Source organism: Dendropsophus ebraccatus, chromosome 13, assembly GCF_027789765.1.
Source record: "Dendropsophus ebraccatus isolate aDenEbr1 chromosome 13, aDenEbr1.pat, whole genome shotgun sequence".
NCBI lineage: Eukaryota > Metazoa > Chordata > Amphibia > Anura > Hylidae > Dendropsophus > Dendropsophus ebraccatus.
Genome location: NC_091466.1, coordinates 8,140,656 through 8,212,744, shown reverse-complemented (window position 1 = coordinate 8,212,744; position 72,089 = coordinate 8,140,656). Strand labels below are relative to the sequence as shown.

The window sequence follows — 72,089 nt, the reverse complement described above, 5'->3', positions numbered from 1 at the left end:
GCCCCCCCCCCCCCCCTTCCTCGACGCCTAAGAGTCTCCATGAGCCCTCTCTCTCCTTCCCCTCACACTTCTTGTGGGGCACTCACACTGGGCTGCCCCTAGTTTACAGTGATAAGAGGGGCCAGCCATCACTGCTCTGGATGTAGACGCCAGTGTGGAGGGGGAGGCTGCTGCTGCACATGTTTCCCCTCCCACACCGGAAACCCACCGCGCTCCAGGTTTCCTCCCAACTGCCCGGCCAGACTAGTGAGCTGGGGACCTCACGGCAGAGGCTGGAGGGTCCCGTGCAGGGCTCTCTATGTGGCGGGGGCGGCAGGGCATGTCGGGCCTGAGCTGCTCCGGCAGGCACTGGCAGCATCCGGGTACCCGGGGAACCCACTGCCCCAATTACCGTTTGAAGCTGCTCCTGCAGCCAAGTGGCCCCATGGCATGCTGCTGTCTCATGGAGAGAGCATGCCCACTTGATCCATGGGGGATGCACTCTGCATGACCTTCCAAATGGACATAACCTCAAACTTCCCACTCCTCCCCCTCCATACGAATAATCACACAGACACCAAAATTAATTAAAATTGTGGAATGATGGCCACGGTGTTTATTTAAGATTACTCTAATAAACTCTTTATTTCATCCAATAAATATAATTATTCTTCAAATAACTTTATTTCATAAATATCAATAACTTATATAAATATAAACAACTGTCCGCCTGGTAGGGTGACCTCCCCACACATGCCGGCTAATTAAGCCGAGCATACCCCAAAGGGGGCCGTGGCCCATTCCACAAGAGACTGGAGACCTAGGTTAAAAATGTCCAGCCCTATATCTGAGAGGTGTATGTCGTCAGCCCGGTATAGTCCCGGGATGAACCCTTCTAGGTCAACGTGACGGTAAACTAAACCGCCCACGGAGGGGAGGAAGCGGGATATTCCCCTATTAATCCTGCGATGGATATGCTCCAGGTATATATAGCCCCGGTATGACCAAATCAGACGTGGCACTATTTCTGAAAACGCTATTGTGCACGAGGGAAACAGCATCTGAAGTACAGTAAATGATAGTTTCATATCTCTGAAGAGTAAATTGGTCTGACGTCGCCCGAGGTCATTGCCGCCCAGATGGATAATGATGACGTCGGGCGACGGCCACACCAAGCTCTTCTCGTCCACTACATTCATGAGCTGGAACCACTTCAACCCTCGAACTCCACCCCAGTATATGGAAACCGCTGGTGACAAACCTAAATTGGTTGAGTATACCATCTGAACTGCTCTTCTATAGGCCCAGTATATGAAAGAGTGCCTCAAGAACCCATACTGTTATTGGGGGGCGACCTAAGAAAGAAAAGAGAGGATTACAGACATAAGTCAGGACGAACATATAGTTTAAATCTGTTAGAGCGCCACCTGCCAATATTCATAATGTTAGTGTGTGAGAGCCCCAGGCGATGTGCTTCGGTAGCCGCCCCTATACGGAAGGAGTGAGATGTGAAGTGTTTATCAGATAATCCCAACTGACACAAACAACGTTTAAAAACAGAAATAAATTGAAATCTGGAGAGCGAAGATCCGTCAGCATGAACTAAGAAAGATCCCGACCCTTGGGGTCGCAACAACATAAAACTAGAGAATGCATTGACCGGGCATGCGGGGGAGTCAGGCAAGATATGTAACTTGACATAAGTACCTTTGCCAGTTAAATCCGTTTTAGAGCGGCGGATACAAATACTCAATTCCCGTGGGGCGACAGCTACATCAGAGATCGCTAACGGTGACAGAGAACTGCGGTTGGTTGCAACTAGTTCGCTCAACCTGAAGGCCCCGAAGAAGGCAAGTATAAAGGCTGTTCTAAATAATTGGGATTCATAATCAGAGTAACAAATCGCATTACAAACATCCAGCAAGGACAGCAAAAGCTCGAAAGACACTGGGCGTCTAGTGTCCTTGACCATATGTCTATGAAAACGGAAACCTTTCAACAGCTGTTTAACCTGAAATTTGCTAACTAACGTAGGGTAACCTAACCATTTTTGAAAAAAGGATACTCCCGATACAATCTTGTTGATACCTGCATATGACAACTTGTTATCGAATAGTGAAGTAAGAAAGGCTACGGCACACCATACAGTAGAGCAAGATGAACGAACTTGGACCAAAGAACAAAAAGACTCCCACCTCTTCCAAGCTGCTGTATAATTACGCCATGTATTATCAGATAGGGAATTGCGAAGAGTTCTAGATATCAATCCCAGATGATGTTCCATAAATGATGAGGGCAGGGAAGGCCTTCCTCGTCCGCATCCGGAACTAAGGCGCGGAATTTCTGAAATTGAAAGCGGGACAACGCGTACGCGATATCATTTGTTGTACCAGGTATGTATTTAGCTTTAAGCCATATGTTCAGTTGAAAACATAGTAAGACTAGGTGGCGTAACAACTTCACTACGGACAGGGATTTAGCTGAGAGGCAATTTATTGCATACAGGACGCCTTTGTTGTCCGTATGCACTAAAATGCGTTTATTCCTGAAGTGTGGACCCCAAACTGCTAGGGCCACAACTACCGGGAATAGTTCCAGAAGGACAATATTGGAGGTAACTCCTCCCTTCACCCACGATTCGTCCCATGGGGAAGCGCACCAGTGTCCCGCCCAATACGCTCCAAAACCTAGAGATCCGGCAGCGTCAGTAAAAAGCAGCAACGCAGAGGCATCTATAAACTCTTCCTGCCACACAGATTTACCATTGAAAGAAGCTAGAAAGGAATACCACAATCTTAAATCGTCCTTCAGAACACTAGTCAAGCGGACATGAGAAGTAGCCGATTTCAAACCTTTGGTGGCCAAGTACAATCGCCTGGAGAAGATTCTACCCATCGGTATAACACGTATTGCAAAAACTAAGTTGCCAAGTAAACACTGTAACTGTCTGAGTCTCACCTTATTTTTAGATAGCAGGATCGCAATCAAATCGCATATTTTTTTGATCTTGTCTGCTGGCAAACAAAATTCCATGCGTTCAGTATCTATGACAATTCCAAGATATTGAAGTCTGGTACACGGCTCTACTGTTTTGTCCCTAGCAAGGGGTACCCCAAAGCATTCGCACATAGCACGGAAAGAGTTAAGCAACTGTGCACATTCGTTGCTATCCCCCGAGCCGACAAATAAAAAGTCATCCAGATAGTGTAGGGTAGAGGAAGATGCACATTCACTCTGCAATACCCATTCTAAGAAGGAACCGAATGCCTCAAAATAATAACAGGACAGTTTGAAGCCCATGGGTAGAGCTTTATCAAAAAAATATTGGCCATCAATCATAAAACCTAGAGAATTGTACCCATGAGGGGCTACTGGAAGTAGTCTAAAGGCGGCTTCAATACCTGCCTTGGCTAGTAATGCATTTTTACCTTTATTCCTGACCAGATCAATGGCATCTTCAAAGGAACTATAGGTGACTGGCAAGAGCTCTACGGAATCGTTTAAAGAGCTACCCTTGGGGAAGGAGAGGTGGTGTATAAGTCTGAAGGCATTCGGTTCCTTCTTAGGGATGAGACCAAGGGGGGAAATACGGAAACTAGAAAAGGGGGGGAAGTGAAAGGACCTTCTACCCGGCCTTCTCTAATTTCTTTAGCTATTTTTTGACGGACGACAGACAACCTGAGCGTAGCAGATCTAAGGTTATTAACTGTAGTGCAACCCACCCCTTTAAATTCCGGGACTTCAAACCCCTGTAGAAATCCTGACAGCAGGAGCTTAGCCATCTGTGGGTTTGGGTACGCTGCAAGCCAGGGGAGCATTTTTCCCAGCATCACCGGAGTCTTGGCCCCTGGCCAGCGCATCCCTGGCGGAAGCGGACTGCTGTGAGGCAATTTTCTTAAAACATTTTGATACTGGATGTGCCCCTCCACAATGGGCACATTCGTGTTTGTATTTACATGTGCCATACCACTTACATTGTGAATCATTGAACGCGAAACAAACTCCTTTGCGAAAGGAGCTGTTTGCAGTTGGAGACACTGTGTTTCTAGACCTTTGTGGAATCATGAATTGAATCCATAGGCCGACATCCTTCTGCCCCCAAGATATGTTAGGGTGCACTGCCATTTTTTGTCTGTACATTTCATCGTACAATAACCATGCATTCCCTCCAAAGTTTCGATATGCCTCTAAAATAATGTCAATATGTTGAAACAATAACACACTATAATTAGGACACTTTTCCCCTAAGACCGCTGCATAAATACAAAAAGCTTGTAGCCAGTTGTGAAACGTTTGAACCACTGGGGGGCGCTTACGCTCCTCCTCTTTCTCATCTTTTTTCTCTACTTTGTCTTTATAGTGCGGCAATAGGGTAAAAATATCAATGTATTCCTTATTCCAAATCTTTTCTTTTACCGTAATAGGTAAATGGTAACCGAGTGGAGAGATCCCACAAATCAAAGCCTCTTTAAGACACACGTCAGACACACCTGGCTTAGACACCGGAACAGCAGAAGCAGCTGCTTCACTGACAGGGGACCACACAGAGGTTAAGGCAGGCATCTCCCTATCTGGAGTAGGAGTGACCCATGCCTGTTTACATCCAGGGTTAGTAGGATTAGCAGAAACCTGACTAAGTTCACCCAGCATTCGAAAAAAGGCAGTCATACCAGAAATCACTGTATCATCTAATGGCAAGTGCTCTGTGGAGAGGGGGGGTGGGGGGGGAATCCTGCTAGCAGGAGACTCACCAGACACCGGAGCGCGAATCTCCTCCTGAGTCGCGGCCCCTCTCACAAGCCCTGAGGTAATGGCAGCTGGCCCTCTTCTACTGTGCCCAGCGCGCCTCCTGCCCGTCCGTGACGGCGGCGACACTTTCTTCTTCTGTCGGCGGAGTTTGCCGGTGGCCTTGCGACGTTGCGGCGGTGGGCCATCGGGAATTGTGTCTTCGGATCTTCGCTGAGCGGAACGTCGGCGAGCCGCTGATCTCTTCTCCGGTCTGGCAGCGGCACCTTCATCTGAAGAGGGTCCGTTCCTGGTGGCTTCTGCAGGTAATTCCCGACTTGTCCCCGCCACTTCTCTCCCCCGTTCCGGAGACTGCAAGTCTAAACACTGACGGAGCCAATCTTCTCCGCCCAGGCCAGTTGCTTTAGAAAGTACTTTATAGTATAATTCCTCCATGTCCACTGAACAGCTGATGATCGGGTGAGGAGAAGAGGTGAGGTAATCCTGTGACGAGATGAGGTGACAGGGAGATGTGTTCTTCTTGTTGCTCTCGCTGACTGAGAAGCTGTTCCCGCCTTCTATCCTGTATGAAACTCTGTGGTCACATGCTCTCCTCCTTTCCTCCAATCAGAATTCTCCAACTGCTTCTGTGGAGAGACTGCTAATCTGCCTGGCCACTGTTATGCTTCTATTACCACTAGCGCAGAGTAAACACAGACCTTCCTGAATACATTAACCCTTTATCTCCGTTTTGGAAGGAGCAGAGGCAAACCCCATGAGCCCCTTACATTAAGCATTCCAGGGGCTTGACATACCCGGTGGTGGCTCATCCTGCGGCACTGCTGACACGCTTCCAGGTCTGGCCACATGGAGCAACTGCCTAATGCCCTCCGCCACTCCTATTTAATTGTATACTAGCCATGTGCGCCGAGCCACCATGTCTGACCAGGATGCCAGGTACTAGGACCCAAAGCCGCAGCAAATCCAACTTGATGTCTCTTATTACGTCCCACGACTTCAGGACAACAGAATCATTGCCCCCCCCACACACACACACACACACAAAAGTGCAACACTAAAATGTCAGGGTACCTGTCCAAGCCGTCATAGTACTGTAATTCTGGCAGCGCCCTGCCCCACATCAGAGACGGCAACCGATCAGACTTGTTGAACCTCAACTGTCTGCCATCTGCCCTAACATCAGCTCGCTGCGTCCCCCCAGCAGCGAACAAATTACCAAAAATCCACGCCAGAGGCACCCGACCTGTAACCAAAACAAAACAGAACCGCACGTAACCTCTGCCTGTCACAACTCCGGTGGGAATCTCTCTGATTCCCACCTCCCAATCCTTTTCATAACTGCATCCCCAAGGCCCCACCTGGCGGCCTCCGTAGCCGCCCTTATACAAAATGAGTGGGAAGCATACTCGCTTGCTCTCAAGCCTTTTCCCTCTAGACACTTCCGAAACACCACCACAAACTGGAACTGCAACAGCGCAGTCCTATCCACATGACGCAATAGCGTACCCAGGCCGTCCGACCTCTGTGCGAGATACTTTTCCAAGCACATCACCAGACACCGCTCTGACCCCTACAACCGTGCCAGCGTCACTACCATGCCTTTTCCTAACTGATCCGTCTTTGACCTCTGCACCTTACATGTCATCCCCTCTGACCCGATGACCACATCCTCAAACCGCAAACCCCCACCTGTCGTCTTACTCTTAGCCACAAGCTCTAAGGCCCAAAATACCCCAAAAATGCCAGTGTGAATGCTACACTCAACAAGTCCGCCTCATACTGGGGACTACACACCAGATCTACTCTTCTACACAGTGACCTCAGCAAAGAAACCTTGTTGGGCTGTCGATTGTCCACCGCTTTACCACTGCCCTATTACCCCCGCATAGCTTACATACCAGAAATCCCTTAGTTGCATCTGCCAAACCCCTTAACATGAACCAGAACACAATGGCCGCCAACTACCGTCCTTCACTGCCTCCAACAACTTCTCTCACCTCCGCCAAGCCCCAGAGTACACCGAATCGGCGCCACAGAGACCCCAAGGCTACGTCCCATAGCATACCTTCCCCTCGGCCTTTGCTACCGGTTCCAGCCGACGGAAAAGATCCAACTGTAAATGATACAAAGAATCAGCCACCTTGTTATCCACTCCCGAACATGCACGGCTACACAGGGCGCATTTAACTGTTTCCCCACTTAACTAAATGCCGCATAACACGAATAACCGGCAGCCAATTGGCCGTCTGTCGGTTAATTGCCTGGAAACCCCCATGTTGTCACAACAAAAATGAACCCTCTTATTTGCGAGCCGATCCCCCCAGCTCTTCGTCACCAGCACAATAGGGAATAGCTCTAACAGCAGCAAGCTCTTCAGCAACCCTGCTACCCTCCAAGCCTCCAGCCATTCCCAGGCACACCACTGACCCTAGGAGAAGGCCCCATAACCAATCGCTTCCCCCTCGTCCATGTACAACCCAATATCCGCACTAGTTACTGCCTCCCCCAACCAAACAGTCCAGGAAGGTCCCCCACACCTCTCACAAGTCCTCCCTCACTTCCACTATCAGCCACAACAAATGGTGAGGTAAAACAGCCCCCGCCGTGACCATAGCCAGCCAGCCGCAAAAAACCCTCTCTATCCCCTCCAAATCGACCACTATTCCTAAAAACGTGGCCCTTGTCCATTGCTAGCAGGACGCCAAATGAGGCCACCACCCTCTATGTGGTATACAACATAACCAAACAAACGCTCCCTCCGCCTGGACGCACAAACAAAAAGTCATCCAGTTTGTGTCAAACACAGACGTCCAGACGGCCTCTCATTTCACCACACACGTATGAAAAGTGCTGAACATCTCAAAGTACAACAGGAAATAGAACAACCCATAGGCAACCAAGAGTCACTGAAATATTTCCCCAAAATCCCCAACATACAGAACTGTCCCACCAGATGGATGGGCGGACCGCTCTGCACTGATGAAGTTCATTACATCTCAGCCAAGCTTCCCCCCCCAAACTCTATACGCCTCCCCGATGGAGTCCATGTAACAAAATAACAAGGAACAATGCTCTGGCGCCTTCTCCCCAATCACGCTGGTAAGAATGGCAAACGCCTGCAGCCAGTTAGTAAAAGTTCGAGGCTCAGACAATGTAGTAAGAGGAAAAATTCAGGGAAAAAAAGCTTAATAAATGGGCTGCAATAATGTACAAAATCCTAATCCATTTTATTATACATAATCCCACAATACAAAGACTTTTAAAAAGACAGAGCGATGTAAGGCCCAAAGTGCACCATGCATCCCGCACACACCAATGACAACAGAGAAGCTGTCTGTATAAGACCAAAGTGACAAATAGTACAATGCACCAACCTGGATAAGTAAGGTGCCCTAGTGCAATGCACAAATACATATCACCTACAATAGCATATGGATGGAATCCAAGAAGAAACAAATATAGAAATGTGGTCAAAAAATGTGCAAGTGCACAAAACCGTGATGTGATAAACCACAACTCAGATACAAAAAGGAAATGCGCTAAATAAAGCCGATCAAGCACAAAAGTGTGTGGAAAAAATATTCAGAAAATGAAAATGAAAAAAAACAAAAAAACAAACAGGCATAAAGTCACATGGTCCAGATCTCAATGACCATGGTCCAGCACGTGCACATTTTGTGACCACCTTTATATAAGAGTGTATTCTTGGATTCCATCCATATGCTATTATAGATGATATGTATTTGTACATTGCACTAGGGCACCTTACTTATCCAGGTTTGTGCATTTTACTATTTGTCACTTATACAGACAGCTTGGTGTGTGGGGGATGCATGGTGCACTTAGAACATGCAGAGAGGCATGCAGGGCCCAATGTATGTTTTAAAATGTTTTTAAATGTCTTTGTATTGTGTGGTTATGTTTAATCAAATTGAATTGGATTTTGTACATTATTGAGGAGGTGCAACCCATTTATTAAGCTTGACCTGTGGTATTGCAGATTGTGGGGTAAAAACCTGTTACCAATAAAACGCCTCCCTTCCGTACTTACCCCAAATAAAGGACACCACACACTGCGGGACAATGGAAAATGATAGGCCACAGCAGCCTCTTTGTTACAGGAAAACATACAATATTAACTAACACTTACAAAATACAATTATGTAAACATTTCCCATGTAACCCGTAACAATAACCCATAACCAGGGGAGGTCACAGATAGCCCATACAGAGCAGTACTCATGCTATCACTAATCCTCAGTCACGCCACGCAAACTCAGGGCCGACAAATATGTCAGGTACTGCGACACCCTGGTTTATAAAGAACCACTGTCTAAGTGGTAACCATCAAACTGTGGCCCAACTTAGTTGCCAGCTACCAGCCAGGGGTTCTCCAATACCACCTCAGTCATGACCCTCCCTCCACCACTGCGAGGAAGCACGACCCCTTGTGCTTTCCAATCCCTCCACACATGCACTGCCTTCTCTAAACTATCCTGCAGGTTAGAACACCACAAATCCATCCCTACATCATTCAAATGGACTCCATCACCAAGTCCTTGTGCCAAATAACAATCCCCCATTTCGGGCCACAAACCGCGACACCCCACGATTGACTCGCCCCCTAGCATAGTTAATCCTCTCCACCGAGCGAGCGTAACGTCACACCAAGCGAGCCGCCATCTCGGACCTAACAACAATGATCCCTGGATACAAATCCCAGTCTCAGTAAATCGAACTTTATGTCACGTATGAGATCCCTAGATGAATGAACCCCCATGCCGTTCTCCCCCAAATGTAGCACCAGGATGTCAGGGGAACGATTAGCCCTTGCACAAAAATGGATTTTGGGTAGGACTCCACAACATGCCGCGTACCCCCAGCCAACACACATGCACCTCACGTCATGGGAAGCCCAGCTGCCTGCCCTCGGGTCTAACATCCACTCACACGGTACACGTACGAGTGCGCCGCGATCCACACAAGGCAGGTCCCATCTAAAAAACAAAGACACAAATGCAAGGGAGCACAACAGGACACAGAACAATCCCAACAAACCCAGAAGCACAGAAGAACGGAACCTGGCAGACTCCCACCTCCCAATCTGCCGAACCACAGTATTGGCAGGGCTGTAGGGCACGGCCTCCATTGTTGCCCCTATATTAAACGAATGGAACACATGAAGTCAGAAGGCCCATTTTCTATTATTTCAAAACATCACCTTAAATAAATAAATACTGACAACATTTACTGGTGTGAACTGGCCACAATGTTTTATTAAGTAATAATTAATTTATTAAATATAACATTTCATAAATAACTTCTTTTAAAGAATAAATGAATTCATACAATAACAATTCCAATGAACTTCATAACATAGCTGGCCCACAGAGCATGGCCCCGTGACCATTACTCCATCTTAATAAAACATTGTGACATGGCTTAAAAGGACTCTTTATTAAAAGAGGGGGGGAGGGGGGGCGCTTCTGCTGCTCCAGGATCTGACTGAGCACAGGTCACAGGAGGCCTTTTCCCGCTCAGGTATGTCAACCAATGCACATCTGCCCGGAGACATGACATCACTCCACCACAGGCCAATAGTGACTCAGCTTTCCTTAGGCATACAGACCTGTATTAAAACAAGTAAGGGAAACAGGGGGGAGAGAGAACAGCAGAAAACAATTCTTGGCCTCTGACCTCATGTGTCCCCAATGCTATAGCATTGGGGGGCCCTTCCAAAACCCCCAGCTGGCAAACCCAATCCCTCCAACTTTGTACTACAACATACAAAAATTGCGATAGGACCTTTCCATCCTGATGCATCAAAAAGGGTCCCCCATACCCAGTAGGACGCACCGCCAGATAATCCTCCACAAACCTCACCGAACAAGCTGCCTAACCTGTGACCGGATACAACCCAATCCACCGTCCCCTCCCCACCTGATCCGTCTTATAACACCTGAACCAACAAGACATCTGCCCTCGTTCCCAAACCACCTCCCCCATCTGAATTTCGTCACCCAACTTACATGATCGGCTGACTAACTCGCTGATTCTAAAGGCCCCAAAACCATCCAAGCCACTGATCAACCTCTGTAACAAATCAAAAGATATCGGCCTCCTCTGATCCCTGGAAACCCGAGACTTCTTATATCTTACCCCCACCTAACGCACTATAAAGTCCTTTGTTACATTTGGCACCCCAAAACCTCAAACCAGTATGACAATCCAGCTAACATCCGAACTAAACCAGATGCCGAAACCCCCTGCCTCAAACGCATCCCCACAGAACTGAAGCCATTCACACCACACTGCTGCCCTGCCACGCCAAGTCGACCTTCTAACAGCGTGTTCCATCAGTCCAACCTCTGTCCTCAAAGCAGACTAGACAGAAAGTCCGGGCAGAATTGCTCCCACTGTGAACGATAAGTGTGCATTAGCAATGGAGTTCCTGACCCCTGGAAGATGACAAGCAGACAGCAACAGCTACAACATGCAAATCCTGCAGCTTGTCCAACTGCAAACAGCATTCCATCGACACCGAACTGAACTCGATACCCAGAAAGCGAATCACCATCACTGGAGCGAATCACCATCAATGGACCCTCTGTCTTATCCTGTTCAATTGTACGCAAAAGGACAGAACAGTCATCGAGATATTGTAGAACTGACTGCAAGCCAGCTTCCACACGACCCACTCAATGAAGGTGCTAAACATCTCGAAGTTTGAACAAGAAATCGAGCACCCCATTGGAAGGCAACAATCAATGTAATACTGCCCCTCCCACATACAGCCCAACAAGTGAAAATAGTCCGGGTGCACTGGCAGGAGGCGGAAAGCCGCGTCTATATCGGTTTTCCCCATAAGCGCCCCTGGCCCACACCGCCGCACCAAATCCACCGCCCGATCAAACGAAACACGCCGTCGAACAAGCCTCCTGCTCTATATCATCATCCCCCCCCCCCCTTCCCCTTTCCTGCAGGGTGAGATAAATGATGGATCAGGCGAAACTTATTGGGTTCCTTTTTAGGTATTAAGCCCAAAGGAGAGACCCAGCAGGAGTCCCCGAATGGACCCACCATGCACTGAAAGACCACTTCCTTACCCTATTTCTCGCCCACCACCTCAGGTTGGACCCGAGCCAACTACAAAAAGCGGGCCGAATCTTAAAATGTCGGCGCGCATGAGCGCCATAAGCTCACTAATCTTGGAGTGACAAAGGTCATTTCCCCACCGCGTGTACAACCAGGATCACAGGGCCTGTGGTAACACCAGCAATAGACATTACTTCAGACAGGACCTGGGGCCAACGAAGCCCCCGAATGCCTCTCCAAAACACCTCAATATGTTGAAAGTCAAGACTTCTGCCTCCAGGACAGATTTCGACACGTTGCCCAGCCCGAAAGATGTAAGAATGGCCAAGTATCCATACCGTTGGAGGAACCACTTCTGAAAAAGAAAAACAATTAGTCACTCACAAAAGTAACTCAGGTCTAACATAACGGGCGTAACAAGCCGAACGCCAGCGACCGATCTTCATGACCGCCAATTCAGGCAAACCAGCTCTCGCAGCCTCCGTCACCGCCCCAATGCGAAAAGAATGAGTACCGTACTCTTTCAGAGATAAGCCCAGCGCAACAAGCAATTTACAAAACATGGCTTTGAACTGAAAAATCATCAGCGTAGAGCCATCCTGATGAACCAAAAACTGCTCTGAGCAGGTTCTGACTCAAATAATCCTTTACCAAACTCTCCGGGCAAACCACGCCAACGACGGACCATAACGGCAGCCACATCCCCCGACCATACTGATCTGTCTTCGATCGCCTAATCCTAAACCTAACTGCCCCGTCCCCCGAAACCACATCAACGCTGCGCAGCCCCCCTGGCTTGGATTTAGAAGGAGGGAGGAGTTCGCCTATTCTCAGCGATCCGAAAAAAGCCAAACCGAAAGCCACTGCGAATAACACGCTCTCATACGGAGAACTGCACACCGCCGGGCAAGAATGAATCATCTACACTAGCAGCTGATAGGAAACCAGGCGCTGTTGGTCAACCTTCACCCCTTTCTTCTTCCATCCTTTAATAGCCTGCCTGATCAAAAATGCCCCATTGACATCCCCCCAACCCAAAAGCTTAAAATAAAAGGAAACCCCCGTGAGCTTGCGCTTCGCTACAAAACCCGAAGCACCAGATGCCCTAATGACCAATAAAAATTCCACCGTAATCTCCAACCTGGCTGTCTCATCGCCCGCGGCATTTCTTCCTCGGACTAAGTAGCACTACTCCTCCCACGCCTTACCATGTAATCTCCACGTAGCAGGCGTCACTGAAGAAGATATCATTCCCATCATCTGAGGTCCACGAGATTCCACAAAAGCTCCGGACAAGGCCTGCCCACTTCCTTGGCTCCAGGCAGGAGAGCTCTGAACTCCTGCCAACAAAATCAGAACAAGGCATCAGCAACAGAATTATGAACGCCAGGAACATGACGAGATCTAAAATATATATTATATTCCAAACAACGTAAAACCAAATGTCTAAGCAAACTGATGACCGGAGGAGAAGAGGAAGACAAATTATTGATCCAACGAACAACCCCCAAATTGTCCGACCAAAAGCATATATGGCGGTTGGCAAGAAGAGGACCCCAAATCTTGACTGCAACCACAATGGGAAAAAATTCTAAAAGGGTCAAGTTCCTACAGAGACCCAATTCGATCCACTCCACCGGCCAAGAGTCCGCACACCATTCATTTCCCAGGATGGCCCCAAAACCTGCCACCCCTGCCGCATCAGTAAATAAAGCCAATTTGTCGTTGGTCATTCTCGTACCCATTAAGCAAGTGCGACCATTATAGGAGCCCAAAAACTCTTGGTGGCTAAAGAAAGCCGTCTAGAAAAAATTCTCCCCATGGGCATAACACGGCAGGCAAACACTAGAAGGCCCAATAATGATTGCATCTGCTTAAGGGTAACCTTAGAAACGGCCAGGAAACCAGCTATCATGTCACCCAACTTTGACATCTTATCAGGGGGAAGACGGAAAAACATAGCCAAGGTGTCAATCTCAATACCCAGAAAAGTAAGCACCGTGGTAGGGCCCTCCGTCTTCTCCATGAATAAGGGAACCCCAAAATGTTGGATTTAGAACTGGAAAGTGGACAACAAATGTTGACAGGAAGTATCTTGAGGAGAACCGACAAAAAGGAAATCGTCTAAATAATGTATAATGGGACTGGAGCCCGTTTCATAACGCACCACCCACTCCAAGAAGGAACTGAAAATCTCAAAGAAATGGCACGAAATGGAGCAGCCCATCGGAAGACACATGTCTTAATAAAATCTGCCCTCCCACTGGAAACCAAGCAAATGATGGCAATCGGGGTGAACCGGTAGCAGTCGGAAGGCAGATTCAACGTCGGACTTGGCCATGAGAGAGACCAACATAATAGCCTTGTCGAAAGACACGTACGAGACTGATGCATCATCCGCCGAAATCCCATCGTTGAGCGATGAACCCTTAGGATGAGACAGATGATGAATGAGCCTGTACTTCCTTTTTGGGCACAACCCCTAACGGGGACATTCTAAGATTAGAAAAAGGAAGAGACACAAAGGGGCCAGCAACCCTACCCAAAGAAACCTCTTTGGCAATTTTGTTAACGGTAATAACTGAATGCTCACGAGCAGACTTTAAGTTCTCAGAAAACTGAGGACAACCTGAATAATTGAAAGGAATAAAGAAACCAAATTAAAAACCTTCCAATAAAACTGCAGCATCAGATCTATTGGGGTATATTTATAACCAAGGGCGCATCGCGATTGCGCTCACCGGCGTCCTTGACCTCGGAAGGGGTAGGCTTATTGATCTGTCGAACGGACGGGCTGGGACATTGCAAGGCTGCATGGGCTCCCCCACATGAGGAGCACTTGTGCTTGTACTTGCACAAGCCTGCAAACCTGCAGCTGCCCTCGTTAAAGAGCCAACAGGCCCCTGGTCTACATACGGCCAACGACCCCGAAGTGGAGGCTGCGCCCTGAAAGGGCTGAACTTTGGGTGCCATCATGAGGCGAAGCCACACATCAGTGGCCCTGACTCCCCAGCCGGTATCTGGCTGCAAAGCCAAGCGCCGTCGAAAATCTTCATCATACCCCCACCAGGCCGACCCCCACCCCATGCGATTTATACGCACTATAGATGCTGTCAAAATAGACAAACAATTCAGAGCAGCGCTTAGGATGCTTCTGACCCATGACACAACCGAGGACTGAAAAAGCCTAAATCCAATTGTTCATGGTCGTGCACACACGGGGCTTCCTGAAATCCGCTGCCCTAGAATTATCCGTGAAAACCCGCCTCTCCTTATCTACCGTGAACTGATCAGCTGAAATAAGGGACCAAATGTCCACATATTGGTTAGCCCAGATCTTCTCTTTAACCTCTGCGTCCAAGTGTGCCCCCAAAGGGCTGATACCACAAAAGAAAGCCTCCTGATAGATACCAGCCCTCGGGGGGGGGGGGGATTGGAATCAGGGGAAGCAACTTGGGGGGTGGCCGCAGTGGCAGGAGAAAGCTTACACAAAATAGATTGTAAAGTGGATAAAACCTCATTATTACCTGATTCACCAGGACCCCAGGCCTCGGCAAAGTTAAACTCACCACTACCAGACGCGGCCAGAACGCCAACAGGAACAGGCGGACGGACATCCAGCCCCACCGATTCAGGAATGGGGATGACAGCAGACACGTGTGTTCTGGCAAAAGCAGATGATCTCCTAGATGAAAAAGAAGTATCCCTGCGTCCACATTGACCTCTCGGGCTCTGATCAGACACCTCCAAGGCACTCGAAGAACCGCCAGAAGTAGACGGGGACTGCCAGCGGGAGGATCTCTAATGCCTACGGCTATCGGAGACCCTGGATCGTTGTCTGGAGCGGCGATAATGGTGACCAGACGACCTGCAGCGATGATAACGCCGAGGACTCTGAGAGCCGGGCTCTCTTCCCTTACCAGACCTTGCTGGGGAGGATACCGCAACACTGCCAGAGAAGAGGCCACACGGGGCGGGGCGCACCACACACTCCTGCCCTGTCCCGCAACACGATTCCTCCCGGCACGGCTGTGGGCCCAGCCAGGCATATTGGGCACAGCCACCGCTGGAGGGTCCCAGGTGGCACAGGGCGAGGCTTCAGGGCTCAGGCCCATCGGTGGATGGGAGCGCTGGCCATTCACGCTACAGGCAGTATCGGGGAGTGGGCAGCGTGTCCGACCCAGGGTCCCTGGCCAAAGCCGGCTGCAGGACACACTGTACCCACTCCTCCGCATTCTCCAGGGCCACGGCCCGGACTGAAGCCAAAAGGGCTTCCAGGGACATGAGGGGGCTGCAGGAGCAGAAAGAAGGGGGGGGGGGGGGGTGAGGTATAAATGTGAGAGTGTGAGACATTGTACCTGCCTACTTTTTGCTACCTCACACCGGGCGGGAATAGAGTACTTCCTCCCGCCCTCCTATATACCTCTATAGCTCCTCCCCTCACGTGATCCACTCCTCCCTGTTCACCAAGCCACACTACACTATGGCTGCGCCCCGCTCCGTTGCTTTCCTGATAGGCCCAAATCAGCAATCACCCCACCTCCTCCTCCTGTCGCTCCCAGTGACCCAGTGTCCTGCAACTGCCCCACCACACTTAACCCCCTCCTGCCCACCCCTTCATGTGCAGGCTGGCACTAGGCTGTGCCCGTTTTCATCCTGCCTGCAAATTATTCAACAAGGGGGTTGGTGTATAAGCTAACATGCCCCTATCCTATGTCCCATGCCCCAGCGGCTTTACACCTTGCAGGGAGACGCGATAGCGACATGGAAGGACTCACCTGCAGAGTAATGGAAGTGCTAAAGAAATACAAACCAAGGGCTGACTAGAATAGAATCCTGCGGCAGAAGGAAGAGCAATGGACATTTACACTGAACCTTCTGGACTTATCCATCTATATATATGGTATATGAGCTTTACATAAGATTCTGACTGACATGGAGAGAATTATATGGATATTAGATGTTACTACTTACTGACATCTACGGAGCGGGAAGCGAGGCCTGACAGGCGGCTTAGTAACAAGTCACATGATCTCTCCTCTGTGCACATGGATGCGGGATACAGGTCCTGAGACTATATACTGGATACAGGTCACCGTATATGCCGGAAGAAAAAAAAAACACTTTATTTCATTCTGTTTAAAAATAAAAAAAAATACATATATACCTATAGATTTACTGTGCAGGAGTTTTACTATGGAAATAGGAGCAGGAATAAGATAGAAGGAAAGAAATCGATGGGCTGGGATTGTGAGCAATATGAACAAGCACTTATGTGAGTGATGTGCAATACTGTATATGTGTAATACTATATATATGTGCAATACTGTATATGTGTAATACTATATATATGTGCAATACTATATATGTGCAATACTGTATATATGTGTAATACTATATATGTGTAATACTGTATATGTGTAATACTGTATATGTGTAATACTGTATATGTACAATACTGTATATGTGCAATACTGTATATGTGCAATACTGTATATGTGTAATACTGTATGGCTCGGTTCACACGTTGTAAGAGTGCGGCTGTATGTGCGGCTGTAATTGTGCGGCGGTATTTTTGATGGTTCGTGTGTATGCTGGGAAGTATAGGATATGCGGCTGCACAGTGCACACTATCTCTGAATCTACGGCCCTATCGTAAACGGACCCGTAAAAAATGAACAAGACCATTGTTTGCGGCTGGACATGCGGCCGAGGATTGACAGGCGGTCCGTACGGAGTACTTCAAAAATAGCCGGCAATGATGCCGAATGCCGATGCCTCTAATAGTTAATATATTAAATTAATCAAAGACATTTTATTTGTAATCAAGACACTTTCCTTGATCAATAATTTATTTCTAACGAATCCATCATTTTGCAATTAAATATACTGTTAAAAAAAATAGATATATAAATAAATGTATATTTATCTATATATTTATTTTTTGACAGTATATTGAATTGCACAATGATGGATTCGTTAGAATTAAATTATTGACCAACGAAACTGAATTTATTTCCAAGAAAATGTGTTTTATTAATTAAATATTAATTAGTACAGGAAGCTCCATAAGCCGTTAATTCATATTGCCGGTAATAGAGCATTCTGTACTAATCATCACTTTACTTTAATGAAAACATCAAATGTTTCTTCTAATTATGTTATCACAATAGCATTATTAGAAGAAACATTTAGAATTATATGTGCGCTCAGCTGATTGGCTGTTCGGCTGAGCGCACATATAATTAGCGGGTCCACAGTACAGTGACTTCATTGTGCTGCGGACCAGCGAAGAGGACACATCGGGACATCGGATGGTGAGTATAGAGCTCTCCCCACCCCCTCCCTGGCACTGCACCCCTCCCAGCAAGGAAGGGGGGTCAGTTAACCCCTTCCTTGCTGGGATGGGTGCAGTCTGACATCAGTCTGGCCCCCCGGGGGTTAAGGGGGATGCAATACATCCTCCCTTAACCCCTTGGGGGTCAGACTGTAAGCAGCGATCTGTAAAGATGCTGCATACTGTAAGGAGCACAACACCGTTCACAATGATGGGTGTTGTGCTCCTGTTTGTGTTTTTTTTGTGTGTTTCTCCCTTTTTGTTTTTCAGATATCGGTATCCTGGGGATTACGTCGGATTCCGTGGACTACGATGACCAGCGGTTGTTCTTTGAATTTTTTAAATAAAATGGTCAATGAGGGGTGTGGGGGTGTTTTTATTTGAATAAAACGCCTTCCTCAGGGATCCCTGAGGAAGGCGTTGGTAACGCTGAAACTAGTAGGAGAAAGTTTGGTCCTCACCTTGCTCCTTAACAAACTCTGTGACGTCACAGTAAACCCTTACCGGAACACTAGCTAGCTGGTTGAGAACACGCCACCGGCCGGGGCGTACTCCCAGCGTGGACTATACTCACCCTGTTGGAACTCCAAATCGGAAGGATTGCAAACACCTCATCACCAAGAGTAAAAGCAGATGAAAAAGATATCGTGAGTAATGACCTTCTGATGAGTTTTATTTAGGTGCGCTAGATGCAAATCTCTTTATTTTTCTTTGTATTAATTATCACACGGGAAACTACGGGTATCCCCACTGTGCATCAAAAGCAGCACACTAATTGCCTATGTAGTACAGCGCCGTGTAAGATATACACACAGTATATACATTATATTATAGTATATTTAATTGCAAAATGATGGAATCGTTTACATTTAATTATTGAACAATAAAAGGGACTTTATTAGACAGAAAATGTGTTTTATTAATTCAATATATTAACCATGAGAGACATCGGCTATAGTGCAGAGGATCGCAAACCCCGGTAATAGCAATTCATGTAAACTGTTTCCCTGCTTTCCCAGATGCATCCAGAGGTGTTTGCATCACTTTCTTAACATTTTATTTGTTATTTTTAGTTGAACCAGATTTCCAAGTAAATGACCGTATGTTTTGAGCCGCATGTCTATTTTTTCCCACGGCCGCAGTTTCACCCGCACATTTACAGCCGCATAAAAAATACAGCCGCACAGTTACATAGTGTGAACCTAGCCTATAAGTGTACGATACTGCATATGTGTAATACTGTATATATGTGTAATACTATATATGTGTAATACTGTATATATGTGTAATACTGTATATGTGTAATACTGTATATGTGTAATACTGTATACGTGTAATACTGTATATGTGTAATACTGTATACGTGTAATACTGTATATGTGTTATACTGTATAAGTGTACAATACTGTATATATGTGTAATACTGTATATGTATAATACTATATATGTGCAATACTGTATATGTGCAATACTGTATATGTGCAATACTGTATATGTGTAATACTGTATATGTGTAATACTGTATATGTGCAATACTATATATGTGTAATACTATATATGTGCAATAATGTATATGTGTAATACTGTATATATGTGCAATACTGTATATATGTGCAATACTGTATATGTATAATACTGTATATGTGTAATACTGTATATGTATAATACTATATATGTGCAATACTGTATATGTGTAATACTGTATATGTGTTATACTGTATAAGTGTACAATACTGTATATATGTGTAATACTGTATATGTATAATACTATATATGTGCAATACTGTATATGTGTAATACTGTATATGTGTAATACTGTATATATGTGCAATACTGTATATATGTGTAATACTGTATATGTGTAATACTATGTATATGTACAATAGGGCCGGACTGGGGCTAAAAAGCAGCTCTGGCAGTCTAACCCGAGCAGCCCACATACAATACCCCCGGTGTTTGTTTGCAGTGCCCTTACAAGGTACGATTAACCTAGCAGCCAGGCCGCACAAATGATCATTATATTGCTATTGGCCACAGTGAGATGTGCAGGCGATAGCAATATATTTTACTGCCCGCACAAAAGATAAGATCAGCCCATGATTCTGTGTTAAGGCCCTTTTACACGGGCTGATTATAAGCCGAAGGAGCCTTTCTAGCATTGCTCCTTGCCAATAATCAGCTCTTGTACCCAGGCCTGTATTTAGAGTTCATGCTGCCCTAGGCACTTTGCACGCAGAGGCGCCCCCCCTCAAACCCCCCCCCCGCCCGCCGCGCCGTTACTGTACATGCATGGTATATACCCTGGCACTTGGGTGCCGCTCTGCTTGATGCCCGCTGTTCTCATCAAACAGACGTGATGGAGGAAGGAAGGAGGCCGGGGGACTGGTTCTGTCCAGTGTTGGACTGGGGTACCTGGGGCTCACCAATATACAACCAGTGAGACACGACATGCTGACCCCGCTCCTTTCCTGAATTCATCTGTATCTGTGACAAATCTCAGAACACCCTCCATTTATACAGCTCTCAGGGTATGCTGGGAGTTGTAGTCTCTGAGAGGACAACCCTGTAATAAATCACTGTGTGCAGAGGCTCCTGGTGGCTGCAATCTGTGGGTGACAACCATCAGCCCTGAAGGTCCAGTAATACATCTGTCTACAGCGGCAGCTATCAGAGGATTGTACTTCTGTACTACAACTCCCAGCATATCCTGAGGGCTGCAGACTGTCAGTACATGCTGGGAGTTGTAGTGCCTGCAGCTGTTGTAGTTGGGTCCTATACACTGAATGCTTTGTGGCATATAAGAATACATAGATCTGTGGGGGCTCAGTGCAGGGAAGTGACCCCAGAACAGCACTAATAGGGGATAGAACAAAAACATCTCCCCCAATCCCTATTAGTGATGTTCTGGGGTCACTTCCCTACACTGAGCCCCCACAGATCTATGTATACTTATATGCCACAAAGCATCCAGTGTATAATGCACCTAGGACCCAACTACAGCAGCTGCAGGCACTACAACTCCCAGCATATCCTGAGGGCTGCAGACTGTTCTGGGAGTTGTAGTGCCTACAGCTGTTGTAGTTGGGTCCTGGAGGCGTTGCGGGAGATCAGAATACATAGATCTGTGGGGGCTCAGTGCAGGGACGTGACCCCAGAACATTACTAATAGGGATAGGGGGAGATGTTTTTGTTCTATTCCCTATTAGTGATGTTCTGGGTCACTTCCCTGCACTGATCCCCCACAGATCTATGTATTCTTATATGCCACAAAGAATACAGTGTATAATGCACCTAGGACCCAACTACAACAGCTGTAGGCACTACAACTCCCAGCATGTACTGACAGTCTGCAGCCCTCAGAGTATGCTGGGAGTTGTAGTGCCTGCAGCTCTTGTAGTTGGGTCCTAGTTTAAAAGTTTGCACTAGTGTACTGTAGTGACCGCAGGGCTGTGTCAGTACACTACCGCAAACAATAAACTGACCCTTATAGACCCCAATGGTACACAGGCTCTGCACACTATAGAAGTAATTACAGTGCAGTTACTAATGACTCACAGGTGACGTCTTCTCCGATTGCCGTCGCTAACTTTTTGCTTTCTTCTCCATCTGGCGCAGCAATCATGAAGACTTCTCCGACCACAACTTGTCTGCAGGGGCAGCTGGGGGTGACTGGGGAAGGGAGGCAGCTGGGGGTGACTGGGGAAGGGAGGCAGCTGGGGGTGACTGGGGAAGGGAGGCAGCTGGGGGTGACTGGGGAAGGGAGGCAGCTGGGGGGGGCTGGGAAAGGAAGGCAGCTGGGGGTGACTGGGAAAGGGAGGCAGCTGGGGCGACAGGGGGTCTGGGGAAGGGAGGCAGCTAGGGGTGACAGGGCAAGGGAGGCAGCTGGGGGGGGGGACTGAGGAAGGGAGGCAACTGGGGGTGACTGGGGAAGGGAGGCAGCTGGGGGAAAGGGAGAGCAGCTGGGGGGCAGGGGACCAGCAGGGAGGGGCAGCTAGGGTGGCAGGGGAGAAGCTGGGGTTCAGGGGGGGCTGGGGCTCAGGGGGAGAGGCTGGGGGTCAGGGGGAGCGGTAGGGGAGCAGGGAAGAGCTGGGATTCAGGGGGAGAGGCTGGGGGTCAGAGGGAGAAGCTGTGGTCAGGGGGAGGGGCTGGGAGGCTGGGGAGCAGCTGAGAATGCAGGGGAGAGAGGCTGGGGTCAGGGAAGAGGCTGGGAATGCAGGGGGGAGAGGCTGGGGACCAGGGGAGAGGCTGAGGGTTAGGGGGAGAGTCTGGGGGGGGGGCAGGGGAAAGGCTGGGGGGCAGGGGAAAGGCTGGGGGGCAGGGGAGAGGCTGAGGGTTAGGGGGAGAGGCTGGGGGGCAGGGGAGAGGCTGAGGGTTAGGGGGAGAGGCTGGGGGGCAGTGGGAGAGGCTGAGGTTTGGGGGGAGAGGCTGATGGTTAGGTGGAGAGGCTGGGGGGAGCAGGGGAGAGGCTGGGGGGCAGGGGAGAGGCTGAGGGGCAGGTGAGAGGCTGAGGGGCAGGTGAGAGGCTGGGGGTAGGGGGAGAGGCTGGGGGGGGGGGGGGGAGAGGCTGGGGGGAGCAGGGGAGAGGCTGGGGGGCAGGGGAGAGGCTGAGGGGCAGGTGAGAGGCTGAGGGGCAGGTGAGAGGCTGGGGGGGCAGGTGAGAGGCTGAGGGGCAGGTGAGAGGCTGGGGGGGCAGGGGAGAGGCTGGGGGGAGCAGGGGAGAGGCTGCCCCCCAGCAGGGGGGCAGCTGAGGGGTAGGGGAGAGGCTGAGGGGCAGGTGAGAGGCTGGGGGGCAGGAGAGAGGCTGGGGGGAGCAGGGGAGAGGCTGGGGGGCAGGGGAGAGGCTGCCCCCCAGCAGGGGGGCAGCTGAGGGGCAGGGGAGAGGCTGAGGGGCAGGTGAGAGGCTGAGGGGTAGGGGGAGAGGCTGGGGGGAGCAGGGGTAGGGGGAGAGGCTGGGGGGAGCAGGGGAGAGGCTGAGGGGCAGGTGAGAGGCTGGGGGGCAGGTGAGAGGCTGAGGGGCAGATGAGAGGCTGGGGGGGGGCGGCTGGGGGGCAGGTGAGAGGCTGAGGGGCAGGGGAGAGGCTGAGGGGCAGGTGAGAGGCTGAGGGGTAGGGGGAGAGGCTGGGGGGAGCAGGGGAGAGGCTGAGGGGCAGGTGAGAGGCTGGGGGGCAGGTGAGAGGCTGAGGGGCAGATGAGAGGCTGGGGGGGCGGCTGGGGGGCAGGTGAGAGGCTGAGGGGCAGGGGAGAGGCTGAGGGGCAGGTGAGAGGCTGAGGGGTAGGGGGAGAGGCTGGGGGGAGCAGGGGAGAGGCTGAGGGGCAGGTGAGAGGCTGAGGGGCAGGTGAGAGGCTGGGGGGCAGGTGAGAGGCTGAGGGCAGGGGATAGGCTGGGGGGCAGGGGAGAGGCTGGGGGGGGCAGGTGAGAGGCTGGGGGGGGCAGGGGAGAGGCTGGGGGGGCAGGTGAGAGGTTGGGGGGCAGGTGAGAGGCTGGGGGGGCAGGGGAGAGGCTGAGGGGCAGGTGAGAGGCTGGGGGGCAGGTGAGAGGCTGAGGGGCAGGTGAGAGGCTGGGGGGCAGGTGAGAGGCTGAGGGGCAGATGAGAGGCTGGGGGGAGCAGGGGAGAGGCTGAGGGGCAGGGGAGAGGCTGAGGGGTAGGGGGAGAGGCTGGGGGAGCAGGGGAGAGGCTGAGGGGCAGGTGAGAGGCTGGGGGGCAGGTGAAAGGCTGAGGGGCAGGTGAGAGGCTGGGGGGCAGGTGAGAGGCTGGGGGGGCAGGGGAGAGGCTGGGGGGCAGGTGAGAGGCTGGGGGGGCAGGGGAGAGGCTGAGGGGCAGGTGAGAGGCTGGCGGGGCAGGGGAGAGGCTGGGGGGCAGGTGAAAGGCTGGGGGGGGCAGGGGAGAGGCTGGGGGGGCAGGGGAGAGGCTGGGGGGCAGGTGAGAGGCTGGGGGGGGCAGGGGAGAGGCTGAGGGGCAGGTGAGAGGCTGGGGGGGCAGGGGAGAGGCTGGGGGGGCAGGGGAGAGGCTGGGGGGCAGGTGAGAGGCTGGGGGGGGCAGGTGAGAGGCTGGGGGGGGCAGGGGGGGGCGGGCAGACGCTGTGGGGCTGGGGGGAGACGGGGCGGCCGGGAGCAGGATGGGCAGGCAGGCTGGTTCCCTCCCCCCATGCAGCACCGGGGTCCGGGGTGCAGGGCTGGTGTTGAGCTTCCGGCACACACAGTCTGACAGAGGCCAGAAGCTCCCAGCTGCAGCCCCGCGTTCCTGGATCTTCTCTCCTGCTAGGCGATGACGTCACATCACGTGAGCGCCGCCGAGCAGGAGACAAGATCCGGGACCGCGGGGCTGCAGCTGTGAGCTTCTGGCCTCTGTCACACTGTGTGTGCCGGAAGCTCACCCCCTGCCTCGCACCCCGGACCCCGGTGCTGCATGGGGGGAGGGAACCAGCCTGCCTGCCCATCCTGCTCCCGGCCGCTCCGTCACACCTCCCCCCCCCCCCCCCCCCCCGGCGCGGACTAGGCACCCGTGGGCCGGTGCCTACGGACGTTTTTTTTTATTTTTTTTTTAATAATAAAAAAAGTGTTCCCTGCGGGTGCCGCCCCCCCAGGGCGCTGCCCTAGGCACCGGACCACGGGTGCCTAGTGACAAATACGGCCCTGCTTGTACCGGTCTTAAGACAGAGCGCAATGCAAGCTGTGGCAAACTCTGATTTACTAGTATTTACTGTATTGCTTCACACAGTTACATTGCTCCTCTGTGGCCCCATGTATGCAGTTAGCCCCACTTTGAGCCTCCCACTAGTAGCCAGGCCCCTCTGTGTTCCCATATATTATTATGCCCCCTTTGTTCCCTATATATTACTGGGTTCCTCTGTGCTTCAATTTAGTAATAGGCCTCCTGTGTGCTCTGCCCCCATACGGTATTAGGTCACTCTTTTATGCCCCCTATAGTAGTTAGGTCCCTCTGTGTGCCCCATATGCCCTCTTTGTGCTCCCATTTAAGCTTCCTCCATAACCCCACATAGTATTAGGTCCCCTGTGTTCCTGCATATACTATAGAACCCTCATGCCTGCATATAGTATAGACCCCTACTGTAAAGCAGTCCCCATATATTATAGCCAACATCCCTGTGCAGCAGCCCCATGTAGTATAACCCGCCTTTTCTTGTGCAGCAGCCCCATGTAATCTAGCCCCACTCCTTTCCTGTATAGTAGACCCATGTAGTGTAGCCCCCTGTGTAACCCCCATAGTATAAACCCCTCAAAGTACTCTCCACATAGGTTAGGCCGCTTTGTAGCCCCCACATAGTATAGCCCCCTGTGTAACCACCACATAGTATAGGTACCTGTGTAGCCCCCATATAGTGTAGATCCCACGTAGTGTAGGCCCCTTTGTAGCCCCCACATAGTATAGCCTCCCTTTTGTAGCCCCCCAGAGTAGAGACCCCCCAGGTAGCCCCCACATAGTATAGGATCCCCTGTGTTTCCCCCACATCGTATAGGCCCCCTGTGTAGCCCCCCTTAGTATAGAGCCTATGTGTAGCCCCCATAGTATAAACCCCTCAAAGTACTCTCCACATAGTTTAGGCCGCTTTGTAGCCCCCACATAGTATAGCCCCCTGTGTAACCACCACATAGTATAGGTACCTGTGTAGCCCCCATATAGTGTAGATCCCACGTAGTGTAGGCCCCTTTGTAGCCCCCACATAGTATAGCCTCCCTTTTGTAGCCCCCCAGAGTAGAGACCCCCCAGGTAGCCCCCACATAGTATAGGATCCCCTGTGTTTCCCCCACATCGTATAGGCCCCCTGTGTAGCCCCCCTTAGTATAGAGCCTATGTGTAGCCCCCATAGTATAAACCCCTCAAAGTACTCTCCACATAGGTTAGGCCGCTTTGTAGCCCCCACATAGTATAGCCCCCTGTGTAACCACCACATAGTATAGGTACCTGTGTAGCCCCCATATAGTGTAGATCCCACATAGTGTAGGCCCCTTTGTAGCCCCCACATAGTATAGCCTCCCTTTTGTAGCCCCCCAGAGTAGAGACCCCCCAGGTAGCCCCCACATAGTATAGGATCCCCCGTGTTTCCCCCACATCGTATAGGCCCCCTGTGTAGCCCCCCTTAGTATAGACCCCATGTGTAGCCCCCATAATATAGGTCCCTTTGTAGCCCCCCATAGTATAGGCCCCTTTTTAGCCGCCATATTATAGGCCCCTTTGTAGCCCACCATAGTATAGACCCGCTGTGTTGCCCCCACAGTATAGACCCTTCTTTGCAGCTCCCCCCACAGTATAGACCCCCTGTGTAGCCCCCCACAGTATCGACCCCCTGTGTAACCTCCCCCCCACAGTATAGACCCCCTGTGTAACCCCCCCCCCACAGTATAGACCCCCTGTGTAGCCCCCCCACAGTATAGAACCCCTGTGTAGCCCTCCTCATAGTATAGACCCCATGTGCACCACCCCTCATTGTATTGACCCCCTGTGCAGCCCCCCTCATAGTATAGACCCCCTGTGCAGCGCCCTCCCATAGTATAGACCCTCTGTGTAGCCCCTCCACACAGTATGGATCCCCTGTGTAGCCAGCCCCCCATAGTATAGACCCCTTGTGCAGCTAGCCCCCCCATAGTATAAAACCCCTGTGCAGCCAGCCCTCCCCCCCCCCCCCATAGTATAGACCCCCTGTGTAGGCCCCACATTGCAGCATTTATGTGAAAAATTAAAAAAAACAAAATACACTCGCCTCACCTGGATCCTGGAACTTCCTCTGGTCTGGCAGCTTCTCTTGTAAGTTCAGTGAGCTTCCGGGACGCCGGCCCTGGCCGGAAGCTCACTGATGCAGCACCGCGGCGCCCAGACTTCTCCTCTCTACTGTTCGGCGGCTAACGTGATGACGTCATATGTCAGTTGCCGAGCAGAAGCTCATTGAACTTACAAGAGGTCCGGTGGCCGCGGCCCTTTAACGGAAAGGGGCTGCGGCCCCCCCAGATTGGCAATTGGGCAGCCCAAAGGGCATTTGCCCGGTCTGCCAGATTACCAATCCGGGCCTGATGTACAATGCTATATATGTGCAATATTACATATGTGCAATACTGCTACTACTACTGTATATATGTGCAATAATCTTACTGGTGGGAGTTATTGGAGACAGGCGGCTTTACAGGGGTTCAAATCACCAGATGTCAGAAAGTTATATAGATTCTTAATTTACTTTTATATAAAAAGTCTCCAGTCTTTCAGTACTTATCAGCTGATGTATGTCCTGCAGGAAGTGGTACATTCTCTCCAGTCTGACACAGTGCTCTCTGCTGCCACCTCTGTCCATGTCAGGAACTGTCCAGAGCAGGAGAGGTTTTCTATGGAGATTTGCTGCTGCTCTGGACAGTTCCTGATATGGACAGAGGTGGCAGCAGAGAGCACTGTGTCAGACTGGAGAGAATACACCACTTCCTGCAGGACATACAGAAGCTGATAAATACTGGAGGATTTTACACAGAAGTAAATTACAGATCTGTACAAGTTTCTATAACCAATTGATTTGAAAGAAAAAAAAAACACCAGAGTTTCCATTTAAGTATAATATACATCCTGTACAGACAAAGATTTTTTATAGAAAGTTTATAATAAAGGATATTTTTTACACACGTCGTTTTTTAGTGTCAATGATATCCAGAGATGTACAGATGATTGGTGGAACAAGAAACTATTTGTGTGACGGCTCAAACAGACCAACTTGTACCCAGAAAGCTCTTCCCCCTTGTAATATCCGTCTTCTCATATAAAGAGACTTATTGGTCACATGACGGAAAGGAAGAAATAACAGGAAAACAACTTTTTAGACATAAAGATCACAGGAAATAACAATGAAGCAAAAATGTTTAACAAATAGCGATAAAACCAGATACAATAGTAATAGCAGCCAATTTATATGGATTGCATAATACCGCCACACCGTGACCACTATCACCACCACTACAGACCCTATAACAGAGGGCAGTTACATCCAGTGACTCACAGGGGGCATCTTCTCTGATCAGAGTCTTTCACATTACCATTTTCTCTCCATCCATCCTGGGCCACCTTGAAGTCTTCCCCGGCTGTGAATCTTCTCTCCAGAATCTGTCAGAGAAACATTTTAGGCTCCAACACATACAGTAGTTAGCTCCAGGGCCGTTTCTAGTGGCGGGCGGGCCGGGCGACCGCACAGGGCGCCGACAGCTAGGGGGCGCTGGCCGCCCGCCCCATCAGCTGCCCAGATCGCCGCCACCCCGCCCGGCGTGCGCCCCCCGGGCCGGTCCCTCCAGGCAGCCGGATCTAGTACAGTGAGCTTCCGGCCCAGGCAGGCTGAAGCTCACTGCTGTAGCCCCGCAGCTCCCGGACTTCTCTTTGGCAGTGGACATGTGACGTGATCACATGACCGCCGCTGAGGAGAGAAGTCCGGGCGCTGCGGGGCTACAGCAGTGAGCTTCCGGGCAGGTGCGTGACAGTCTGCCTGTGCCGGAAGCTCACTGAACTTACAAGATCAGCTGCCAGACAGAGGGAGACGCTGCCGCAGGATCCAGGAGAGGTGAGTGTATTTTTTTTTCTTCTCATAACTGCTAGAATGTGGGGGATACAATGGGGCCAATAGTATGGAAGGCTACACGGGGGGGGAGGCTACATGGGGGGAGGGCTATACTATGGGGGGCTATTTGGATGGGGGGCTACTCTGGGGGAGAGCTATACTTTGGGGGGCTACTCAGGGGGAGAGCTATACTATGGGGGGCTACTTGGGGGGAGAGCTATACTATGGGGGCTACTCAGGGGGAGAACTATACTATGGGGGGCTACTCAGGGGGAGGGCTATACTATGGGGGCTACTTGGGGGGAGGGATATACCTTGGGGGGCTAGGCTATACTTTGGGGGTCTACCCGAGGGGAGGGCATTACTGTGGGGGGCTACACGGGGGGAAGGCTATCCTGTATGGGGCTATTACTATCTGTACTGCACAGGGGGATTAGTACTATAAGGGGGAACACTGGGGGGGATTATTACTATAAGGGGGAGCACAGGGGGGATTATTACTATGGGGGGCACTGGGGGATTATTACTAGTGGGGGGCAAAGAGGGGATTATAACTATAGGGGGAAGCACAGGGGGATTATTACTATGGGGATAGAGCACAGGGGGGAATATTACTATGGGGATAGAGCACAGGGGGATTATTACTATGGGGGGAGCACAGGGGGATTATTACTATGGGGTAGAGCACAGGGAGGGATTATTACTATGGGGGAAGCACAGGGGGATTATTACTATATGGGGGCACAGCAGGGGATCCTACATACAGGGGGCAACCCACAAACCTACTGACTTCACTGCACATGACACAAAAAAGTGGAAGTTGTTGTTAAAGTTCGGAGCCTAAGATGTTTGTAGAAGAGACGAATTGTAGCTGGAAGAAATCATCATGGAGGTCTGGGCCAGAAGGAAAGGAAAAGAGAAGTGACGCCTCAGATCCAAGAAGACGTCACCTGTAAGTCACGGAATTCCTTTTTTTTTTTTTTTTGGGGGGGGGTGGGGGGGGGGCGCTTTTGGCAAGATTCGCCCTGTAGTCCAAATTAGCTAGAAACGGCCCTGGTTAGCTCCCTTCCCTTGTACCTCTATATAGTAGTTACACCCCTCTATGCCCCCATACAGGGCTGGGACAAAGGGTAGGCAATGGCCTAGGGTGCCATCTGGTGGTGAATGACAGGGGCGCAAGTTTAATCTTTTTCAAAAAAATTTCAGGCTACTCTGATGCTTGGTCTGGCGCCCCCAGATGCTGCCCCTGCATAGTGAGCGTCCATGCATTATATTAAATGCATGGCCACTCGCAACAGGTTCTCCTGTATGCACATTCTGTGGTGACACCATGGAATATAGGTGCAGAAGCAGGGACTCCGAAAGTGGGGGAAGGGGGCCAGACCGGTTATTTAAACACATTACAAAGTTATATAACTTTGTAATGTGTGTTAAATAAGCAAAAAAATAACTTTCCGTGGGAGTTGTCCTTTAAGCCTGTGATGTAGAAGTGATCTGGAGCAGCCAGTGATGTCTTCCTGGTCAGGCTGCTCCATGAGATCTGTGTGCAGCCTGGCCAGGAAGCATCCAGGAGGCCACAGCAGTGTGGGAAGAGTGGTGAGGTGAGTAACTGGCTTGTTTGTTTTACTTATTCAGGAGATGAGGGACTACAGGGGGATATACACTGTGTGGGGGCTACAGGGGGATATATACTGTGTGGGGGCTACAGGGGGATATACACTGTGTGGGGGCTACATGGGGATATACACTGTGTGGGGGGATATACACTGTGGGGGCTACAGGGGGATATACACTGTGTGAGGGCTACAGGGGAATATACACTGTGTGGGGGATACAGGGGGATATACACTGTGTGGGGACTACAGGGGGATATACACTGTGTGGGGGCTACAGGGGGATATACACTGTATGGGGGCTACAGGGGGATATACACTGTGTGAGGGCTACAGGGGGATATACACTGTGTGGGGGCTACAGGGGGATATACACTGTGTGGGGGCTACAGGGGGATATACACTGTGTGAGGGCTACAGGGGGATATACACTGTGTGGGGGCTACAGGGGGATATACTCTGTGTGGGGGATATACACTGTGTGGGGGATATACTCTGTGGGGGCTACAGGGGGATATACACTGTGTGGGGGCTACAGAGGGATATACACTGTGTGGGGGATATACACTGTGTGGAGGCTACAGGGGGATATACACTGTGTGGGGGCTACAGGGGGATATACACTGTGTGGGGGCTACAGGGGGATATACACTGTGTGGGGGCTACAGGGGAATATACACTGTGTGGGGGCTACAGGGGGATATACACTGTGTGGGGGCTACAGGGGGATATACACTGTGTGGGGGCTACAGGGGGATATGCACTGTGTGGGGGATATACACTGTGTGGGGGCTACAGGGGGATATACACTGTGTGGGGGGATATACACTGTGTGGAGGCTACAGGGGGATATACACTGTGTGGGGGCTACAGGGGGATATACACTGTGTGGGGGCTACAGGGGGATATACACTGTGTGGGGGCTACAGGGGAATATACACTGTGTGGGGGCTACAGGGGGATATACACTGTGTGGGGGCTACAGGGGGATATACACTGTGTGGGGGCTACAGGGGGATATGCACTGTGTGGGGGATATACACTGTGTGGGGGCTACAGGGGGATATGCACTGTGTGGGGGATATACACTGTGTGGGGGCTACAGGGGGATATACACTGTGTGGGGGGATATACACTGTGTGGAGGCTACAGGGGGATATACACTGTGTGGGGGCTACAGGGGGATATACACTGTGTGGGGGCTACAGGGGGATATACACTGTGTGGGGGCTACAGGGGGATATACACTGTGTGGGGGCTACAGGGGGATATACTCTGTGTGACGAGGCTGAAGTTGGTTTCTTATTGGTCAGTTTCTTATTCAGAGGATTTTTCTTTTTCCTGTTTTAGCTATTATTCTTACAGAAAATGTATAATATTCATACCCTACCATAAGTGAGGGGCCCTTAGGGGACCTGTGATAAAAATGGCAAAAAAGACCCCACGGTTGGCATAAAAATGGGCATGAAAGTAAAACCACAAAATTATTATTTAAAAATAAAATTGACTTTGGGCCACTGATCTCACACTGACAATACACAGAGAGGGATGCCCCGCATCACATCCAAGAGAGTCCAGCCTGGCCCAAAGTGGTTCTGGGTATAAAAACTGGCATCAAAGTGGGCAGATGGGCATTTTTGTCCTATTTTGAATAAGTAACAGGTGTTTTCAAAGGGTTAAATGAGTTTGGGCCACTGATCTCACACTGATAATACACAGAGAGGGATCCCCCGTATCACATCCAAGAGAGTCCAGCCTGGCCCAAAGTGGTTCTGGGTAAAAAAACTGGCATCAAAGTGGGCAGATTGGCATTTTTTCCTAATTTGAATAAGTAACAGCTATTTTCAAAGGGTTAAATGAGTTTGGGCCACTGATCTCACACTGATAATACACAGAGAGGGATGCCCCGCATCACATCCAAGAGAGTCCAGCCTGGCCCAAAGTGGTTCTGGGTATAAAAACTGGCATCAAAGTGGGCAGATTGGCATTTTTCCCAATTTGAATAAGTAACAGGTATTTTCAAAGGGTTAAATGAGTTTGGGCCACTGATCTCACACTGATAATACACAGAGAGGGATGCCCCGCATCACAACCAAGAGAGTCCAGCCTGGCCCAAAGTGGTTCTGGGTATAAAAACAGGCATCAAAGTGGGCAGATGGGCATTTTTTCCTAATTTGAATAAGTAACAGCTGTTTTCAAAGGGTTAAATGAGTTTGGGCCACTGATCTCACACTGATAATACACAGATAGGCATGCCCCGCATCACATCCAAGAGAGTCCAGCCTGGCCCAAAGTGGTTCTGGGTATAAAAACTGGCATCAAAGTGGGCACATAGCCATTTTTCATGATTTGAATAAGTAACAGCTGTTTTCAAAGGGTTAAATGAGTTTGGGCCACTGATCTCACACTGATAATACACAGAGAGGGATCCCCCGCATCATACCCAAGAGAGTCCAGCCTGGCCCAAAGTGGTTCTGGGTATAAAAACTGGCATCAAAGTGGGCAGATTGGCATTTTTTCCTAATTTGAATAAGAAACAGCTGTTTTCAAAGGGTTAAATGAGTTTGGGCCACTGATCTCACACTGATAATACACAGAGAGGGATGCCCCGCATCACATCCAAGAGAGTCCAGCCTGGCCCAAAGTGGTTCTGGGTATAAAAACTGGCATCAAAGTGGGCAGATGGGCATTTTTGTCCTATTTTGAATAAGTAACAGGTGTTTTCAAAGGGTTAAATGAGTTTGGGCCACTGATCTCACACTGATAATACACAGAGAGGGATCCCCCGTATCACATCCAAGAGAGTCCAGCCTGGCCCAAAGTGGTTCTGGGTAAAAAAACTGGCATCAAAGTGTGCAGATTGGCATTTTTTCCTAATTTGAATAAGTAACAGCTATTTTCAAAGGGTTAAATGAGTTTGGGCCACTGATCTCACACTGATAATACACAGAGAGGGATGCCCCGCATCACATCCAAGAGAGTCCAGCCTGGCCCAAAGTGGTTCTGGGTATAAAAACTGGCATCAAAGTGGGCAGATTGGCATTTTTCACAATTTGAATAAGTAACAGGTATTTTCAAAGGGTTAAATGAGTTTGGGCCACTGATCTCACACTGATAATACACAGAGAGGGATGCCCCGCATCACAACCAAGAGAGTCCAGCCTGGCCCAAAGTGGTTCTGGGTATAAAAACAGGCATCAAAGTGGGCAGATGGGCATTTTTCCTAATTTGAATAAGTAACAGCTGTTTTCAAAGGGTTAAATGAGTTTGGGCCACTGATCTCACACTGATAATACACAGATAGGCATGCCCCGCATCACATCCAAGAGAGTCCAGCCTGGCCCAAAGTGGTTCTGGGTATAAAAACTGGCATCAAAGTGGGCACATAGCCATTTTTCATGATTTGAATAAGTAACAGCTGTTTTCAAAGGGTTAAATGAGTTTGGGCCACTGATCTCACACTGATAATACACAGAGAGGGATGCCCCGCATCATACCCAAGAGAGTCCAGCCTGGCCCAAAGTGGTTCTGGGTATAAAAACTGGCATCAAAGTGGGCAGATTGGCATTTTTTCCTAATTTGAATAAGAAACAGCTGTTTTCAAAGGGTTAAATGAGTTTGGGCCACTGATCTCACACTGATAATACACAGAGAGGGATCCCCCGCATCACATCCAAGAGAGTCCAGCCTGGCCCAAAGTGGTTCTGGGTATAAAAACTGGCATCAAAGTGGGCAGATTGGCATTTTTTCCTAATTTGAATAAGAAACAGCTGTTTTCAAAGGGTTAAATGAGTTTGGGCCACTGATCTCACACTGATAATACACAGAGAGGGATCCCCGCATTACATCCAAGAGAGTCCAGCCTGGCCCAAAGTGGTTCTGGGTATAAAAACTGGCATCAAAGTGGGCAGATTGGCATTTTTTCCTAATTTGAATAAGAAACAGCTGTTTTCAAAGGGTTAAATGAGTTTGGGCCACTGATCTCACACTGATAATACACAGAGAGGGATGCCCCGCATCACATCCTGTTATGCTGACAAATGCCTCCTGAGTACTTTAGCCCTGCTTGCTTAAAGGGGTAGTGCGGCGCTAAACATTTATTCACAAAATACCCAGAACCACTTTGGGCCAGGCTGGACTCTCTTGGATGTGATGCGGGGCATCCCTCTCTGTGTATTATCAATGTGAGATCAGTGGCCCAAACTCATTTAACCCTTTGAAAACAGCTGTTTCTTATTCAAATTAGGAAAAAATGCCAATCTGCCCACTTTGATGCCAGTTTTTATACCCAGAACCACTTTGGGCCAGGCTGGAATCTCTTGAATGTGATGGAGGGCATGCCTATCTGTGTGTATGTAGTGTGAGATCAGTGGCCCAAACTCATTTAACCCTTTGAAAACAGCTGTTACTTATTCAAATTGGGAAAAATGCCAATCTGCCCACTTTGATGCCAGTTTTTATACCCAGAACCACTTTGGGCCAGGCTGGACTCTGTTGGATGTGATGCGGGGCATCCCTCTCTGTGTATTATCAGTGTGAGATCAGTGGCCCAAACTCATTTAACCCTTTGAAAACAGCTGTTTCTTATTCAAATTAGGAAAAAATGCCAATCTGCCCACTTTGATGCCAGTTTTTATACCCAGAACCACTTTGGGCCAGGCTGGACTCTCTTGGATGTGATGCGGGGCATGCCTCTCTGTGTGTACGTAGTGTGAGATCAGTGGCCCAAAGTCATTTAACCCTTTGAAAATACCTGTTACTTATTCAAATCATGAAAAATGGCTATGTGCCCACTTTGATGCCAGTTTTTATACCCAGAACCACTTTGGGCCAGGCTGGAGTCTCTTGGATGTGATGCGGGGGATCCCTCTCTGTGTATTATCAGTGTGAGATCAGTGGCCCAAACTCATTTAACCCTTTGAAAACAGCTGTTACTTATTCAAATTAGAAAAAAAAGGCAATCTGCCCACTTTGATGCCAGTTTTTATACCCAGAACCACTTTGGGCCAGGCTGGACTCTCTTGGATGTGATGCGGGGCATGCCTCTCTGTGTATTATCAGTGTGAGATCAGTGGCCCAATCTCATTTTTATTTTTAAATAATAATTTTGTGGTTTTACTTTCATGCCCATTTTTATGCCAACCGTGGGGTCTTTTTTGCCATTTTTATCACCAGTCCCCTCAGGGCCCCTCACTTACGGTAGGGTATGAATATTATACATTTTCTGTAAGAATAATAGCTAAAACAGGAAAAAGAAAAATCCTCTGAATAAGAAACTGCCGAATAAGAAACCAACTTCAGCCTCGTCTCTGTGTGGGGGATATACACTGTGTGGGGGCTACAGGGGGATATACACTGTGTGGGGGCTACAGGGGGATATACACTGTGTGGGGGCTACAGGGGGATATACACTGTGTGGGGGCTACAGGGGGATATGCACTGTGTGGGGGATATACACTGTGTGGGGGCTACAGGGGGATATACACTGTGTGGGGGCTACAGGGGGATATACACTGTGTGGGGGCTACAGGGGGATATACACTGTGTGGGGACTACAGGGGGATATACACTGCGGGGGCTACAGGGGGATATACACTGTGTGGGGGCTACAGGGGGATATACACTGTGTGGGGGCTACAGAGGGATATACACTGTGTGGGGGCTACAGGGGGATACACACTGTGTGGGGACTACAGGGGGATATACACTGTGTGGGGGCTACAGGGGGATATACACTGTGTGGGGGCTACAGGGGGATATACACTGTGTGGGGGCTACAGGGGGATATACAATGTGTGGGGGCTACAGGGGGATACACACTGTGTGGGGGCTACAGGGGGATATACAATGTGTGGGGGCTACAGGGGGATATACACTGTGTGGGGGCTACAGGAGGATATACTCTGTGTGGGGGCTGTAGGGGGATACAGTGGGGGATATACACTGTGTGGGGGCTACAGGAGGATACAGTGGGGGATATACACTGTGTGGGGACTACAGGGGGATATACACTGTGTGGGAGCTACAGGGGGATATACACTGTGTGGGGGGATATACACTGTGTGGGGGGATATACACTGTGTGGGGGGATATACACTGTGTGGGAGCTACAGGGGGATATACACTGTGTGGGGGGATATACACTGTGTGGGGGGATATACACTGTGTGGGGGCTGTAGGGGGATATACACTGTGTGGGGGATATACACTGTGTGGGGGCTACAGGGGGATATACACTGTGTGGGGGCTACAGGGGGATATACACTGTGTGGGGGCTACAGAGGGATATACACTGTGTGGGGGCTACAGGGGGATATACACTGTGTGGGGGCTACAGGGGGATATACACTGTGTGGGGGCTACAGGGGGATATACAATGTGTGGGGGCTACAGGGGGATACACACTGTGTGGGGGCTACAGGGGGATATACAATGTGTGGGGGCTACAGGGGGATATACACTGTGTGGGGGCTACAGGAGGATATACTCTGTGTGGGGGCTGTAGGGGGATACAGTGGGGGATATACACTGTGTGGGGGCTACAGGAGGATACAGTGGGGGATATACACTGTGTGGGGACTACAGGGGGATATACACTGTGTGGGAGCTACAGGGGGATATACACTGTGTGGGGGGATATACACTGTGTGGGGGGATATACACTGTGTGGGGGGATATACACTGTGTGGGAGCTACAGGGGGATATACACTGTGTGGGGGGATATACACTGTGTGGGGGGATATACACTGTGTGGGGGCTGTAGGGGGATATACACTGTGTGGGGGATATACACTGTGTGGGGGCTACAGGGGGATATACACTGTGTGGGGGATATACACTGTGTGGGGGATATACACTGTGTGGGGGCTACAGGGGGATATACACTGTGTGGGGGCTACAGGGGGATATACACTGTGTGGGGGCTACAGGGGGATATGCACTGTGTGGGGGCTACAGGGGGATATACACTGTGTGGGGGCTACAGGGGGATATACACTGTGTGGGGACTACAGGGGGATATGCACTGTGTGGGGGCTACAGGAGGATACAGTGGGGCATATACACTATGTGGGGGCTACAGGAGGATACAGCAGGAGAACTACTGGGGGATTATGAGGAAACAGTAGGGAAACTAAAGGAGAGATTATGACTACCACTGGGCACAGGATGGGGGGAGTATGACTACCACTGGGCACAGGATGGGGGGGGAGTATGACTACCACTGGGCACAGGATGGGGGGGGGGAGTATGACTACCACTGGGCACAGGATGGGGGGGGGGGAGTATGACTACCACTGGGCACAGGATGGGGGGGGAGTATGACTACCACTGGGCACAGGATGGGGGGAGTATGACTACCACTGGGCACAGGATGGGGGGAGTATGACTACCACTGGGCACAGGATGGGGGGAGTATGACTACCACTGGGCACAGGATGGGGGGAGTATGACTACCACTGGGCACAGGATGGGGGGAGTATGACTACCACTGGGCACAGGATGGGGGGAGTATTACTACCACTGGGCACAGGATGGGAGGAGTATGACTACCACTGGGCACAGGATGGGGGAGTATGACTACCACTGGGCACAGGATGGGGGGAGTATGACTACCACTGGGCACAGGATGGGGGAGTATGACTACCACTGGGCACAGGATGGGGGGAGTATGACTACCACTGGGCACAGGATGGGGGGAGTATGACTACCACTGGGCACAGGATGGGAGGAGTATGACTACCACTGGGCACAGGATGGGGGGGGGGGAGTATGACTACCACTGGGCACAGGATGGGGGGAGTATGACTACCACTGGGCACAGGATGGGGAGAGTATGACTACCACTGGGCACAGGATGGGGGGAGTATGACTACCACTGGGCACAGGATGGGGGGGAGTATGACTACCACTGGGCACAGGATGGGTCTTACGACTACATGAGGAGAATGGGGATTATAATAGTGTGGAGGTGCAGAGGGGATCTCATTAAGTGTCAGGGCAAAAGGGAGATACTTACAGCATGGAGGAAGAGAAGGGGCTAGTTACTGTGTAGATGTCAGATAAGGGGGAACTGTTCATGTTGTGGCACTATGGATAGGGTATCGTATAGGGGTTAGGAGTGTTGGTAAAATGTGGAGCCTAAAATGTTTGTCCGATAGATGCTGCGGGGACAAGTCATGGCTAACAGAAGTCTTCATGATGGCCCAAACCGAATGGAGAAGAGAAAGAGAAAGAGACTGCCTTCTCTGCCTAGGGCACCAAATTTCCTTGTCCCAGCCCTGCCCCCATAGTTTTAAGGTTTTGCTGTTCCCCCACATAATTAGGTATGCTTTCTGCCCCTGTATAGTAGTAAGGTCCATAAATCATATAGGCCCCTCTGTGCAGTCCCTGTATAGTATCAGACCCTTCTGTGCAGTCCCCATATAGTCTCAGACCCCTCTGTGAAGTCCCCATATAGTATCATACCGTTGTGTGCTGCCCCATTGTAGTATAGACCCCTTGAGTGCTGCCCCAGAAGTATATACCACTGTGTGCTGCCCCCAGCAGTATATAGACCACCTGTGTGCTTCCCCAGTAGTATATAGACCCCTTATGTGCTGCTTCCAGTAGCATAGACCTATTATGTGCTGCCCAGTAGTATGTACCGCTGTGTACTGTCCCCAGCAGTATATAGACCGCTTGTGTGCTGCCCTACTAGTATATAGACAATTTGTCTTCTACCCCAGTGGTATACAGACTCCCTGTGTGCTGCCACCAGTAGTATACAGACCCCCTGTGTACTGCTCTCAGTAGTATATAGACCCCTTTGTCTGCTGTCCCCAGCAGTATATAGACCCTGTGTGCTGCCCCCAGTAGTATATAGACCCCTTGAGTGCTCCCCCAGCAGTATATAGACCCCTTTTGTGCTCCGCCAGTAGTATATACCCCTTGTGTGCTCACCAGCAGTTTATATACCTCTTGTGTGCTCCCCCATTAGTATGGATCCCTTGTGTGCTTCCCCCCAGTAGTATATACTCTCTGTGTGCTCCCCCAGTAGTATAAATCCCTTGTGTGCTGCCCCCCAGTAGTAAATACTGCTTGTGTGCTGCCCCCAGTAGTATAAACCCCTTGTGTGCTTTCTCATTAGTATATAGACCCCTTGTGTGCTGCCCCCAGTTGTATATACCCCTTGTGTACTCCCCCAGTTGTATATACCCCTTGTGTGCTGCCCCCAGTTGTATATACCCCTTGTGTGCTCCCCCAGTTGTATATACCCCTTGTGTGCTGACCCCTTGTATGATAGTCCACTTCCCATATGCCCCTGGCAGGCATCCTCAATAACAACAAAAAAAAACCAACAACATTTATACTCACCTGGGTTCCGCGTGTCACTCCAGTGTCTGCCGCCGGGTCAACAGGGAGAGAGTGGCCTCTTGTAACCACAGGCAAAACACTGCGCTGATGTCGGCCCTGTAGGGGGCAGCATGGAGAGGTAAGTAGATTAATTACCCGGGGATGAACCTAAACTAATAACTGTGAAACTTTTTACTTTACTTTAAAATTGGACAAATGTCCGAAACGATCAAATTCCTGGAATTCTGATGGCAATGTTATCCTCGGCTGTGTAACATATAGCAACAAATCGTCCGGGTATAATGCGGTCTACGTGTAGTCCATGGACGCTGGGATTCTTCCTAAAGGCCACTGCCAGATGCTCCATCACAATTGCGTATAATAATGGTGATAGAGGGCAGCCCTGTCTAGTCCCGTTTCTTATCAAAGCCGAACCAGACAGGATGGCATTGGTGCGCGCTTGTGCAGTAGGATCGGTATATAGTGCCATTATTTTCCCCCCTCGTCTTGGCCCTGGCTACCAGCAACACTGTTTTGTTTATGTTGTCCCTGGCTTCTCTTCCTCTTATAAAACCCACTTGATCCCAATGTATTAAGGATGGGAGTAGCGGATATAACCCGGATGCCAACAATTTTGAATATATTTTAATATCCCCGTTGATTAATGAAATTGGGCGGTAGTTCTTACATATTGTCTGGTCTTTCCCTGGTTTAGGAATAACTGTGGTGACTGCTCCCAATGATTGTCGGGTAAATGGGGATTGTGGGGATACCTGATTGTATACCTTCCTAAGAGATGGGGTCAATATCCCCCTAAATATTCTATAGAAGCGGGGCGTAAAGCCATCTGACCCCGGTGCCTTCCCTATCGGTGTAGATCTTAAGGCCAACTCCCCTTCCCCTGTAGTGACATTGTCCTCTAATGCTGACCCCTCGTCCTCCGGTATCGTGGGAAGCGCCGGGTCCTGAACATAATCCCTTGTATATACCTATTAGTGTGAATGTGCTTGAAATGTCTCTACATATCCCAGTGGGTGGGCTGCACATTGTGTGTTGTCTGGAAGGTTTTATGGATTTGCAATAAAGTTTCTGCTTCTATTCCTGCACTGCTGGATCATCTGCTTTTTGCTGTGAAGATATTGTGCACATTTGGCCGAGTGCGGAACCGTCCACCAGACCAAGAGATGAGCCGGCAAAGACTTTCCATGGGCACCACGTATTATCTGCATGACACATGTATATACACAGGGCCGCCTTAGGGAAGATGGCGCCCTGTGCGGAGTTCTATATTTTCGGCAATCGCACCAACTGTATACAGGGGCAGCAGAAGGGTATATAAGGTGTGATAGTCTGCACACATATACTCTGTAGTGTCATATACTGTATACAGGGCAGCATGGTGGCATATAAGGTGTGATAGTCTGCACACATATACTCTGTAGTGTCATATACTGTATACAGGGGCAGCAGGTTGGTATATAAGGTGAGATAGTCTGCACACATATCCTCTGTAGTGTCACATACTGTATACAGGGGCAGCAGGAGGGTATATAAGGTGCGATAGTCTGCATACACATCCTTTGTAGTGTCATATACTGTATACAGGGGCAGCAGGGTGGTATATAAGGTGCGATAGTCTGCACAAGTATCCTCTGTAGTGTCATATACTGTATACAGGGGCAGCATGGTGGTATATAAGGTGCGATAGTCTGTACACACATCCTCTGTAGTGTCATATACTGTATACAGGGGCAGCAGGGTGGTATATAAGGTGTGATAATCTGCACACATATCCTCTGTAGTGTCATATACTGTATACAGGGGCAGCATGGTGGTATATAAGGTGAGATAGTCTGCACACATATCCTCTGTAGTGTCATATACTGTATACAGGGGCAGCATGGTGGTATATTAGGTGTGATAGTCTGCACACATATTCTCTGCAGTGTCATATACTTTATACAGGGCAGCAGGTTGGTATATAAGGTGAGATAGTCTGCACACATATCCTCTGTAGTGTCACATACTGTATACAGGGGCAGCAGGAGGGTATATAAGGTGCGATAGTCTGCATACACATCCTTTGTAGTGTCATATACTGTATACAGGGGCAGCAGGGTGGTATATAAGGTGCGATAGTCTGCACAAGTATCCTCTGTAGTGTCATATACTGTATACAGGGGCAGCATGGTGGTATATAAGGTGCGATAGTCTGTACACACATCCTCTGTAGTGTCATATACTGTATACAGGGGCAGCAGGGTGGTATATAAGGTGTGATAATCTGCACACATATCCTCTGTAGTGTCATATACTGTATACAGGGGCAGCATGGTGGTATATAAGGTGAGATAGTCTGCACACATATCCTCTGTAGTGTCATATACTGTATACAGGGGCAGCATGGTGGTATATTAGGTGTGATAGTCTGCACACATATTCTCTGCAGTGTCACATACTTTATACAGGGCAGCATGGTGCTATATAATGTGAGATAGTCTGCACACATATCCTCTGTAGTGTCATATACTGTATACAGGGGCAGCAGGGTGGTATATAAGGTGCAATAGTCTGCACACATATACTCTGTAGTGTCATATACTGTATACAGGGCAGCATGGTGGTATATAAGGTGTGATAGTCTGCACACATATCCTCTGTAGTGTCATATACTGTATACAGGGGCAGCATGGTGGTATATAATGTGAGATAGTCTGCACACATATCCTCTGTAGTGTCATATACTGTATACAGGGGCAGCAGGGTGGTATATAAGGTGCAATAGTCTGCACACATATACTCTGTAGTGTCATATACTGTATACAGGGGCAGCAGGAGGGTATATAAGGTGCGATAGTCTGCACACATATACTCTGTAGTGTCATATACTGTATACAGGGGCAGCAGGAGGGTATATAAGGTGCGATAGTCTGCACACATATCCTCTGTAGTGTCATATACTGTATACAGGGGCAGCAGGAGGGTATATAAGGTGCGATAGTCTGCACACACATCCTTTGTAGTGTCATATACTGTATACAGGGGCAGCAGGGTGGTATATAAGCTGAGATAGTCTGCACACATATCCTCTGTAGTGTCATATACTGTATACAGGGGCAGCAGGAGGGTATATAAGGTGCGATAGTCTGCATACACATCCTTTGTAGTGTCATATACTGTATACAGGGGCAGCAGGGTAGTATATAAGGTGTGATAATCTGCACACATATCCTTTGTAGTGTCATATACTGTATACAGGGGCAGCAGGGTGATATATAAGGTGCGATAGTCTGCACAAGTATCCTCTGTAGTGTCATATACTGTATACAGGGGCAGCATGGTGGTATATAAGGTGCGATAGTCTGTACACACATCCTCTGTAGTGTCATATACTGTATACAGGGGCAGCAGGGTGGTATATAAGGTGTGATAATCTGCACACATATCCTCTGTAGTGTCATATACTGTATACAGGGGCAGCATGGTGATATATAAGGTGAGATAGTCTGCACACATATCCTCTGTAGTGTCATATACTGTATACAGGGGCAGCATGGTGGTATATTAGGTGTGATAGTCTGCACACATATTCTCTGCAGTGTCATATACTTTATACAGGGCAGCATGGTGCTATATAATGTGAGATAGTCTGCACACATATCCTCTGTAGTGTCATATACTGTATACAGGGGCAGCAGGGTGGTATATAAGGTGCAATAGTCTGCACACATATACTCTGTAGTGTCATATACTGTATACAGGGCAGCATGGTGGTATATAAGGTGTGATAGTCTGCACACATATCCTCTGTAGTGTCATATACTGTATATAGGGGCAGCAGGGTGGTATATAAGGTGCAATAGTCTGCATACACATCCTCTGTAGGGTTATATACTGTATACAGGGGCAGCATGGTGGTATAAAAGGTGCGATAGTCTGCACACACATCCTCTGTAGTGTCATATACTGTATACATAGGCAGCATGGTGGTATATAAGGTGTAATAGTCTGCAACCACATCCTCTATAGTGACATATACTGTATACAGGGCAGCATAGTGGTATATAAGGTGTGATAGTCTGCACACATATCCTCTGTTGTGTCATATACTGTATACAGGGGCAGCATGGTGGTATATAAGGTGAGATAGTCTGCACACATATCCTCTGTAGTGTCATATACTGTATACAGGGGCAGCATGGTGGTATATTAGGTGCGATAGTCTGCACACATATCCTCTGTAGTGTCATATACTGTATACAGGGGCAGCGTGGTGGTATATAAGGTGCGATAGTCTGCATACACATCCTCTGTAGTGTCATATACTGTATACAGGGGCAGCATGGTGGTATATAAGGTGCGATAGTCTTCATACACATCCTCTGTAGTGTCATATACTGTATACAAGGCAGCATGGTGGTATATAAGGTGCGATAGTCTGCATACACATCCTCTGTAGTGTCATATACTGTATACAGGGGCAGCAGGGTGGTATATAAGGTCTGATAGTCTGCACACATATCCTCTGTAGTGTCATATACTGTATACAGGGGCATCATTGTGGTATATAATGTGAGATCCTCTGCACACATATCCTCTGTAGTGTCATATACTGTATATAGGGGCAGCATAGTGGTATATAAGGTGTGATAGTCTGCACACATATCCTCTGTAGTGTCATATACTGTATACAGGGGCAGCATGGTGGTATATAAGGTGCGATAGTCTGTACACACATCCTTAGTAGTGTTATATACTGTATACAGGGGCAGCAGGATGGTATATAAGGTGTGATAGTCTGCACACATATCCTCTGTAGTGTCATATACTGTATACAGGGGCAGCAGGAGGGTATATAAGGTGTAATAGTCTGCACACACATCCTCTGTAATGTCATATACTGTATACAGAGGCAGCTTGGTGGTATATAAGGTGTGATAGTCTGCACACATATCCTCTGTAGTAACATATAGTGTATATAGGGGCAGCAGGGTGGTATATAAGATGTGATAGTCTGCTTACATATCCTCTGTAGTGTCATATACTGTATACAGGGGCAGCATGGTGGTATATAAGGTGCAATAGTCTGCACACATATCCTCTGTAGTGTCATATACTGTATACAGGGGCAGCATGGTGGTATATAAGGTGCGATAGTCTGTACACACATCCTTAGTAGTGTTATATACTGTATACAGGGGCAGCAGGATGGTATATAAGGTGTGATAGTCTGCACACATATCCTCTGTAGTGTCATATACTTTATACATTCACAGTTTCTATGGAAAATGAAAGGTGGAATCTGGTTGCTAGGGGCAACTGGGCCAGTGTGATAAACAACCCCCATAGTGTATGGTATTGGCTGTAGTGTATGACATCACAGACTATGACATCACTGACTGACACACAGTGGTAACCCCAGCAACCTAGAACTTTCCCCAGTCTTGTGCTTGGAGTGGAGGAGTAAGTATCCGTCTCCCCATCTCCTGCTCTCCCTCCTTATCCGCCATCTTCTACCTCCTGTATATACGGCCGTGGTCACACATAGGGTTCCCTCTCCTGGTTGTGGTAGATAAAAGCCTGATGGAAATGCTGTGTGTGAACACGGCCTATGTGTGCCCTCTCTCCCCATCCTGATAGCCGCCATAGCTGAGACACCATGTGATAGAGAAGACCACTACTCACCAGTAAGGACACTGGAAGACAATGGTTTCCTCTCCTTTATTTGCAGGATTTTGCTGAGAGGCAGAAAGCACATGGCGGCCATGGAGAGCAGCAGCGCTGTAAGTGACAGATTGGGGGGTTCTAGTCTCTATGGAATGGTGGAGAATGCATTGTACTATAGAGAAGACCCCGCACTCACCGCACATGTCCTGCTATGGTTTCAGGAGCTGTTATGGTGGACTGAGGAGGATGAAGACGCCCTCTATCAATTTGAGGTAACGGCCTGTCCACACCGGGGCTATATACCGGGCCTGTCACACTCACTATATACCACTATATGTCACACTCACTATATACCAGGCCTGTCCACACCGGGCCTATATACCGGGCCTGTCACACTTACTATATACCACTATATGTCACACTCACTATATACCAGGCCTGTATACACCGGGCCTATATACCAGGCCTGTTACACACTCACTATATACCAGGCCTGTCACACTTACTATATACCAGGCCTGTCACACTCACTATATACCAGGCCTGTTACACTTACTATATACCAGGCCTGTCACACTCACTATATACCACTATATGTCACACTCACTATATACCACTATATGTCACACTCACTATATACCACTATATGTCACACTCACTATATACCAGGCCTGTATATACCGGGCCTATATACCAGGCCTGTCACGCTCACTATATACCACTATATGTCACACTCACTATATACCAGGCCTGTCCACACCGGGCCTATATACCGGGCCTGTCACACTTACTATATACCACTATATGTCACACTCACTATATACCAGGCCTGTATACACTGGGCATATATACCAGGCCTGTTACACACTCACTATATACCAGGCCTGTCACACTTACTATATACCAGGCCTGTCACACTCACTATATACCAGGCCTGTCACACTTACTATATACCAGGCCTGTCACACTCACTATATACCACTATATGTTACACTCACTATATACCACTATATGTCACACTCACTATATACCACTATATGTCACACTCACTATATACCACTATATGTCACACTCACTGTATACCAGGCCTGTATATACCGGGCCTATATACCAGGCCTGTCACGCTCACTATATACCACTATATGTCACACTCACTATATACCAGGCCTGTCACACTCACTATATACCACTATATGTTACACTCACTATATACCAGGCCTGTCACACACTCACTATGCCAGCCTGTCACACACTCACTATATACCAGGCCTGTCACACTCACTATATACCAGGCCTGTCACACTCACTATATACCAGGCCTGTCCCACACTCACTATATACCTGCCTTTCACACTCACTATATACCAGGACTGTCACACACTTACTATATACCTGGCCTATCACACTCTCACTATATACCAGGCCTATCACACACTCACTATATACCAGGCCTGTCACACACTCACTATATGCCAGCCTGTCACACACTCACTATATACCAGGCCTGTCACACTCACTTTATACCAGGCCTGTCACACTTACTATATACCAGGCCTGTCACACTCACTATATACCAGGCCTGTCACACACTCACTATATACCAGGCCTGTCACACTTACTATATACCAGGCCTGTCACACACTCACTATATACCAGGCCTGTCACACACTCACTGTATAACAGGCCTGTCACACACTCACTATATACCTGGCCTGTCACACTCTCACTATATACCAGGCCTGTCACACACTCACTATATACCAGGCCTGTCACACTTACTATATACCAGGCCTGTCACACACTCACTATATACCAGGCCTGTCACACACTCACTGTATAACAGGCCTGTCAAACTCTCATTATATACCGGGCATGTCACACTCAATATATACCAGGCCTGTTGAGGGAGGCTGACTACTATATTGGGAACTATTGGGGGGACTGAGTACTATATGGGGAACTATTAAGGTGGCTGAGGACTATATGGGGAACTATTAAGGGGCAGAGGACTATATGGGGAACTATTAAGGGGGCTGAGGACTATATGGGGCACTATACAGCAGGGCTTAGTACAATATATGGCCCTATAGAGAGGGGCTGAATACTATTTGGGGCACTATTGGGGGGACTGAGAGGCAGAAAGCACATGGCGGCCATGGAGAGCAGCAGCGCTGTAAGTGACAGATTGGGGGGTTCTAGTCTCTATGGAATGGTGGAGAATGCATTGTACTATAGAGAAGAACCCGCACTCACCGCACATGTCCTGCTATGGTTTCAGGAGCAGTTATCGTGGACTGAGGAGGATGAAGACGCCCTCTATCAATTTCAGGTAATGGCCTGTCCACACCCGGCCTATATACCAGGCCTGTCACACTCACTATATACCACTATATGTCACACTCACTATATACCAGGCCTGTCACACACTCACTATATACCAGGCCTGTCACACTCACTATATACCAGGCCTGTCACACACTTACTATATACCAGGCCTGTCATACTCACTATATACCAGCCTGTCACACTCACTATATACCAGCCTGACACACTCACTATATAACAGGTCTGTCAAACTCTCATTATATACCAGGCCTGTCACACTCACTATATACCACTATATGTCACACTCACTATATACCAGGCCTGTCACACACTCACTATATACCAGGCCTGTCACACTCACTATATACCAGGCCTGTCACACACTCACTATATACCAGGCCTGTCACACACTCACTATATACCAGGCCTGTCATACTCACTATATACCAGCCTGTCACACTTACTATATACCAGCCTGACACACTCACTATATAACAGGTCTGTCAAACTCTCATTATATACCGGGCATGTCACACTCAATATATACCAGGCCTGTTGAGGGAGGCTGACTACTATATGGGGAACTATTAAGGGGGCTGAGGACTATATGGGGCACTATACAGCAGGGCTTTGTACAATATTTGGCGCTATAGAGAGGGGCTGAATACTATTTAGGGCACTATTGGCGGGACTGAGTAGTATATGGGGCACTATTGGGGGGACTAAGTACTATATGGGGGACTATAAATGGGGGCTAAGTACTATATGGGGCACTATAGAGGGGGGCTGAGTACTATATGGGGGACTATAGAGGGGGGGCTGAGTACTATATGGGAGACTGTTGAGGGGAACAGACTTTTGGCCACAACTTTGGCTTTTCCTTTCAATATTCATAGAGCTGGAGATTTGTAGCAATGTGTCGGGGTCCTGGGACCTGTTCTTTCTTGCTCATGTTCAGTATTGCAGGATTGTAGGATTTTCCATTGTTTTTAGGTGTTTGTATATAGTATCACATCTCGTATTCTTTGATGACTTGATGCTGTGACTTGGAGCGCCGGCTCCTTTATATGACATCACCTGTTCTCTTTTCTTGCTGTATGTTATAGTACTATATGTCATTACTGGGCACCCTGGACCTATCTAGCAGTGCATGGTCTACCATTTCTTGTGTATTGTTGGAGGACATAGAAAATCACCACTTTGTTCTCTGAGAGATAAGCCGCCATCTGATCTGCTTTTGTTTATTGAGTATCCAGAAAATCATCTCTCAGAAATTTATCAGACTCTTATCCATTTCGGATCCTTTTCTGGCTACAGAATAAACATAACTAGAAGTCGGCTCCTTTATTTAGGATCCCGCCTTCTACATTACCTCAAAGTATCCGGGCGGAGGTCGTGTCCTCCTCCATGTCTTATCTGGGGGTATAAATCGGTCGTTCCCCTTTCTCTCTTTATAATTTCAATAATAACACCCTAATTAATTCTATAATACATGATTTTACATGGAAAGATCCACCTCTGTCTTTGACGGGTCGAGCACACCTGATTTCAAGGAGAACTCCGGCCAAAATCTATTTTTTAATATGTTATTAGATAAGCAAAATTAGACAAATTCATAATATACACAAATTATTGGACATGCGCATATACTGATATATATATATATATTTTTCCCTCAATTTAGTAGATCAGACAGGCTTCAATGTCGTAAAAAAAAAAATTAGTGTCACGACCCGGTCTATACCTGAGAGGTCCAGCAGGGGGCGCAGTATATGTAGACATTACCTGTAAAAAATAACAGGGCCCTTCCTGTGCTTTCGGCACAAATATACAGCTACCCGCGTTCCCCCCCCCCCCCCCCCCAGCTCGCCTTCCAACCCATAGTGCAACCATCCCCCGCCACCCCCCCCCCCTGGGCTGCCCAATTGCCCCAGAAGTAGAAGTACCAGCCCAGTCCTGTGCAGCGGGGTGAATGCTCCTCTATCGCGGTCCCCGCTGCCTCTCTCCCGACCAACATGACCAATTACTGCAGCGGGAGAGAGACAGCGGGGACCGCGATAGAGGAGCATTCACCCCGCTGCACAGGACGGGGCTGGTACTTCTGGTGCGATCACACAGGGGGGGTTGGGAGACCTTGGGGGATGGTTGCATTAAACCCTTGTGGAAGGGGGGGGGGGCGGATAGCTGAGTCTTTTCTCCCCTTCTCTGATTAACCCTTTGTTCTCCTGTTCCAGATGGCAGACTATGGCAGCACATGTAAGTCCTGAGATTCTTGTCCCCATTGTTTTGTGATGTTATGGGGGAGGGGCCGGGCAGGTGAGGATGTGTATGGGGGAGGGGCCGGGCAGGTGAGGATGTGTATGGGGGAGGGGCCCGGGCAGGTGAGGATGTGTATGGGGGAGGGGCCCGGGCAGGTGAGGATGTGTATGGGGGAGGGGCCGGGCAGGTGAGGATGTGTATGGGGGAGGGGCCGGGCAGGTGAGGATGTGTATGGGGGAGGGGCGGGGCAGGTGAGGATGTGTATGGGGGAGGGGCCGGGCAGGTGAGGATGTGTATGGGGGAGGGGCCGGGCAGGTGAGGATGTGTATGGGGTAGGGGCCAGGCAGGTGAGGATGTGTATGGGGGAGGGGCGGGGCAGGTGAGGATGTGTATGGGGGAGGGGCCGGGCAGGTGAGGATGTGTATGGGGGAGGGGACAGGTGAGGATGTGTATGGGGGAGGGGCCGGGTAGGTGAGGATGTGTATGGGGGAGGGGCCGGGCAGGTGAGGATGTGTATGGGGGAGGGGCCGGGCAGGTGAGGATGTGTATGGGGGAGGGGCCGGGCAGGTGAGGATGTGTATGGGGGAGGGGCCGGGCAGGTGAGGATGTGTTAGTGATGTTGTTTCTTTGTGTTTTTCAGCTTCATCTCTGCTGCCCTGGTAAGTGACTGGACGTTCTCTCTGCATGGCCGTTGTTATAGGGAGAAGCTTCCCCCATTAGCTCCTTCTAGAAGGTTCTCCCCATCTCAGGACTGAGGAGATGTTACTGGGATCGGCCATCACATTGTCACCGTCCGGCCGTACAATCAGACGGCTACACAGCCACTTTAGCTTTGTCCCCCATTGTTTTTCTACACATCGGGGCCCCCGGGCGACTACTATGCTGGAGCGGCAGCCGCTTCTATCCCAGTGATCGGGACGGCTACAATGTCCGGCAGAGTCGGAGACTGGGAGCTCCACCAGCATCTGCTTCACTCTAACACTCTATGGCCGGGCTGGAAGTTAAAGGGGAACGCCGGAGAACAGGAGCCTTATATATAATGTCCGTCCCTGAGAATGGAGGATGAGAGATGAATGTAACCGAGAGAAGAGCAGATATTGTGGCGTCTTATTGTCCTGTGTATTGTGTCACTAACAGGTCGTATATCCTGGAGGAGGACTTGCTGGGTGGGGTCCAGCTGGCCAATGAGATGTATGTATAGTATATACCATTCTGCTCTAGTCACATAGCAGCATATAGACGTGTATACTCAGGTCTCTTCTCCTCTCCCAGCTGGCAGTACAGACTGATGAACGGCCCCGGCTTCTCCAGGTACCGACCACTCTCCTTCTGCTTTATAACAAATCCCATCACAATTCCTTTACCCCATTGATGATTTTCTGTAGAGGGTAAAGGTCAGTGATGGTAAGAGACGTTGTATCTTCTATTGCAGCAGTAACCAAACCGAAACCAAACCGAAACCCGAGAACGTGGAAAGTCTCAGGTATGTCTCCCCTCCCAGCCGCCCAGCACCCGTCTTATGGGCCCAATACCAGGACTGTCAGGGATAGGGGGGCGGCTGCCCAGCACCAGTCTTATGGGCCCAATACCAGGACTGTCAGGGATAGGGGGGCGGCTGCCCAGCACCAGTCTTATGGGCCCAATACCAGGACTGTCAGGGATAGGGGGCGGCTGCCCGGCACCAGTCTTATGGGCCCAATACCAGGACTGTCAGGGATAGGGGGGCGGCTGCCCAGCACCAGTCTTATGGGCCCAATACCAGGACTGTCAGGGATAGGGGGGCGGCTGCCCAGCACCAGTCTTATGGGCCCAATACCAGGACTGTCAGGGATAGGGGGGCGGCTGCCCAGCACCAGTCTTATGGGCCCAATACCAGGACTGTCAGGGATAGGGGGCGGCTGCCCAGCACCAGTCTTATGGGCCCAATACCAGGACTGTCAGGGATAGGGGGGGCGGCTGCCCAGCACCCGTCTTATGGGCCCAATACCAGGACTGTCAGGGATAGGGGGGCGGCTGCCCGGCACCAGTCTTATGGGCCCAATACCAGGACTGTCAGGGATAGGGGGGCGGCTGCCCAGCACCAGTCTTATGGGCCCCATCCCAGACGCCTCATTACCCCCCCCCCCTCCTCTCTGAATGACCGATGGGAATGAGGAGGACTATGATAATAATAAATGTTCCTTGTGCAACAGGGAGGAAAGTCCAGAGCAGAGTAAGAAGGAGATCAAGAAGATGACCAAACATCTGAAGAAAGCCAGGAAGAGGGCCAAGAAGATCACGTAAGTAATAGATTGCGTCTCCTACTATACAGGAAGATTACACATCCCAGACGCCTCATTACCCCCCGATATCACCGCTATACACAGGTAACTGCCCCCTCCTCACCATGTCACCGCTATACACAGGTAACTGCCCCCTCCTCACCATTTCACCGCTATACACAGGTAACTGCCCCTCCTCACCATGTCACCGCTATACACAGGTAACTGCCCCCTCCTCACCATATCACCGCTATACACAGGTAACTGCCCCCTCCTCACCATGTCACCGCTATATACAGGTAACCGCCCCCTCCTCACCATGTCACCGCTATACACAGGTAACTGCCCCCTCCTCACAGATATATATATATATATGTATATACACACACATACAGGATATATAGAGGATATAATAAATGTTCCTTTTACAATAGAAAGGACATCAACGAGATAGAAGCCCAGATCCAAGAGCTGAAAGAAGCCGAGAAGATGGCGGCCGTGTAAGTGATCGATTGTGTGTTTGCCCCCCCCTCCCCCATTGTGTAATAACCCCCCCTCCCCCATTGTGTGTTTACCCCCCCCCCATTACCCCTCTATGTACTTTCCTAATGACCCCCGCCAATGATAGGTTTCTATGTGAGTTCATCTTTTCTGTGCACAATAGGAAGGAGACCAGAAGACCCCAGTGGGGAAGTCGCCTTGTGAGCGTGTAAGTAGTGAGACTGTGTGTGATAGTATACAGGATATTACAGGACGTTCCATCTAGGACCGATCCAGGCCCGGCCGCTCCTATACATAGTGACCTGTGCTGGAGACATCACTACTCCGTGTAGGTGACGGCCGCTCCTATACATAGTGACCTGTGCTGGAGACATCACTACTCCGTGTAGGTGACGGCCGCTCCTATACATAGTGACCTGTGCTGGAGACATCACTACTCCGTGTAGGTGACGGCCGCCCCTATACATAGTGACCTGTGCTGGAGACATCACTACTCCGTGTAGGTGACGGACACTCCTATACATAGTGACCTGTGCTGGAGACATCACTACCCCATGTAGGTGACGGCCGCTCCTATACATAGTGACCTGTGCTGGAGACATCACTACTCCGTGTAGGTGACGGCCGCTCCTATACATAGTGACCTGTGCTGGAGACATCACTACTCCGTGTAGGTGACGGCCGCTCCTATACATAGTGACCTGTGCTGGAGACATCACTACTCCATGTAGGTGACGGACGCTCCTATACATAGTGACCTGTGCTGGAGACATCACTACTCCGTGTAGGTGACGGACGCTCCTATACATAGTGACCTGTGCTGGAGACATCACTACTCCGTGTAGGTGACATGACGGCCGCCTCTCATTGTTTCTTTGTGTGTTTTAGGCTCCGCTCTCTCTTCTGTTGCTGCAAAACCACCGACGCAGAATAACAGTGAGTATCCAGGATCCATTCTCATCCATCTTCTCTACATGCAGGGAAAGGGGAAACATACAACCTCCTTACAGTATTGCACATATATAGTATTACACATATACATTATTACATATATACAGTATTACACACATATACAGTATTGCACATATATACAGTATTACACACATATACAGTATTACACATATACATTATTGCACGTATTCTCTTTCCTGCTCCTATGTGTACAGCAGATATACTCCCTCTCATTACACACCGGCCTCCATCTATTTGCAGGTTTGTTTTTATTTTCAGACTGAGTAAAAGTATTTTTCTTCCCTTTGGTTTCTTAGGAGATTCTTCGCATCGTATATGAGGAGACCCGACCTATTTCTCATTGCCGGCAGTCATCAGGGGTCTAGTGGCCTGTATCCAGTATATAGTCTCAGGACCTGTATCCCGCATCCATGTGCACAGAGGAGAGATCATGTGACTTGTTACTAAGCCGCCTGTCAGGCCTCGCTTCCCGCTCCGTAGATGTCAGTAAGTAGTAACATCTAATATCCAGATAATTCTCTCCATGTCAGTCAGAATCTTATGTAAAGCTCATATACCATATATATAGATGGATAAGTCCAGAAGGTTCAGTGTAAATGTCCATTGCTCTTCCTTCTGCCGCAGGATTCTATTCTAGTCAGCCCTTAGTTTGTATTTCTTTAGCACTTCCATTACTCTGCAGGTGAGTCCTTCCATGTCGCTATCGCGTCTCCCTGCAAGGTGTAAAGCCGCTGGGGCATGGGACATAGGACGGGGGCATGTTACCATATACACCACCCCCCTTGTTGAACAATTTGCACACAAAATGTTCCCCCGTCCTCATAAAACCCGCCCTTCCGAAAACCACCCAGCAGCCGCTGACTAAGCAGCCGCCAACCGCCCAGCTAAGGACACATTGGCAGCAGCCTACATGCAGCTCCGATACCTGTCCTGACCAGCAAGGCCCCCTTACCAAACCAACGCTCCCACCTGACTGCTGCATCAGACCAGGTATATACCCTGAGCAAAGCTCCGGGTCTAGGCCATCATTCACTGCCCTGTATACTAACAGCCCTCCCCCCAGCTACCTGTGTACAGGATATAATACATGCCTCCCATTAACAGTACCCAGTAGCCGCCCCCCTGGGGTGAGACAAATGTGTCAGCCTAAATTTGTTTCCCTAATTCTTGGAGACAACCCCCAGGGGGGACACCACCAGCCCAGAAATAGGAGGGGAAGGGAAAGGCCCAGCCCAGGGAGACCTCCTTACCACACGCCCCTCTGGGCACTTCTTCTGGGGGAATATGCGCTCCCTAGATTGGCGCATACTCTGGCCAAGTCATGGTTACAAGGGGTCGCTGCCATATGACTAACTGGAGGTAAGCAGGAGGAGGGGGCAGGGGAAGCAACTTGGACGGCCCCCTCCTCTGCAGAACCCAGATGCAGGATTGAATTCCTCCCAGGCCGTGGGCTCCTAGTGAAGGGCTGTTGCCTGAGAGCACGGCCTGGAGGGGCCCTAGAGGGACTCCTAATGCGGTACCCCACTCCTCTCCTGCATCAGTATAACTGATGCTGGATGGGGTGCTGGCTGTTGGGGAGGCCTCCTGACCTCTGGAGGTCTTGGCCTCCACCCACAACTCCAATAAGGGTCACCGTCAGCGGCGCCCCCCCCCTTCCTCGACGCCTAAGAGTCTCCATGAGCCCTCTCTCTCCTTCCCCTCACACTTCTTGTGAGGCACTCACACTGGGCTGCCCCTAGTTTACAGTGATAAGAGGGGCCAGCCATGACTGCTCTGGATGTAGACGCCAGTGTGGAGGAGGAGGAGGCTGCTGCACATGTTTCCCCTCCCACACCGGAAACCCGCCGCGCTCCAGGTTTCCTCCCAACTGCCCGGCCAGACTAGTGAGCTGGGGACCTCACGGCAGAGGCTGGAGGGTCCCGTGCAGGGCTCTCTATGTGGCGGGGGCGGCAGGGCATGTCGGGCCTGAGCTGCTCCGGCAGGCACTGGTAGCATCCGGGTACCTGGGGAACCCACTGCCCCAATTACCATTTGAAGCTGCTCCTGCAGCCAAGTGGCCCCATGGCATGCTGCTGTCTCACGGAGAGAGCATGCCCACTTGAGCCATACCCGGTGGTGGCTCATCCTGCGGCACTGCTGACACGCTTCCAGGTCTGGCCACGTGGAGAAACTGCCTAATGCCCTCCGCCACTCCTATTTAATTGTATACTAGCCATGTGCGCTGAGCCACCTCGTCTGACCAGGATGCCAGGTACTAGGACCCAAAGCCGCAGCAAATCCAACTTGATGTCTCTTATTACGTCCCACGACTTCAGGACAACAGAATCATTGCCCCCCCCCCCCCCCACACACACACACACAAGTGCAACACTAAAATGTCAGGGTACCTGTCCAAGCCGTCATAGTACTGTAATTCTGGCAGCGCCCTGCCCCACATCAGAGACGGCAACCGATCAGACTTGTTGAACCTCAACTGTCTGCCATCTGCCCTAACGTCAGCTCGCCGCGTCCCCCCAGCAATAAACAAATTACCAAAAATCCACGCCCGAGGCACCCGACCTGTAACCAAAACAAAACAGAACCACACGTAACCGCTGCCTGTCACAACTCCGGTGGGAATCTCTCTGATTCCCACCTCCCAATCCTTTTCATAACTGCATCCCCAAGGCCCCACCTGGGGGCCTCCGTAGCCGCCCCTATACAAAATGAGTAGGAAGCATACTCGCTTGCTCTCAAGCCTTTTCCCTCTAGACACTTCCGAAACATCACCACAAACTGGAACTGCGACAGCGCAGTCCCATCCACATGACGCAATAGCGTACTCAGGCCGTCCGACCTCTGTGCGAGATACTTTTCCAAGCGCATCACCAGACACCGCTCTGACCCTTACAACCGTGCCAGCGTCACCTCCATGCCTTTTCCTAACTGATCCGTCTTTGACCTCTGCACCTTACATGTCATCCCCTCTGACCCGATGACCACAGCCTCAAACCGCAAACCCCCACCTGTCGTCTTACTCTTAGCCACAAGCTCTAAGGCCCAAAATACCCCAAAAATGCCAGTGTGAATGCTACACTCAACAAGTCCGCCTCATACTGGGGACTACACACCAGATCTACTCTTCTGCACAGTGACCTCAGCAAAGAAACCGTGTTGGGCTGTCGATTGTCCACCGCTTTACCACTGCCCTATTACCCCCGCATAGCTTACATACCAGAAATCCCTTAGTTGCATCTGCCAAACCCCTTAACATGAAACAGAACACAATAGCCACCAACTGCCTGTCCTCCACTGCCTCCAAAAACGTCTCTCACCTCCGCCAAGTCCCAGAGTACACCGAATCGGCGCCACAGAGACCCCAAGGCTACGTCCCATAGCATACCTTCCCCTCGGCCTCTGCTACCGGTTCCAGCCGACGGAAAAGATCCAACTGTAAATGATACAAAGAATCAGCCACCTTGTTATCCACTCCCGAACATGCACGGCTACACAGCATAACACGAATAACTGGCAGCCAATTGGCCGTCTGTGGGTTAATTGTGTGGAAACCCCCATGTTGTCACAACAAAAATGAACCCTCTTCGTCACCAGCACAATAGGGAATAGCTAACAGCGGCAAGCTCTTCAGCAACCCTGCTACCCTCCAAGCCTCCAGCCATTCCCAGGCACACCACTGACCCTAGGAGAAGGCCCCATAACCAATTGCTTCCCCCTCGTCCATGTACAACCCAATATCCGCAGTAGTTACTGCCTCCCCCAACCAAACAGTCCAGGAAGGTCCCCCACACCTCTCACAAGTCCTCCCTCACTTCCACTATCAGCCACAACAAATTGTGAGGTAAAACAGCCCCCGCCGTGACCATAGCCAGCCAGCCGCAAAAAACCCTCTCTATCCCCTCCAAATCGACCACTATTCCTAAAAACGTGGCCCTTGTCCATTGCTAGCAGGACGCCAAACGAGGCCACCACCCTCTATGTGGTATACAACAAAACCGAACAAACGCTTCCTCCGCCTGGACGCACAAACAAAAAGTCATCCAGTTTGTGTCAAACACAGACGTCCAGACGGCCTCTCATTTCACCACACACGTATGAAACGTGCTGAACATCTCAAAGTACAACAGGAAATAGAACAACCCATAGGCAACCAAGAGTCACTGAAATATTTCCCCAAAATCCCCAACATACAGAACTGTCCCACCAGATGGATGGGCGGACCTCTCTGCACTGATGAAGTTCATTACATCTCAGCCAAGCTTCCCCCCCCAAACTCTATACGCCTCCCCGATGGAGTCCATGTAACAAAATAACAAGGAACAATGCTCTGGCGCCTTCTCCCCAATCACGCTGGTAAGAATGGCAAACGCCTGCAGCCAGTTAGTAAAAGTTCAAGTCTCAGACAATGTAGTAAGAGGAAAAAATTGGGGAAAAAAGTTTAATAAATGGGCTGCAATATTGTACAAAATCCTAATCCATTTTATTATACATAATCCCACAATACAAAGACTTTTAAAAAGACAGAGCGATGTAAGGCCCAAAGTGCACCATGCATCCCGCACACACCAATGACAACAGAGAAGCTGTCTGTATAAGACCAAAGTGACAAATAGTACAATGCACCAACCTGGATAAGTAAGGTGCCCTAGTGCAATGCACAAATACATATCACCTACAATAGCATATGGATGGAATCCAAGAAGAAACAAATATAGAAATGTGGTCAAAAAATGTGCAAGTGCACAAAACCGTGATGTGATAAACCACAACTCAGATACAAAAAGGAAATGCGCTAAATAAAGCCGATCAAGCACAAAAGTGTGTGGAAAAAATATTCAGAAAATGAAAATGACAAAAAAAAACAACAAACAGGCATAAAGTGACATGGTCCAGCTCTCAATGACCATGGTCCAGCACGTGCACATTTTGTGACCACCCTCATATAACAGTGTATTCTTGGATTCCATCCATATGCTATTATAGATTATATGTATTTGTGCATTGCACTAGGGCACCTTACTTATCCAGGTTTGTGCATTTTACTATTTGTCACATACAGACAGCTTGGTGTGTGGGGGATGCATGGTGCACTTAGAACATGCAGAGAGGCATGCAGGGCCCAATGTAGGTTTTAAAATGTTTTTAAATGTCTTTGTATTGTGTGGTTATGTATAATCAAATTGCTTTGTATTTTGTACATTATTGAGGAGGTGCAGCCCATTTATTAAGCTTGACCTGTGGTATTGCAGACTGTGGGGTAAAAACCTGTTACCCAATAAAACCTCTCCCTTCCGTACTTACCCCAAATAAAGGACACCACACACTGCGAGTCCATGAATAATTATAGGCCACAGCAGCCACTTTATTACAGGAAAACATTTCCCATGTAACCCGTAACGATAACCTATAACCAGGGGAGGTCACAGATGGCCCATACAGAGCAGTACTTATGCTACCACTAATCCCCAGTTGCGCCATGCCAACTCAGGGCCGACGAATGTGCAGGGGTTCTCCAATACCACCTCAATCAGTGCCATCCACGACCCTCCCTCAGCCACTGCGAGGAAGCACGACCCCTTGTGCTTTCCAGTCCCTCCACACATGCACTGCCTTCTCTAAACTATCCTGCAAGTTAGAACACCACAAATCCATCCCTACATCATTCAGATGGACTCCAACACTCAGAAAACCAGCGTCGGCCACCTCAAAGTCCTTGTGCCTAACAACAACCCCCCATTCCGGGCCACAAACCGCGACACCCCACGACACCCCCCTAGCATAATTAATCCTCTCCACCGAGTGAGCGTAACGTCACACCAAGCAAGCCGCCATCTCAGACCAAACAACAAAGATCCCCAGATACAAACCCTTGAGTCTCAGTAAATCGAACTTTATGTCACGTATCAGATCCCTGGATGAACGAACCCCCATGACGTTCTCCCCCACATGTAGCACCAGGATATCAGGGGAACGATTAGCCCTTGCACAAAAATGGATTTCTGGTTGGACTCCACAACATGCCGCGTACCCCCAGCCAACGCACATGCACCTCACGTCATGGGAAGCCCAGCTATCTGCCCTCGGGACTAACATTTACTCACACTGTACAGGTACGAGTGTGCCACGATCCAGAGAAGGCAGGTCCCATCTAAAAGACAGAAGCAAACAGACACAAATGCAAGGGAGCACAACATGACACAGAACAATTTCAACAAACCCAGCCGCACATAAGAACGGAACCTGGCTCCTACCTCCCAATCTGTCGAACCACAGTGTCGGCCAAGCCATAGTGCACGGCCTCCATTGCTGCCCCTATTTTAAACGAATGGGACACGAAATTCCCAGCTGGCAAACCCAATCACTCCAACTCCGTACTACAACAAACAAAAATTGCGATAGGGCCTTCGCATCCTGATGCATCAAAAAGGGTCCCCACACCCACTAGGACGCACCGCCAGATAATCCCCCACACCACACCGAACAAGCTGCCTAACCCGCGACCGGATACAACAAAATCCACCGTCCCCTCCCCACCTGATCCGTCTTAGAACGCCTCAACCAACAAGACATCCGCCCTTGTTCCCAAACCACCTCCCCCATCTGAATTCCGTCACCCAACTTACATAATCGACTGACTAACTCGCTGATTCTAAAGGCCCCAAAAAAGGCCAGGGAGACGGCGGCCCCGGACCAGGGCACATTCAAACCCATTCACACACAAACCATCCAAGCCACTGATCAACCTCTGTAACAAATCAAAAGATACCGGCCTCCTCTGATCCCTGGAAACCCGAGACTTCTTATATCCCGCCACCACCTGACGCACTAAAAAGTCCTTTGTTTCATCTGGCACCCCGAAAACCTTAAACCAGTATGAGAATCCAGCAAACTTCTGTACTAAACCAGATGCCGAAACCCCCGACTCAAACGCATCGCCAATGAATATTAACAACAACGGAACCACTTCCCCACTCACTCCATCCAAACTCACGCGCCCACAGAACTGAAGCCATTCACACCACACTGCTGCCCTGCCACGCCAAGTCGACCTGCTAACAGCGTCTTCCATCAGTCCAACCTCTCTCCTCAAACTAGGCTAGACAGAAAGTCCGAGCAGAATTGCTCCCACTGTGAACGAGAGAGCGCATTAGCAATGAAGCTCCTGACCCCCGGAAGAAGACGAGCAGACAGCCACGCTTTCAACTCCAAACCTCTCAACACCAGGTGACGCAACAAATTTAAAACGATGCACAGGACCAGCGTATTGCAGGTGAATCAAACTTCATTTATTTTGGACCCATAAAATCACAGACACTTCAGCAAGCTTTACACACAGCTGTCACAGATGCAACAAATTTACCACCGGAGGGGGAGAGGCTAACAAACTATTCACTGAATAAGCTACAGATAAGTTATTGCAACAAAAACAAACCTTTTTATTGCGAATGCAGAGGCCCCAAACCTCAACCGCAGCTACAACAGGGAACAACTCAAGCAATGCAAGGTTACGCACCCAGATTTTCATCCTCCACTCAGCAAACCACTACCCACCAAAGTACGCACTAAAGCCAACCGAACAAGATGAATCAGTATATAGCTCCATATCCGCACACTCAACCCAATCCTCCAACCACACCAAGCGACCATTATACCAATCCAGAGTCACCGCCCAAACCCAAAGGTCTTGCCTATGATCTGCTGTCAACCGAATAAAATGCAGAGGTGACCACTGCCCGCAGTAGCCGATGACAGATGGCAACAAAAAATGCGTCCCATCGGCATTATACAGCAAGCAAAGTTCAGCTTGCATAACTACGACTGCAGCTGGCGACCAAATATTACGCAAACCCCAAAAGTAACCCACTGCAACACGCAAATCCGGCAGCTTGTCCAATCGCCACCGAACCGATCTCAATACCCTGAAAGCGAATCACCATCACTGGACCCTCTGTCTTATCCAATGCCAATGGAATGACAAACCTGCCAGACACCTGTTCAATTGTACGCAAAAGGACAGAACACATCGAAGATCGGGCTGGGCCAACGCACAAGAAGTCATCAAGATATTGTAGAACTGACTGATTTCCCCATAAGCGCCCCCGGCCCACACCACCATACCAAATCCACTTCCTGATCTAAACATATGTCACCGAACAAACCTCCTGCTCTACATCATCATTCACCCTCCCCCCGCAGGGTAAGATAAATGATGGATCTGGTGAAACTTGTTGGGTTCCTTTTTATGTACCAAGCCCAAAGGAGAGACCTGCTGGTGAGGCCATGGTGGGTCCCCAAATGGACCCACCATGCACTGCAAGGCCACTTCCTTACCCAATTTCTTGCCCACCACCTCAGGTCGGACCCGAGCCGACTTTAAATTTGACGGGTGAAAAATTGGGGCTTCTGGGGAATACGGAAAACCAAACCGAAAACCATCCCTCAACAAACCAGCTGTCACCCGGTCCAGGTTCTTATTTAGAAGTGGCAGCATCGTTTCTAACCTCACTGGCGTCCGACCCCTTGTTACCAGACTTGGCGGGGCGACCCTTTCCTTTTTTGAAACACTTGGACTGCAGATGGTTCCCCCCACAGGTCCCGCACTCATGGTTGAACCTGCAGCTGGAACCATAACGACAGTGTCCCTCATTATACTGAGAGCAACAACTGGGTCGCTGGGAGGCCTAGGTTCCGGTCGTAGTGGCCGACCCTTGGCCCCGACATGAAACTGCTGCATCGCACCCAAGGTTCGACCTTGTTTGTGGTCTCCTCACCAGACTGCCTGTCGGCACGGTGGGAGTGGCCAGTCACTGCAGCTGCCACTATGGCGCCGGTGCTGAGGAGGAGTAAGGAGCTGCGAGTGCACCTTCCTGTATACCGGAACCCAGCCGTGCTCCGGCATTCCTCCCAGCTCCCCCCTTTTTCCCCTGGGCTCTGGGAGGAGGAGGAGTAGCTGGAGGGTCCTCTTTAGGGCTCCCAACGTTGCCGGCCAGTTCAGGGCCGAGTCGCTCCGGGGGGCCCTGTCGGCATGCGGACCCCACAGGGATTCATCTCCCCCCCACCACCACCACCACTTCCCCAATCAGCTTCTGTAGCTGCTCCTGCTTGCCAGAACAGAGGCAGAGGTATCCTGGCAAGCCACCACTGTGGCACTAGCCATGACTGAGGTATAGGTGATACCTGCAAAAAACAAAGTTTCAGCAGCACGAGAAAAAAAGAATGAGGGTGCAAGTCTCACCAAACCGGACCCAGGTTCGTATGTAATATCCAAGAAGATGTAGGAGACCGCACTTCCAAAAAGAATATCCACTTTATTCACACCAATGCAACGTTTCGGCTATATGTGTGTAGCCTTTCTCAAGCAGTGATACAAAAGCACTCCAGTGTCGGAGTATATATACATGTGTACATAATTAATCAATCAAGTGAAAAATATATAAACAATGTGAAAAAAATGTGATCCATAGTAGCAAAATAGTGCATCAACACATGATTTCATAGAAAACAAGTAGCAGACCAAACTCTCATGGTCGTAAGTTGTGATAAATATAAGTACAGTGCAGAAACAAATATGCCAGCATAATGAGGTGACATTCACAGCTGTGATAACAAACAAAAACAAGAATACATACATACAAAGCGCCAGAGCAGGGAATCCACATGGAGAGGACCGCACCGGGAACGCTAGCGTCGCCCGCGGATGACGTCACACTCGGCTCTGCGCCCGGACCACGATAGGACCACATGACATGGGGATGTCACGTGATCAACGCGATCCCGGGCGCATGCGCCGGGCAGTCACCAAGCCAGCAGCGGCACACGCATGCCCAGTGAGGGCCAGAGGAATCAGCCACCATATTGAAAAAGGGAAAACTGCCCTTATGCAAAGTATGGGTCAAAATATTATACTAATACAGAATATGGCAAAGGTTTAAACGGACTGTAAGCGATGGAAAACTCATATGGGTGTAATTATGGGCAAAGGTATGGGGAGAATTCATATTAGTATGTCTAATAAGGAACAATAAGTGCGGACTGACCGGTACCAAAATGGAACATAGGGTGAAAGCGTCCCTCAGACCAGGGGGAGCAGCAGGTCAACAAAGGGCAAAAAGATGACCCACAACACCTTACGGTCCCGTGAGTACCAATGTCCTAAGAACCCACCCCAAAAAACGCACTAGTGCAGAAGAAATGGGGTAGGTAAAATGACCACATCCGCTCCCTTGTGCTAGCAAAACTGTATTTACACAGCTAAGACACAAACCCCATCCATGTATCCGTACCTCGGGTCATGCATACGGCTTAAGGGGGCCAAAGTAAGTTAAATATATAAGTAAGTAAATAAAAATATAAAGGCTGAATATAGTCACCCATAAATATATAAAGATTTAATATAGTCACCCATACAAAATGACAGTAACCGAAAAAGCTAGTGCATAATGCAAAAATAAATAAATAAATGCGCTAGATGAATAAGCCGTGGCATCAAAAAAAGAAAAAAAGAAAATAAGGTCCATGTAAGGATTCAGGCAGATGCATGTAGTAGCTTGAAAACAATCCATAATCATTCTGAGAGCAGTTTTACATTCTGCAAGAAACATAAGAGAAAGGCCAATCAATTTACAAATAAAATATATACATATATGTACAATAATCCGTTGGTAATAAAGAAAGATCCCAACTTGGGTCAGTGGTAATATAAATGTAATAAAGAAAATGATGGGAGACTTATGTATCCAAGTGTTCCTACCATGGTGGGGGGGAAAAAAGGCAAAAGATCACAGCAAGGCACCCAAGGATGAAAAAAGAGAGAAAAGAAAAAGTGAAAGTTAACCAGTGGCAGGTCCCAGTTTAAAGTCAATATTCATACCACCAGGTATGAGTGTCCCCAGCTTGTAGATCCACTCCAGTTCACATTTTTTTTTTTTTTAATTTCACCCTCCCCCCGCAGGGTAAGATAAATGATGGATCAGGTGAAACTTGTTGGGTTCCTTTTTATGTACCAAGCCCAAAGGAGAGACCCGCTGGTGAGGCCATGGTGGGTCCCCAAATGGACCCACCATGCACTGCAAGGCCACTTCCTTACCCAATTTCTTGCCCACCACCTCAGGTCGGACCCGAGCCGACTTTAAATTTGACGGGTGAAAAATTGGGGCTTCTGGGGAATACGGAAAACCAAACCGAAAACCATCCCTCAACAAACCAGCTGTCACCCGGTCCAGGTTCTTATTTAGAAGTGGCAGCATCGTTTCTAACCTCACTGGCGTCCGACCCCTTGTTACCAGACTTGGCGGGGCGACCCTTTCCTTTTTTGAAACACTTGGACTGCAGATGGTTCTCCCCACAGGTCCCGGACTCATGGTTGAACCTGCAGCTGGAACCATAACGACAGTGTCCCTCATTATACTGCGAGCAACAACTGGGTCGCTGGGAGGCCTAGGTTCCGGTCGTAGTGGCCGACCCTTGGCCCCGACATGAAACTGCTGCATCGCACCCAAGGTTCGACCTTGTCTGTGGTCTCCTCACCAGACTGCCCGGATACTTCCCAACCCGCCTATTGAGGTCGTGCTATAAATAACCACAGACAAGTAATAACCTTTTTTGTGGGCGGGGTCGGCCACAGCTTTATTTCCATATAAAAGGGAAAACAGTTAAGTGTTCTATCCAGGGGTCGTGCCTGCCGCCGGGTAAACCGACGGGCACTGCCTCCTAACAAACTTCTCCATAAACCTCCGCCAGCTGTGACTTAGTAAGACTCTTTCAACCACCAAAAAACCACACATACCACTGTCAAAACCACAAACGAAATTCTTTTTTTTTTTTTTTTTTTAGGGAGGGCGGGTGGGACAAAGACCTTGGCAGCTAACTGTCGAAAGAGGAAGAGCCCACCACGTCCTGACTTATATAGACCCCGACTCCTCCTGCTGCCAAACCCCTTCCTGCCAACTAGCCTCCACCCCCTAACAACCTCTTAACTCCTTACTGCCAGTTCTTATAGCGCGGCCCCCAACTCCTCTTATTAACCCCTACACCTCCAAAACCGCCCCTGCAGTCCAGGACACCAAACCTTATACAGGTTGGTGTCCCACAGACTGGCCGGATACTTCCCAACCCGCCTATTGAGGTCGTGCTATAAATAACCACAGACAAGTAATAACCTTTTTTGTGGGCGGGGTCGGCCACAGCTTTATTTCCATATAAAAGGGAAAACAGTTAAGTGTTCTATCCAGGGGTCGTGCCTGCCGCCGGGTAAACCGACGGGCACTGCCTCCTAACAAACTTCTCCATAAACCTCCGCCACGGAGGGGCTCGGCTACCCCTAGACCGAGCTCCGACCCCCACCAAGGATGTACAAGGCCTGCTCAACCCCATCCTGGAGCCCTGACAAAAATATGTCCAGGCCAATGTCATTGAGATGGACCCCATCGGAAATCATCAGCCTACGGTTGTCACCCTCTAGCTGTCTGTGACGGACAACCACTCTGCCCATGGCACGCACGAACCTGGACGTGCGAGCATTGACCGTCCTCCGAGCTCTTTCCACCGCTGCCGCATCCCTGGCCCCTTGCCACTTAACCCGCGACACGATCTCTGACCACACTAGCACCATCTCATTGAAAAAACCAGGCAGTCGCTCCAAATCAGACTTAATAATTGTTAGCAGCTCATTCAACCTCAACACACAGAGATCATTGCCCCCCGCATGCACAACCAGAACCACGGGGGAAGTAACAGAACGGCTAAATTCAATGGCCTTGGACAGGACATCCGACCACCGCAACCCTTTCACTCCCTTCCAATAGACTTCCGCATCTCTGAAACCAAGGGAACGGCCACCAGGACGATGAGAGGCCCTCAGCGCTGCCCAATGGATGTAGGAATGCCCAAGGAAACAAACCACTGGACGTCTCGGACCTGAAAAGAAAAAACGTTAGAACAACAACTCGGGCCTCACGTAAGAAGCATAACACGTTGACCTCCAACGCCCAATTCTCATGACCTGTTCCTCTGACAACCCAGCTCTGGCTGCCTCCGTGGCAGTCCCAATTCTGAAGGAATGGGTACCAAATTCGGCAGATGGAGCACCGATCGCATCCAAGGCCTTTTTCATTAGAGCTTGAAATTGAAATCTCGATAGCGGCGCACCTTCCGAGTGCACCAAAAATTGGGCGCTACTAGGACGAGAGGCCAAGTATCTAGATACAATCCCAACGGGGCACGCCGGGCCCGGGACAGGAGCAAGAGATATCCATGACCCCAGACCGAAAGGGTCCGTTTTAGATCGCTGAATCCGGACCCGTAATACCCCGTTAGCGAGCAACACATCAGCAGCAGTCAACCCACCAGGGCGACGTGTCGATGGTGGGACTAGTTCGCCAACCCTAAGTGCCCCAAAGAAAGCGAGCGCGAAAGCAGCAGAGAATAAAAGCACCTCAGCTTCCCCGTTGCACAAACCATTTAACTTCTCTAACATGCGAACCAACAGTGAATAGGATATGGGCCTACGGCTGTCCTTTTGGACCTGGCCTTTTCTCCAACCCCTCAGAGCCTGGCGGATAGCAAAATTACTCGCAATGTCTGCCCAACCCCGTAACTTGAAATGAAAATTGACCCCAGCTATCCTTCTCTGCGCCACCACTCCCGAGAGACCTTTCGCATGCAGTGACAATAAATACTCCACCGTGACCTCGACACGCGTAGCTTCGCTCTGGACGACATCCCTCGTTGCAGCACAACCCAACCATTCGGCCCACGCCTTACCATATGCCGACCAAGTTGACTCCGCCAGAGATGCACGAACTAGCGGGAACAGTCTCGCATCACCATGTCCCAAAGATGATGAGGGCATTTCGAACCCTGTTGCGCCGCTTCCGGATGGAGACTGCGGAAAACCTGCCAATTAAAGCGTGACAAGGCATCAGCTATGACATTCACATGCCCAGGAACGTGTTGAGCCCTAAACGCAATATTAAACTCTAAACAACGAAGAACCAAACGCCGTAACAAGGACAAAACGGGAAGGGAAGAGGAAGTTAGTTTATTAATGCAGAAAACAACGCTGAGGTTATCCGTCCAGAAACACACTCGTTTGTTTGCAAGGGCCCGACCCCAAAGTTCAATCGCTACAACTATGGGGAAGAGCTCGAGCAAAGTAAGGTTACGGCAAAACCCATTTTCTTGCCAAAGACGAGGCCACTCCTCAGCACACCACTCCTTACCCAGAATGGCTCCGAAGCCGCAGGAGCCAGCCGCGTCTGTAAACAATTCCAGCTCAACGCTCGACGCTTCGCACAAGGGCCAACAAGTGTGACCGTTGTACGTAGCTAAAAACTCCTTCCAAACCAACAAATCCGCACGTAAAGAAGCAGTTATACGGGTACGATGGGCTGGAAGCCGCGCCCCTCTCGTAGATAGTGTTAAACGCCTGCAGAACACCCTGCCCATAGGCATGACTCTGCATGCGAATACCAACAAACCAAGGAGGGATTGCATCTGCTGCAACGTAACCTTGCGAACAGATACAAAACCGTTGATTAGGGAAGCCAAGCGTTCCAATTTTTCCTGCGGGAGCCGAAAAACCATCTGAACTGAATCCAGTTCGATACCCAAAAAAGACAACGACGTAACAGGGCCCACCGTCTTCTCCTCCGCCACGGGCACCCCAAACTTCCGCATGTAAAAAAGTGTGCAACAAAAATTGACATCGTCCAGAATCTGCTGGGGCAACAAACAAAAAATCATCCAAATAATGACTGATCGCATTACTCCCAGTTTCATAACGTATCACCCATTCAAGGAAAGAAGTGAACATCTCGAAGTAGTGACACGAAATGGAACAAGTGTCATAGTAATACAAACCATTTACTTGAAAACCCAGCAGATGATAACATTCGGGGTGGACCGGGAGGAGACGGAAGGCCGACTGAATATCGGACTTCGCAAGGAGGGCACCACGGCCGCAAGACGCCAATAAACGAACGGCGTTGTCAAAAGAAACATAAGAGACCGCAGCGTCCTCCTTGGGAATGCCGTCATTTACAGAGCCACCCTTCGGGTAAGAAAGGTGGTGGATCAATCTGAACTTACCAAATTCCTTTTTTGGAACAACACCCAAAGGAGAAACTCTTAAATTGAAAAAGGGGGGGGCATCAAAAGGTCCCTCAACCCTTCCCAATAAAACCTCTTGACTAACCTTTTCTTGTAGGACCTCAGGCAGCTCCCGGGCAGATTTCAGATTATCGGCCCATGATGGCAGGGAAGAAAAATAGAAGGGGATAAAGAACCCATAAGTAAAACCATCACCTAACTGCTGAGCGGCCTCAGTTTTAGGATAATTACTTAGCCAGGGGCGCATCTCGCCCACGTTCACTGGCGTCCTTCCAGTCAGTGCCCGCTGTTGCCTTAGCGGGTAGCTTGGCTCGCTGGCACCAGACCGCGGAATGCTGGCCACCACATGTGGAGCATTCATGTCGAAACTTGCAAAGTCCGTAGAATTTGCAATGCCCTTCATTATAAAGCAGCAGGTTCCCGGCCGTCGCACGGCCACCGCCCCTGGGGTTCCAGACGCTGAGGCGGTGGCCGCCGAGGGAAAGGGATTAGATTTTTGGGCCATCATCAGGCGCAACCAAACATCGGTGGCCTTAACCCCCCAACCGATGTCCGGCTGCAAAGCGAGGCGACGGCGAAACTCTTCATCGTACCGCCACCAAGCACTGCCCCCGTGGGATTTAAAGGCACTATATATAGAGTCCATATACACAAAAAGCTCCGAGCAGCGTTCGGGGTGCTTCTGACCCATAACGCAACCCAAAACAGCAAAAGCCTGAAGCCAGTTGTTTATGGTCCTCGCGACCTTTGGTTTTTTATCATACCGTTCAGCCGGAGCCTTCCGCTCCTTGTCAACCGTATGCTGATCGGTAGTAATCAAAGACCAAATGTCCACAAATTGATTTTCCCAAATTTTTGCTTTCACCTCCTCGTCTAGATGCGCCCCAAGCGGGCTAACCCCGCAGAAAAAGGCGTCTTTGTGTATACTAGCTTTTTGTGGGGGGTTTTTAACTACCTTACATGGGGAATCCCCGCTGTGGTCAATTTTGTTTAGCAACGCCCTGAGAGCAGGAACAATGTCCCCCCCATCCCCACCCCATGCCCGTGCATAGTCAAACTCACCACCACCGGCCGATGGACCTGGTAACTCTGGAGCTGGTGACACGCTGGGCGACCGCACTGTATCCGGCACGACAGGTAGAGGTGGAGCTGACGGTAGTACTTGCTGCACCGGAGCCGTGGCCTCCGGCCGAGATGAACTGCTGGTCGCCCTCTTTCTCCCAGAAGGCCCCCGCCTCCTGCGATGCCGCACGGACTCCCCATCAGAACTTGAGGGGGTATCAGATGAAGACTGGGAAGACGGCGAACGCCATCTGGAGCTCCTGGAGCGCCTCGAGTGGCTCCTCCTCCTGGACTCTCTACGGTGGTGCCTAGCATGATAGCTCCGTGACCCACGGGATTCATGGCGCCTACGCCTATACGATCCCTGGGACGAAGCACAAGAGGGGGAGCGAGAACGTCGACGCTCGCATGAGGCCGCATGAGACCAAGCGCATGTTCCCGCAGTCACAGGCAGCCGCTCCTTGCCGGAGGCCTGATCACATCCACGCTGCGCCAAGGGACCCAGTAAATCAGTGAGCTGGGAAGTAGGAAGGAGGGAGGGAGGAGGCATGAGAGGCAAGGAAAGGGGGGGCGGACACGTGGTAGGAGGCAGGGAAGCATTGGCCGCAGGAGGGAGCAGTACTAAGCTGTGCTCCGCATCGCCAGCAAGCTGCTGAGAGCCGGCCTGAAAATCCTCACCAGACTCCTGCGCCGCCGGCGAATTGCAGGCCTGATTGCCCATGGCTTGCTGGGGCTGCAGCGCGGGTCTAGCGGCTAAGGGAGGATCGGGACCTGCCGGGGAAATTATAGCTGCAGTGGCGCTTGGGGAAGGAGGCAGAGCCAACGGCGGCGCGGCAGGAAGTCGCGCCGACGTCATCTCCGCGACAAAGACCTTGGCAGCTAACTGTCGAAAGAGGAAGAGCCCACCACGTCCTGACTTATATAGACCCCGACTCCTCCCGCTGCCAAACCCCTTCCTGACAACTAGCCTCCACCCCCTAACAACCTCTTAACTCCTTACTGCCAGTTCTTGTAGCGCGGCCCCCAACTCCTCTTATTAACCCCTACACCTCCAAAACCGCCCCTGCAGTCCAGGACACCAAACCTTATACAGGTTGGTGTCCCACAGACTGCCTGTCGGCACGGTGGGAGTGGCCAGTCACTGCAGCTGCCACTATGGCGCCGGTGCTGAGGAGGAGTAAGGAGCTGCGAGTGCACCTTCCTGTATACCGGAACCCAGCCGTGCTCCGGCATTCCTCCCAGCTCCCCCCTTTTTCCCCTGGGCTCTGGGAGGAGGAGGAGTAGCTGGAGGGTCCTCTTTAGGGCTCCCAACGTTGCGGGCCAGTTCGGGGCCGAGTCGCTCCGGGGGCCCTGTCGGCATGCGGACCCCCCAGGGATTCATCTCCCCCACCACCACCACCACCACTTCCCCAATCAGCTTCTGTAGCTGCTCCTGCTCGCCAGAACAGAGGCAGAGGTATCCTGGCAAGCCACCACTGTGGCACTAGCCATGACTGAGGTATAGGTGATACCGTTACCCTTTCAACCCAACCCTACATTACCGCAATAAAACACAGACACCAGGGTTATGGAAGAAAAGGCCACGGCTTGTTTATTAACAAAATTGGCATAAAAAACAGTTATTAACCGTATATATTAAAACTTTATTTAAGTACGAATATATACATAACAACAACAATAGTGCAAACCTAATCAGCTTATCCCTGAGCTACATTTTTTTTTATTAGGGAGAGGAATCCCTGAAGGCATCACAAACACCATCCTCTGTACTTAAATTTCTTGGTCTGGATTTTGCCTCCAGCCGCTTGCCACCTGACCCGAGGACATCCATCTTCCAGACCCCACGAAAACACCTTCCTGGGGTTCCTGCCCAACAGGAATTAACCGTAACAATCATCCCTATGTGGGAGAAAAGGGGATTGTTACTCCCCCCAAATATAATACACTTAGCCTTTATCTCCTCCACTTCAAGCGTGCTACAATGTCTGACCACACTACAATCAGTCCCGGTCAGGTGACCCACAAGCACAGCAGATCCAATTTGATGTCTCTAATCACCGCCCGAGAAGCTCGCACCCCCAAATCATTTCCACCGAGGTGCACCACCAAAACATCAAGGTACCTGTCCAAAGCCACATAATACTAAAAATCCGGCAACAGCACAGCACAGCATACCGCTTTTTCCAATCCACCGAATCCGAACCTCCCCTGGATCAAAGCCAAGCTGCCTCCTAGCCGGTCGGGCATCAGCATGCCTTCCACCCCAGCGCACATTCGAGTGACCCATAATC

General features: G+C 49.9%; 1 protein-coding gene and 1 long non-coding RNA gene across 3 annotated transcripts; both read left to right on the top strand.

The window, feature by feature from the left end:
• The first annotated feature begins 44,995 nt into the window (after positions 1-44,995).
• Positions 44,996-51,114, top strand: LOC138770834 (uncharacterized). Of its 2 annotated transcripts, XM_069950089.1 has the most exons (7): positions 44,996-45,109; positions 45,378-45,429; positions 45,535-45,585; positions 47,592-47,642; positions 49,873-49,894; positions 50,538-50,556; positions 51,035-51,114. In XM_069950089.1, exons 2-7 carry the CDS (start codon positions 45,403-45,405, stop codon positions 51,096-51,098), a joined length of 234 nt encoding a protein of 77 aa, XP_069806190.1. In that variant the 5' UTR covers positions 44,996-45,109; positions 45,378-45,402; the 3' UTR covers positions 51,099-51,114. The 2 variants fall into 2 exon arrangements, with proteins under 2 accessions (XP_069806190.1, XP_069806191.1); XM_069950090.1 differs by having other exon boundaries at positions 44,996-45,429.
• A 70-nt stretch (positions 51,115-51,184) lies between these two features.
• On the top strand, positions 51,185-54,011 carry LOC138770835 (uncharacterized). Its single transcript, XR_011359513.1, has 7 exons — positions 51,185-51,208; positions 51,330-51,380; positions 52,090-52,176; positions 52,593-52,658; positions 52,823-52,867; positions 53,548-53,595; positions 53,928-54,011. It is a non-coding gene; the product is annotated as an uncharacterized lncRNA (long non-coding RNA).
• Positions 54,012-72,089: the final 18,078 nt, after the last annotated feature.

Bases quoted from the DNA above. Each gene is read 5' to 3' on its own strand.
- LOC138770834 (XM_069950089.1), top strand. From the start codon at position 45,403: ATGGCGGCCATGGAGAGCAGCAGCGCT. The intron at 45,430-45,534 runs GTAAGTGACAGA...CTATGGTTTCAG, and splicing joins CCATGGAGAGCAGCAGCGCT to GAGCTGTTATGGTGGACTGA. The intron at 47,643-49,872 runs GTAATGGCCTGT...CTCCTGTTCCAG, and splicing joins ACGCCCTCTATCAATTTCAG to ATGGCAGACTATGGCAGCAC.